Source organism: Rosa rugosa, chromosome 5 (genome assembly GCF_958449725.1).
Source record: "Rosa rugosa chromosome 5, drRosRugo1.1, whole genome shotgun sequence".
Lineage (NCBI taxonomy): Eukaryota > Viridiplantae > Streptophyta > Magnoliopsida > Rosales > Rosaceae > Rosa > Rosa rugosa.
The window spans coordinates 17,276,434-17,347,131 of NC_084824.1; the positions used below are offsets into that span (position 1 = coordinate 17,276,434).

At 37.5% G+C, this 70,698-nt stretch overlaps 6 protein-coding genes and 1 pseudogene across 8 annotated transcripts; 1 reads left to right on the forward strand and 6 right to left on the reverse strand.

Annotated features, from left to right (window-relative positions):
• The first annotated feature begins 12,909 nt into the window (after nt 1-12,909).
• Nucleotides 12,910-16,633, forward strand: LOC133711281 (U2 small nuclear ribonucleoprotein A'-like; annotated as a pseudogene).
• Nucleotides 16,634-18,798: 2,165 nt separating this feature from the next.
• Nucleotides 18,799-20,047, reverse strand: LOC133712625 (phylloplanin-like). The gene is made up of 2 exons (XM_062138733.1): nt 19,764-20,047; nt 18,799-19,293 (listed from the first exon to the last, which is right to left on the reverse strand). The coding sequence occupies exons 1-2, from the start codon at nt 19,969-19,971 to the stop codon at nt 18,992-18,994; spliced, it is 510 nt and encodes a 169-aa protein (XP_061994717.1). The 5' UTR covers nt 19,972-20,047; the 3' UTR covers nt 18,799-18,991.
• Nucleotides 20,048-21,260: 1,213 nt separating this feature from the next.
• Nucleotides 21,261-26,408, reverse strand: LOC133710221 (eukaryotic translation initiation factor 2 subunit gamma-like). Its single transcript, XM_062136234.1, has 9 exons — nt 26,281-26,408; nt 25,619-25,781; nt 25,432-25,493; nt 24,327-24,439; nt 24,132-24,234; nt 23,428-23,655; nt 23,109-23,327; nt 22,483-22,743; nt 21,261-21,878 (listed from the first exon to the last, which is right to left on the reverse strand). The coding sequence occupies exons 2-9, from the start codon at nt 25,722-25,724 to the stop codon at nt 21,576-21,578; spliced, it is 1,395 nt and encodes a 464-aa protein (XP_061992218.1). The 5' UTR covers nt 25,725-25,781; nt 26,281-26,408; the 3' UTR covers nt 21,261-21,575.
• A 799-nt stretch (nt 26,409-27,207) lies between these two features.
• On the reverse strand, nt 27,208-30,059 carry LOC133708090 (UDP-glucuronic acid decarboxylase 2-like). Its single transcript, XM_062133539.1, has 7 exons — nt 29,312-30,059; nt 28,784-28,930; nt 28,464-28,543; nt 28,273-28,356; nt 28,080-28,154; nt 27,749-27,841; nt 27,208-27,666 (listed from the first exon to the last, which is right to left on the reverse strand). The coding sequence occupies exons 1-7, from the start codon at nt 29,952-29,954 to the stop codon at nt 27,448-27,450; spliced, it is 1,341 nt and encodes a 446-aa protein (XP_061989523.1). The 5' UTR covers nt 29,955-30,059; the 3' UTR covers nt 27,208-27,447.
• Nucleotides 30,060-34,690: 4,631 nt separating this feature from the next.
• LOC133708810 (protein pleiotropic regulatory locus 1) lies at nt 34,691-39,938 on the reverse strand. Its single transcript, XM_062134338.1, has 17 exons — nt 39,668-39,938; nt 39,538-39,562; nt 39,331-39,448; nt 38,977-39,046; nt 38,621-38,683; nt 37,938-38,022; nt 37,544-37,636; nt 37,105-37,168; nt 36,929-37,014; nt 36,740-36,841; nt 36,535-36,618; nt 36,023-36,083; nt 35,858-35,924; nt 35,666-35,743; nt 35,487-35,551; nt 35,299-35,376; nt 34,691-35,192 (listed from the first exon to the last, which is right to left on the reverse strand). Exons 1-17 carry the CDS (start codon nt 39,799-39,801, stop codon nt 35,020-35,022), a joined length of 1,446 nt encoding a protein of 481 aa, XP_061990322.1. The 5' UTR covers nt 39,802-39,938; the 3' UTR covers nt 34,691-35,019.
• A 7,176-nt stretch (nt 39,939-47,114) lies between these two features.
• LOC133708395 (uncharacterized) lies at nt 47,115-48,553 on the reverse strand. The gene is made up of 2 exons (XM_062133856.1): nt 48,233-48,553; nt 47,115-47,624 (listed from the first exon to the last, which is right to left on the reverse strand). The coding sequence occupies exons 1-2, from the start codon at nt 48,350-48,352 to the stop codon at nt 47,346-47,348; spliced, it is 399 nt and encodes a 132-aa protein (XP_061989840.1). The 5' UTR covers nt 48,353-48,553; the 3' UTR covers nt 47,115-47,345.
• Nucleotides 48,554-48,702: 149 nt separating this feature from the next.
• LOC133708394 (putative E3 ubiquitin-protein ligase LIN) lies at nt 48,703-55,933 on the reverse strand. 3 transcript variants are annotated; one of them, XM_062133855.1, is made up of 18 exons: nt 55,013-55,933; nt 54,633-54,705; nt 54,164-54,430; nt 53,960-54,018; nt 53,776-53,811; nt 52,687-53,685; nt 52,126-52,267; nt 51,757-52,002; nt 51,367-51,661; nt 51,010-51,131; nt 50,538-50,660; nt 50,144-50,275; nt 49,926-50,048; nt 49,648-49,758; nt 49,427-49,573; nt 49,232-49,357; nt 49,033-49,149; nt 48,703-48,917 (listed from the first exon to the last, which is right to left on the reverse strand). In XM_062133855.1, the coding sequence occupies exons 1-18, from the start codon at nt 55,774-55,776 to the stop codon at nt 48,900-48,902; spliced, it is 3,900 nt and encodes a 1,299-aa protein (XP_061989839.1). In that variant the 5' UTR covers nt 55,777-55,933; the 3' UTR covers nt 48,703-48,899. The 3 variants fall into 3 exon arrangements, with proteins under 3 accessions (XP_061989839.1, XP_061989837.1, XP_061989838.1); XM_062133853.1 differs by having other exon boundaries at nt 52,687-53,811; nt 55,013-55,932; XM_062133854.1 differs by having other exon boundaries at nt 50,538-50,657; nt 52,687-53,811; nt 55,013-55,931.
• Between the last annotated feature and the right edge of the window lie 14,765 nt (nt 55,934-70,698).

The following is a 70,698-nucleotide window of genomic DNA, read 5'->3' on the forward strand; positions in this document are numbered from 1 at the left end:
ACTTTTTTGGTATGGTAGTTTGATGATTAACCAATGGATTTATCTATTTTTTTTTTTTTCTAAAAAGATTTCAAATCTAGTGACATAGTTAAGTAGTTAAATTAGGGACAATATAAAGGATAATACAGGTGGACTACGCGGATAACACTTATACGTTATTTATCATGATATTGAAGCGGGTTCTTCGTGTATACCACCTATTTTATTTTTTATCTTGTTAAAATTATTTATCCGTTGTTTATCCAACTTACTAATATATTATCGATATGAGAATTTGTTGCACGTGAGCCTTCGTGATGGTGTCCCTCTTGAAGAATGTGAAGTTTTACAAGTAAAAAGTGAGAAACTAAAGTAGGAATTATAAGCGGGTTGTTAACGTACTACTGATTGCATTGAGACATTTGTAATTGAACTCTAATATGATCAACGCATCATTTCCTCATCATTCAATATAAGTAAAAGCTCTAAAAAGATCGAACTTCTTTTTTGTTGGTTAAGTTTTTTTTTTTTTTTTTCATCTTTTCTATGGCATGTAAGTTACTTAAACACAAGTTGTTTTTAATACTTCAAACCAATTTTCTTGTCTAATTATATTAAACATGTAGTCAACACAAACGCACGTACACAACTTTCAGTGTGTTTCACTTTCATCAGGTCAGAGCTTTGAGTACGCTAGTGTTCGCTTCCTCTCATGCGGCTGATTTACCGCTACCGACAGGCTCCAGCTCCTCTAATACCCGTCAAGCCTGTTCTTCTTGAGTTATCTGTTTCTCGTATTATTGTAGAACTTAAGACCCCATTCTCGAAAAACAATCCTTTTCAGATTATGGGTCATCTTTCATGAAGCAGGGGAGTTGTAGGCGACTCCTGTCGTGGTTCTATACTTTTTGTAGGATTTCTTTCTCTCACTATTCCTTCCTGGTTTAGTTTCGAAAGAGATCTTTTCCTTTCTAGATGTATTAACAGCTTCAGTTTTTTACTGGGCTCTGTGGGCTTTTCCCCGTTTTAATGAATATTCATTAGACCAAAAAAAAAAAAAAAAAAATATCATACATGTACATACTCCCTCCATTCTTGTGGTGTTGCCTGACCTGGAAGAAGTGATGGCTGTAAATATTTTTATCGACGTGCAGTTGAGTTTGTTACCCAAAAGAATAACTCGGCTCTTGATTAAGAAGGCTAGGGGAAACCGATGGGTAGTGCTAAGTTTCTTTATGCTGCTTCAGTCAAAGCCATGAATGCTTCTGCTAAGAAGAAGGAATCACCTCTGAAGAAGACGAAGATTTATGCTTTGAAGTTGCAAGACATGGCCACCTCAATTGAGTTTGTTCAACACTTCAATTTGAGGTGGTAGCATAGTTTTAGTATTTACACAGTTTGACTTGAGTATATGGGTTGTTTGAAACTTACTTCTCTATTCTTAGTTTAAACTATGTCTTTTCATGAGGTCTTAAGCGTATGAAGTGTAATTTTACATTTGAGTGCATCTATTGAGGTACCACTTACCATGCATATATGGTATGTTCTTGTGTAAGATGATTAATAATTGACGTTTCTCCTAAAAAAAAAAAAACATATTTTTCATTTTTACCTAGCTCAATGAAGGAGGAAAACGCTCACATCAAGATGCTTTGTTTAGTAATTGGTTAAACACAATGTCACAATGTAGCTCAAACTGATAAAGAAGTATACTTGGCTCCACGTTCAAATCTTATTATAGGTAAAAGAAAGATATCATTATGATTAACCACTAATCGTAAAACAAATCACTGCCAGCATGCATGCATGCATGCATGATATCTAGATTGGAAAATGAAAACATGCATGTATGTCCGAAGAACACACATCAGATGGATCTGTGTCATTTAGCAAAGGAAGATTCATTAACTATGTGGAGGCCCCATGTGTGTTTCTCTTGCCCAGGCCATTACTGTACAAAGACGATAATGGTAGATGCCTTGCCCAGCTAGCTTGTGAAGTTGACTATTCAGGGATTAGCTGATCCATCATTGAACACGTTATATATAGTCGGGGCTTGAAACTAAATGTTGTCCTTCAGTAGTCCTCGCCATGGATCCCCCACCAGCTCACATTATATATATTGAATATGTGTGGTTGGTTAAGAATTCAGAATTATCGATCGCCTGCGCGCACACGTGGATGCATGCACGACGATGTTATTATAATACGTAAGACTTGTTCCAGATTCGTAGTCACCAGGGAATGGAAGAGAAGAGACGGAGAGAACGGTAATGGATATGTCTTCCTGGCCCTGTGTTGTTTGTTGTTTCTGGTCCCTGCTATATATTTTTTGGATCAGCATTCAAACTTTCGTTTAGCTTGTATCGGCTTCGTGTAGCTTGTGTTGGCTATGAACGGCTTCGGTTGACTACGTGCGTTTTTGTTTTTTAAATGTTATTTTTAGGTGTAATCTCCTCTCACTGGCTCTATGTAGCTCAGTTGGAGATTAAATTTCCTATGTTGTTTCTGTATGGTCTTGTCCATCAGAATCGGTTTCCTGTTTTATCTTACCTTCTGGGCTGGCCTTGGGGAGTTGGGGTGGCTAATTAATCCCCTTTGTTCAAAAAAAAAAAAAGCATTCAAACTTTCAATTAAAGTACATAATCTTTGCACAAAAAAAAAAATGTTCGAGTGATTATCAAAGGTCTCAAAAAAGAACAATTCTTGGATCCACCCCCGGATGAACCTGCTTGTTCACCCCCTCTCCCAACCTACCAATCAGAAATGGCCACATATATTTTGAGTAAAGAAATAAAACTCTAGCTTAACTATTTATAAAAGAAATAATAAAAAATAAAAACAGAATTCCAACTCAATTAAGGAGCGGACGTTAGCTAACGCCGTTCCCAAATCCATATCGTGCTCTTGGCCAGGACGAAGAATAGAGGAAGTTTTGAAACCTAGCGACCAAAAGTCAATCCATACTGACTGAAGCTGCAACTATGGATACCATCTTTGACAAGGATGAAGAACAGATTGCGCTTGGACAGGAGGTAATATTTATATCAGCATATATATGGTTTCGATCAAGTCATACGGTTCAAGGAATTCATGATTAAGCTTTCATATTTTGTTTATATCAGCACATGGTTTCGATTAAGTCATCTCCTTCTTCTTTTTTTTGTTTTTTTTATTAGTCAATTGAATATGGTTATATTGATTATACATATACAACTATATGATTGAAACCATTGAGTACACAACGTAGTGGCAGAACAATGCTATAGCTTTAACTCTTTGGTTATACTTGTATAGTAATTTATATCATTGATCAGTTATGATTCTTGTGTTTCTTTTAAACAATATTTTGATTTTGATGTTGTCTAGAGTTGGAAGCTTGGAATTTAAATGCTCTCAGTAAAGTAAGAAGTGTGATCATGATTTCTGGAATCTCATTCCTATTGTGAAAATTTGGAACCACTTTTGCTTAGGTCTCTGTTACTTGATTTTTACTAAATATATATAATTGGGACTTAACCATGAATCTCTTTCTTTCTCCTGTAAGATATTTTGAAGCAATTGATACCTGTCTCTCAAAGTCATATTGCATATATGGATTGTTTTATATCTCCACTTTGTCTGTGTATACATGGGATAAAAACACTTGTTTATTTACTTGCCCGAACTGCTGCCTTCTTCAATTCTCTTAAAAAAAAAAACTTAATTCAAGTCTCTGTTGCAGTAACTTATTTTTCCTGGTCAATTGGAATATAGCTTGATCAATTTTTCTTCTTCGTTAATAGTTGATATCGTGGTCAAAATTTAAGTGAAGGCAGCAGTTCAGTTTAATATGTAGGTAACAAATAAAATTTAGTTAAGTTCGTTAATAGTTGTTGTTGTGAAATTTTAATTAAAACTCGCAAGCGCACGAATCGTCGTTAGTATAGTGTGCAAGTACGAGGTCGTTCCAACTGAGGATTGATAATCAATTTAAATCCTAACCTAATTAATCCAAACACAAAAACACATAAACAATCAAACTAAAGAAGATATGATTTTAAGGTTTTTGACTAAACAAATAATGTGAAAATTAAAGAAAGAAAGAAAGAAACAAATAAATAATGATAAAACCTAGGGTTTCGGAATCAACCACTAACAATCCTATTTATATTTCAATGCAATTAACAGATTCTTTTGTTTCTCTAGATGATAATTCCCGTATCTAAGTCCTTCTCAGGTACTCTAGACCATAGTTTTCCTTAAGTGTATGATGCTCTCCCTCTCGGGTAAAGATCTTATATCCTAACTATGCAGTTTATCCTTCTCAGGTATAAATTTAACATGCAGAATTCATTACGCTTTAGAAAACAAGGGAATCAAGCAAATCATTAGTCTTTCTCAAGTAATAATGTAATTTACCACACTTAATCACAAGAAGCTAATCAAATTATATTGCATCTCTGCTTCAAATTTGTCTTCCAATTACTATATGCAAAGCCCTAAGGTGATCAATCAAAGAACTTAAACATAAAGCATCAATTCAAATAGTGATTAAGCATTCATCATAAAGAAACTATAAATCCATCAATAAAACATCAAAGTACATAAACAATCATGATAGGGCATTATCCTAACCCTAGAAAAGGTTTTAACAAAAGATAACTAAGTAAAACATAGGAAAAACATAAAAAGAATGGAAGGGAAAAGATGGGGAAAGATGGATGAGTCGTCTCTGCTCCGTAGGCGTCTACATTGTGCTCCCGAGACTCTCCTCTCATGTAAATTCGTGCTCCCTTATATAGGGAAGATTTCTGCTCATCTTTGGCTTCATGTTTCCTTGTAAAACTTGGATTTAGATTCCTTTCTTCATTTGGAATGGGAAAACCTTGAAATATCTCTTGTAGAAGTAGAAATAAGTTCATCATTGAATCCTCATCTGAATTAACTTCCTTGAAACATTAGGATTGATGATCTTGTGCCACGGAACTTGAGTTCTCCACGAATGGTTGTAAATTCCCGAGCAGATTTCCTGTCCGACCTATCTTCACTCAAATAATCATAACTTTCTCCAGAAGTATCGAAATTGAGATCCGTAAAATTCTACAGAAAATAGACATCCGTAGCTTTCCATGCATATAAGGTTCATTGTCTGATTCGATGTGGGTAACTCCCAGTAATTCGGCGAAGTTGGATGTTCTGCAGAGACAGATTTTGGAACCTGGGCGTCTTTCAATCCTAGTTAGCTCATTTTAGCTTCTTTTCTTCTCTTTATGAGACAAACCTACAAAAACACTGTAACAACATAAATGACTCGAAATAAGGAGGACTAAGCATAAATACTAAGATTAAGAGGCAAAGAAATATAGGAAAATATGAGCACATCAGTTGTAGGTAACAAATAAATAAAAATTTAGAATTAATATGTATTAATATGTATATTGCAGGTTACAAAGAATATAGTATGTATAAATAATGAGCTGTTAAGTGGTAGAGAAGTTGCTTTTCCAGATGAGGATGAATTCGGTTTGCAAGGTTATGACGAGTTCAGTTTGCTGGGTGAGAATGGAATTGATTTGCAAGGTGAGGAACAAGATGATTTAGTAAGTGAGGAAGAAGATGATTTAGTAAGTGAGGAAGAAGATGATTTAGTAAGTGAGGATGAAGTTGATGTGCAAACTGAGGAGACTTTTCAATGTAATGATTCTTCTTTAAGTTCAAATGAAGACAAAGAGAAGAAAGAAGAACTATATATCGGAATGGAGTTTAGTTCTGATGAGAGCGCATATAAAGCTTATGCTAAATATGGAGGAAAATCTGGTTTCAATGTGAGAAAACAACGAAAGAAGAGAAACAACAAGGGTTTGGTTGTAAGGTTGCTTTATTGTTGCTCAAAAGAAGGTTACCGAAAGACCAGAACAAAGAGGGAAACATCTTATTCATTACCAGTTACAAGGGTCAGTTGTAAAGCCCATATGAGTTGCTATCGTCAAAGCAACGGAAAATTCCAGATTGTGTCGTTGGAGACAAATCACAATCATGAGTTGATTAAAACACCTATGAAGCATATGTTAAAGATTAATCGAAGTTTCTCTAAAGCTCAAAAAGAACATGCTGATGATGCTGAGATGTCAGGAATTTCAGCAAAAGCAACAGTTGAATTGATGAGTAGAGAAGTTGGGGGACGAGAGAATCTTGGTTTTATGGAAAAGGACTATCGGAATTACATACATCGAAAGCGAAGGGTGCAGATGGAAAAAGGAGATGCTGGAGCTATATTGCAATACTTCCAAAAAATGAAAGAGGATAATTCATCTTCTTTTTATTCAATGCAACTTGATGAGGATGATATGATCACGAATATTTTTTGGGCAGATGAGCGTTCAGTAAGTGATTATGTTCAGATGAATATGCCATCGAGTTGCTTAAAAATTTGGAAGAAAAGAAGAAGAAACTTTTGAAAGAAGATGCACGGGTGATTCAAACTTCAGATGTTGGAGCTTTGGAAGGTGAAGTATCAAATGCACGTGGAGTTAAAAGAAAAGCTACTGTTGGACGACCACGCGGTCGTCATGGTAGATTTAAAGGTGTTCTTGAAGGGAAAAATTGTAAAGCCACATTTAAATCGTCAACATCTGTAGCAAGTAAAGCCGCAAAGAAACAACTATCCTTCCAGGTATTTATTTAACAATTTGACAAACAAACTAAGCAAATTTATCTATTAACTAGATTTGTTTCTTTTTTTTTTTTTTTTTTTTTTTTTCAGTTTTCAGATTCAATCAATTGTAACTCATTATTATTGGGATAATACAGGATTCTATTCCTATTAGTGACAATTGTGAGCAACAAGAAGTCAATGAATATGAAGTTCCAATGCTTGATTTTGCAACTCAAGTAAGAAATTATTTCTAATCAGAACTAATATTGGCAGTTCGCTCTTTTTGGATTTCATTTTTTTTTTCCCATCTTATTAAAGTAGGATATACTAATGGAATAATATTTTATGATATATTTTTTCATAGGAATCCAATCTTAGCGCTGGTACCCAAGTATCAATTTATGGTACAAGTGTAACTTTGCAAAATGGCTTTTCTTTCACTCAAATGCTCCAGGTAAATTGCCTAATTTAGTTAGTATTAATTATTTTTAATCTATTTCAATCACTTAGATATTTTGAACTATATTTTGTAGGAAATTTCAATGAATCATGCTAATTCTTCACAAAGTAATGAAGAAGGCAAAAAGCAGCTGGGAAGTTGAAGATATGCAGAAAATTACTTTTTTTATTTGTTGAATTGTGTTAGTGCCATTTATATTGCATAGACATTGGGACAGTTTTGTAGTTTGATAAGAAGTTTCAGACCATGACACTCTTTCATTGGATATGAAATGATAATATTGATGGCTTATTTAAGCTTCAAAGAATTATCTTGGCTTAAATGTTCAGAAGCTTTTCCAGATATCCAGCTTTTCCATAATTTTCTTCCTTAAGGATATCGGTCATCATTGTTTACTACTGATTAGCTTGCAGATATACTCTTAGCTATGGTTGATTTCCTTACAATTTCATTTGATGATGCTAACCAAAAGATCAGTGCATCTGTAGAACAAATAATGGTGTATCCAAGCAGACATACTGAAATTTATTTATAATGCTTCGAAAACCTTCCAGTGTGCTTATAAACTCAATCTTACTAAACCAGAACAAAATTTTAAAACTTAATAAATTGTAAGCTTCTTATTCGACAATTCGCACACACGTGCTTCTGCCAGTCTCATCACATCCATGGTTGCTAGCGCGCCACTTTGGTACATCTCTTGGGCTCCTGCATAATAATACATTCACAAGAAAGTGATTCGAATTTGGTTCAAGTCTATGAAAACAAAAGGGTGTTGGTGAATAATGAAAAAATTGTAGTCTACTGTCATCCATCAGTGAAAAAATGGCCGGTATAAGGGCTCAGAATAATGATTATCTTTAAGATATGCTATTGTTGCTGTTGGGTTTCTAGAGCAAAATTCAGGGCCAGTAATGAGACCTGGGCAGATTCTAGTAAGCTTTAACCCAGTTTCTTTGGCTAATGCCCATGCAGCTTTCTCTGCTCTAAGCTTTCCCAAAGCATACAGCAGTTGCCATATTTCAAACCCGATTTAAAAGTACTGATAATATGCTAATGAACAAACAATTGTTGCTTAGTTTTTGGGTTTTGTGTATGCAGAGCGACTCATTGCTCCAGCAGTCATGGTTAATAAAATCATGATCAAATTAACTTCTTTCTTTACTGAGAGCATTTAAATTCCAAGTTTCCAACTCTAGAGAGCATCAAAATTAAAAGATCGTTTAAAAGAAACACAAGAATCATAACTAATCAAGCTAATAGATAGTAATCTAAACATTGGAACAAATGATCACACAAACAACTGACCAAAAAAATAAAAAAGAAGATGAAATTGATCATACAAACAACTGACCAAAAAAATAAAAGAGAAGAAGATGAAATTGTCAGCTGTCGAAGCTAATAGGTTCTAGAGTAAACTATCATGTACTATATGTATAATAAACTGAGATGGAATTGTCGAACATTAGAACAAGAAGAGTCATAATTGATCAAGCTAATAGAATACGATATATGATAATCGACTGACCAACAAAAAAGAAGAAGGAGATGATCGACCGAACATAAGAACAAGAAAAATCAAAACTGATTAAACATATAAAACGTAAACCAAATTCAAAGGCTAAAGAAAAGAAACAGAAACCCCAAATAAAAATTACCTCAGTCCAATTAGCGCAATTTGTTCTTCATCCTAGTCAGAGATGGTATCCAAAGGCTAAAGAAAAGAAACAGAAACCCCAAATGAAAATTACCTCAATCCTTGTCATAGATGGTATCCATAGTTGCAGCTTCAGTCAATATGGATTGACTTTTGGTCGCTAGGTTTCAAAACTTCCTCTATTCTTCGTCCTGGCCAAGAGCACGATATGGATTTGGGAACGGCGTTAGCTAACGTCCGTTCCTTAATTGAGTTGGAATTATGTTTTTATTTTTTATTATTTCTTTTATAAATAGTTAAGCTAGAGTTTTATTTCTTTACTCAAAATATATGTGGCTATTTCTGATTGGTAGGTTGGGAGAGGGGTGAACAAAAAATTAAATTAGTTCTTACTTGTAATAAAAAATAGAAGTTCGATGACCAAATGACTTTCCAATTTAGTTTGTTTTTGTTAAAGATGATTCTTAAATGATAATTTAGAAAATGACTCCAACAGAAGAGTATTGAGAAAGATTGGTGGAGAAAATTAATCGGTCATTAGAGATTTAGAGATGGCTGACATTCCGCAATGGTCTCATCTCTCTCTACAATTGTTCAAGGGTATCATCATTTTCATTTTCCTCATACATCAAATATATTCGAGGTTTAATTGAACCATTTTGCAAACAATTTTTTATGGTATATTAAGTTAACAAAGAGAAATGTTCTCGATCAAGTATCTCACTTGGCAGAAAATATTACTGTCAATGGTAGTCATATATGGGATATATGTAACATGTTAGTAAGTTATAATTTTAACATTGTAAAAGTCATGAGTTTGATTCTCACTAAGACCCCGTTTGGGATTGGTTCGCTTTAAAAAAAATAAGCTTTTGTTCAAAATTTTAGATTTTATTGTGTTTGGTAAATAAATAAAAAGCAGCTTTAATTGAAAGTTTAGGTCACTGGCAGCAGATTTTAGAAGCAGCCTAGAGGTTGCTTTTAAAAGCTGTTCTGGATCAAAACACACTCTGCAGTTGTTTTATACAGGGACGTAGCCAAGACAAGGGCTACTTGGGCTACAGCCCAAGGGAAAATTTGGGCCAAAATCGACCAAGTATGGGTATAGCGCAATAAAAAAAAAAAAAATAAAAAAAAAAATATATATATATATATATATACACACTGATGTAGGTCGACTCTCAGAGTCTCAGACTCTCCCCTTCTCCCCCTGTGGCGCTGTCCCCATTTTGCTTCCGCAGTTCCGCCTTCCAGCCTTCCAGGTTCGATTAGCGAGTCCCGGCAGTCCGCCGAGCCACCTCCACGGCTCCATGCCTGAGCCACCTCCACGGCTCCACTGTGAGTCTGCAACAGTCGCAGTTTCAAGGCTTCAATCCAGATCCCAGGTATTGGATTTTTGGTTGATTGATTGTCATTGCTGTAGTGGGAATGGGTTGTGGTCTTGTTGAATGTTTGATAATTGATTGTCATTGCTGATCGATGGGTAATGGGTTGTTGATGATGGGTTGATAATTGGGAATGGATCTCTGTATCGGGTTGTTGCTATTACAATGATTAAGGTTAGAAATAACTCAGTAAGCTGTGAAAAAGAGTACAGAAAGATCATAATCATATTATCCTTTTTTTTATTTTTATTTTTTATGTCTGACTTGTGTTCTTTAACGGTCCAAATTAACCAAATACTAAACAACGAGTAGAATGATAATTTGTTGCAAAATGTATATATATATTAAAGCATGAAGTAATGCATTGAAACTCTGCTACCTGTATAAAAAACCATATTTCTGACAATAACCTAGAGAGCGGCGGAGAGCTTGGCCGTCTCCTTCTGCACAATCGCGCTCGTCCGGCGGTGCTCGATGCCGAGGGGGCCTCTGTGCTCTGCTGGCTTCTTTGTGCTGCTGCCGGACGGGTAATCTAAAGGCGGGCTCCAGGGCGGCAGTCTCTTGTGGATGGCATGCTCGTAGTTTTGGTAGATTTTGTCTCGGCGGCGGTCTGGGGCGACGTCTCTGCTTTTCGCGGCGTTCGGGGGGTGCGGTGGCATCGTTGTTTTGGGGGATTGGCTGCTGTGAATCTGGGGTCGGTGACGGCGATGGAGACTCTCGGTGAATCTGCATCGATCTGGTGTCTGCGTCATCTCAGAGAGTAGCGTCTCGGGTTTGCTCAGGTGTAAGGTGTTTTGGAGTTTTCACGGTGGTCTAAATTGGTGTGACGAGGCTTTGGGTTGCAGCGGGACTGTGGCGCCGGACGAGATGGTGAGAGGCGGCGGCTCTTGCAACAGATGACGACTTGGGCCGGGTTTGGGCTGGTTTGCTAGGGCTTGGGTGATGGTGTCCTTGGGCTGTTCCCTTTTGGGCCTGTAGCTAACTGTTGGGCTGGGGTTCTGCCCTAGTCCATTGCTATGTTGGGCTAGGGTTTAGGCCTTTGGCCTAACCCTATGTTTTTAGCTTTTGTCTAATTACAATAGTGTTTCTTTTGTTGGGATTTGCCTATCTACTATGCTCTAGTTTTCATAGTTATAGACTTGCTTTGAATAAGTGAGCACTGGTTGTCTAATGGGTGGTGCTAGCATACCACGTCCTAAACTTGCCCTTGAGTTGGCAAGGGAAGGTATGTATCCGGCCATTCTGGCTTGAGATGAATGAATGATTATTTGGTTCAAAAAAAAAAAAAAAAAAAAAACTCTGCTACCTGTGCGAGAACTCCAATTGCTATATAATCATATTATGCATTGTGTTAATTGTTATATTGAAATGTATGTATATATATTATAGGTATTGAATAAAATGACGGATCGCCGAAAACCCAAGCGGTACAAAAATATTCTTTCATGGTTTACAGATAAATTTATGCTTGTAATTTTTAATTTACGGGATTTTGGTTTTATGTCCCCCTCATTGTATGTTTTGAATAACAAAGACGTGAGGATGAGCCTCCCACTGGGTTCCAAACCTCAAAAAAAAAAAAAAAAAAAAAAAGAGGTCTTCGCAAAATTTTTGTATGTATAAAATTAGCCCAACCCTTCTGTCATTCCTGGCTACGTCCCTAGTTTTATATACTGACAACATTTTTAAAAATATTATTTACCAAACACGAAACTGTTTTAATTCACAGCTGATTATTATCACAATACAGCAGCATCATTTTTTTTAAAAAGTCACAGCAATCCGAAACTAGCCCTAAATATGTAAGGGTAAAGGTGGGTTAAATATTTTTTAAAGAAAAAAAAAAAAGTCATCCAAAACCTGGCATAGGATTCTTGGCTGTGAACGAATGTGTGACTTTCTGGTGCAACCCAAAGTGCAATTTGGTTGGACTAGTCTTCCGTAGTTTAATTTGTGCAGGCTATCTCGCTGTCACCTATAATCCTATATACTGTACCAATATCTTCACTGCATAATTCATTCGATCTGGAGCCACATGACAGGATCACAGAGCTGGCACGACCCTATACCGAACCGTCCCCATCCATGCAATTTTCTCAGATCCTCCTATCAGTGATTCAGTATCACAGCACAACACATCCTGGCCGTCCAAAACGATTTTGCTTTTGGCTGGAAAAAAGTACTATAAGTTCTATAATGTAGTTCGATGAAGTGGTTAATACTTAATCATAACCTGTAAGTTTTAGCAATGAGACAAAAAGTTTGTCTTTATAAACCGGCTTTTGGGGAACCATCGGCAAAAGGCTCATAACCCGGCCATGATAGCCCTATGCATATATTATATGTAGCTCGCGCGCTTATTAAATCTCTTTCTGTCAATAATGGATAGATTGTTTATTTTGCAGCGACAGGCCAGTGTCACCGCATACTCATTGCTTGAGATTATTGCAGCAACGAAAAAGAAACAGAAAAGAAAAGAAGACAATGGGGCATGCATGGATATTGGATATTGGATATTGGATATTGGATATTGAAAGAGATATGGCCTTTATTCATTACTAGCTTCTAGTACAATTAGAATTCCAATTACCACAGTTATACTTGGAAGGCAAATATGAAGAGTAATATCAGCTGGTTTCCATTATAGGTTACAAGTACGTAGTACGTATCCTTAACCGACCTAGGCGACCTTTATTCATATAACTAAGAAGTACGCAGAACTGGGCCGGGTCAGGCGGAGACCGACAACCCGGTTAATGTAACAACAGTGACAAGGAGGTTGCCGAAGGAGATGATTCCGGCTAATGTTAAGTTCGACTTGAGAGTTCCGGTTGAAGACAGAGTGGAGTCGCAGCTCGCAAGTGGTGCAGCAACCACAACACGACATCCGGATAATAGTCGAGCGAGTGTAAAGAAGAAACTGTACGTTCACCCTGATTCAAAACTGTCCCGAGGAGTCGGTAAATCTCACTCGTAGCCAAAATACCACTGCCTGTTGATCCGCAAGGTAGTTGGACCGTAGCATCTACTGATCATCTACATATGCATGTACTGATCATACCACTGCCTGATCATAGAAGAGATCGATCAATATAACTCGTTATTTTACTAGATAGGTTTTTAGCCTGATGACATGCATAAATAATCAACTGGTTTCGTTCACTCATCATGATCATCAGGCGAACAAATCAGTTGATTATTTATGTTGCACTAATTGGTAATTAATTATCTTACTTGCGAATGGTGGGCTAACAATGACGCCACCGGAACCAACAGTGGCATTGCCATTGGCAGTGCAAAAGACGGTGCCTTGGATGCGGATTAGAGTCATTTGACCAAGAAGATTGCCGAAGAGGCCTCCAAGACCAACAGTCCCTTGAGCTACTAGCACTACAAGAACTTACCCAATTAGTCACGAAAGTATTAGTGACAAATCAAAAATATGTCACCCATAAGGGGTTTGGTGACAAAGTTTCGAATTTGTCATCACTAAATTTTTCGCTCCATGGAGAAGCCACGCTGCATGTATTTTGGTGACGAACAATATAAAATTAGTGACGTATATTTTCGTCAGCGAAAGTGGAACAAATGCAAAACTGTGTCGTTTTGGTAAAGGAATTATCCACCAAGTCCAGCTCTCTCTAGTAATGTTTTCCCTTAATCTCTGTTTGATCTCTACTGCAACCCTCTTTCACTTTCTCTCAGTTCTCGATCTAACTCAACAAATTGAGCATCGCAGAACTTGGTGGCCACTGTGTTGATCTAGATCCAGTGCTTGTTCTTTTTGGGTATTTCAGTTTGGCTCTCTTCAGTCGTTTCTCTTCCTCTGTCGTTGAATCCGAATCCAACTCAGATGCTTCCAATTTAATGGCGGGGTCATTAGTGCGAGTTTCATTCTGTCCGAGCGGAATTCGTGAGGAATTTCGATTCAACTCGAATGCTTTCTCTACTCTGTTCTCGGAAAATTCGCGTCTTGGGTAAGTTCTCAACATCTTTTTGCATGGTTTATGTTTTGGGCTTCTTGTTTTTACTAGTAGATTCAATTTTATGTTGAGGTTTTCAGTTATGATCTACTAGAAATTTTCTGTGATTTAATTCATTATGGACTGAAAGCTTTAGTCATTGATGGAAAATTCTATAATACATACCCGTATCTCATACACACATTTATAAATGTGACAACAAATTTATTGTCAGAGTAGTAATATTGAGTCATATTTTGTGTAATCTTAGTTCTAATAATAGTAATTGCACCACCTACGACCTTGTTACAAGTTTTTGAACAAATTTGTTGTCAATGTTGTAATTTTTGTTTAATTATATGTAAATAGTGTAAATGAATATGGTAACTTTGTTCTTAATGTTGTAATTTTAATTCAAATAATTGTAATTTTTGTTCAAATAGATGTAAAATGAGTGTATGATAAATATCACAGTACCATAGTTTGTCTCGTCATTGCTTGTGTGAGATTTGCTTTCTTGCATTTTTCTGTTAATGCAAAGTGAATTTTGTTGGGTATTTCTTCTTTCGAATTCAGGATGCTTCAAGTGATATAAATTGGGTCTGTAATTTCATGATAGACTAAAAGACGCTTAATTCAGAGCTCCAACAATGTTACTTTTGTTACTCAGTACGTTGTTCTTTATTTTCAAGTTCCTTGTTATTCAATTATAAGGCTTTGTTCCATCATTGTGCTTTTTATTTATCTCTTGGGATGTTTAGTTTTATAGCCAACACATTTGATGCATGAGACACATATTACGTACGGCTTGCCTTTTTGTTTCTAAGAAGTCAAAATTGCTCTCAACCTATTGCTTATCTCTTAAGTGGGTACCCCTTTCCATTCTTTCTACTTTCTAGATCTAAAGAGCTGTTAGTTTTAAGTGATTATTTGTAATTACAATTTATACATAGGACTTGTGTGGTAGAGAATGTTTTTCCAAAATGTAAATGTATTTAGAAGGTAAAGTGAATTTCATTTTAGAATTGAGGGTTTTTTCCCTCTGAAACATTCAAAAGTTTAAAATTCTGATCCCACATTAGGGTTGGTGAATTTATCTATTTTCCCCTTTCTTTGTTCTCAGGTAATAAGATACCTGTAATCGAAAACTTGGGAGCTACAGAGGTATGTAATCTACTTTAAAAGAAGTATTATCCTGAGTGTGTTTAGTTATTGGGTTTTATGTTGATTGCTTGAAGTTACTGAGTGGGTTTTGCTTTTAATCTGAACAGGACCAATTTGACACCATTGATTTGTTTGACAATGAAATTGTTAAGCTGGAAAACTTGCCCTATCTTAATCGTTTGCGTACTTTGATTATTAATAACAATAGAATTACCCGTATCAATCCCAACATTGGAGGTAACTTCAATTATTTAACTTTGTATGTACGTACTGTTATATTTTGTACTCTGTATGCTTGTTGTGTGTTGCTTAATACCTAGTTTTTCATTGCAGAGTTCTTGCCGAAGTTACATATATACTTTAGTACTTACCAACAACAGGCTAGTCAACTTGGTAGAGATTAATCCTCTTGCATCCCTTTAGAAGTTGCAATGTCTTAGCTTGTTGGATAACATCACAAAGAAACCCAAATTATAGGCTGTACGTGATTCACAAAGTAAAGTCGCTTCGGATTCCGGATTTTAATTAAGTGAAAGATAAGGTGAGTCCTTTTTCAGGTGCCAAACTCATCGCTTTTGGCCTGGTTCTACTTTCTGAGCTGGTCTTAGATTGCGTAGTAATAACATATTCATTCAGTATATAGTCTGGGAACACCACAACTTTGTGCCTCAATGATGGTATAGTCGATTCTCACATGTAAGATTACACAGTTAGCTTTACAAAGCAATATGGTAAAAATGTTACAGTAGTTCCAACTGTCATTTTTCTGACACTGCCTTCAATTTATAAGTTATGTCCTATATGATTTCTTTTCCCTTAAAACATGTAGTGTATGTGTGCGAGCCTTTCAATGGGGGAGCCCTTGAGGAATCAATTATAGCCTTTGTTTGAGTCTTTGAGAGTAGGTCTCAGTTCTGCTGTTTTGTTGAATTCTTTGAGTTAGGCTTAGTTGTGTAAATTATGGTAATTAATTTTTGGTCTTCAATCTCAAGGCGGTATTGAAGATGGTGAAGAACCCAAATCAGCAGCTATTAGGGAACTGCAAGAAAGAGACTGGGGTAGTGTCTGCTGACAATTAATGGCATGTCGTTCTTATTAAGCTTGCAAAGATGAAAATGTTGGCTCAGTATGCAAAAGAGGAAGATGATGATCAAGTCTAGTAAGTTCATTCTTAGTTTGTTTGATGTATATTAGCTGTGTTTATATCATTTTTTTCTTTCTCATCCCCAAAACAATTATGCTTCTTGGCTTTGCATCAACTTCTTATAACAGTTGACAAACTCTTTGGGCTACAATGTATTGCTGCAAGGTCGAGACCCAAAGACTCCCCGTCGTGATGAGGATGGTAATATTGATGAAAATGAGCAAGGGAAGGATATAAATGATTAGAATGTATATTGGGAGTTTCACATTTCGGATGTAAATTAATGTCCGATACTTGAACATATTTGTGTTTATGTATGAATATTCTCAATTTGTACTTTGAAATGCAATCTATGATAGTTCAATTGAAATATGTGCCAGAACATGCAATAAGCTATAAAAATGATGAATATGAAATAAATTTTCAAATAATCAGTGAAATTAAAAAATAAAAAATAAAAAATAATAGAGACGGAATGAAGTTCGTCACCAATTGAGTGAGATTTGGCGGTTACCAAATAATTTGGCTCCAATTTCTGGAATCTGTCAAATTTTGAGAGAGAATTGGTGACGAAATATCAAGGATTGGGTGACAAATTTATTTCGTCACGTAAACATATTTTGGTGACGAAGTTATCATTTCGTCACCCAATGGAATATGTGACGACACTGGTGACGAACTTTTTTCGTCACCCCTACTTTTGGGTGATGAAATTTTTAGAATAGGTGACAAAAGTGGTTTGACACCAATTGGGTGAATTCTAGTAGTGTGGAACAACCAATGTCACTACAGCCATCAGTGGCGGAGCCACATAGGCCCACACTAGGTCCCGTGACCCATTAAACTTTTTACTTTATAAGCAGTTAGAGTTACCAAGTAATACGATCGGCTTGCATAGTGCAGTGCTCTGGTACCTTTTTCCTACATTGGAGGTCTAGGGTTCAATTCTTGCTAACTTAAGTATTTTTCTTTTCTTTTCTTCCAAGGTTTAATTAGAGCTTGCATTTTCTTCCTAGGTTTAATCGGAGCTTGCAAAACTATTATTATTAGTATTACTATTTTTTAAAGTTGCTTGCTATTATAAACTTGACATAATTTTAATAATATTCTTATCTTAAAATTAATCTTATTTCTAGATATAATATTTCTATCAAATTTTTTTATCGGATTTCATTAAAATTTTGATATATAACTTGAGTAGTCCTCACCTAGGATGAAGTTCTAGCTCCATCACTCATTATTACTTTTTGGTGATTTGGAAAACTCTTTGAAATAGAAAAGCATAGTTGCAACATGTATTGACTCTCAACTCAATCAACATTTTCCAAGATTTTTTGTGTTATGATATTATTATTTTATTTTTGTGCCCTAGTAACCCTAAGTTTCTGACTCCGCCACTGACAGCCATCAACAGGCACACAAACAACATTGTTTTCTGGGAGGGCGCCATTGATCGAAAATGCAAGTACGAACTAATTATGTTGAAATATGATTCTTGCTAGATTAGATTACAATTGAATTGATGACTTGATAATTTGCTGTGTGCGAAGTGACCAATTTATAGGGAAGCCTGGCCTGCAAGCTCCAAGAGTACAAGTACGTTGCTGCAAATTTTGTGATTAACATTGACAGAAACCTAAAATGGACTAGTCCACGTTGCTCTTAGAATTTTTTTGTTTTTTTTTTTTCAAGAGGATCAAAGGATTTAGATTATGGATAGTGGGCGCTCTAACCACTGTGCTAACACAATTTCCTGCTCCGCAACGTAGTAGGACGTTGCTCTTAGAATTCAGTACCACTAGTTTTGGATACTCTACTTACATTAGCTACATTGTGCCTTACCTAGATATGTAGCTATAAATGGAAAGTTTGATATTTAAAGTGAAAATTCCCAAAAAATTTTATCATTAATTCATTCATTGAGCTTGTTCCAAAATTTCAAAATAGGTCCATATAAGAATTAACTTTAAACTATAAGCGCATGTATGAATATGAAATCATCGAGGCTTTAAAAAAAAAAAAAAAAAAAAAAACCTTAACCCACTCCACCCTTACTATATGTCAATAAAAATCGAATCCATGACTTTTACAATGTTGAAATTTTAACTTACCAACAGGTCATCGAGGCTTCAAAGAATGGAGGCTATATCTATATATTGAATAAAGTTGAATTGGGAGATTAACTATTGCGATTTTTTTGTTCTTTGATTTGAGTCATAACTTGATGCAACTAATTACTAGACCAAAGTTGGGGCAAGAAATGCCTCCAGTAAAACCTTTCTTATCCAAACTCACAAGAGGAAGGGAAAATAGTGCTTAACCTCGTTAGCCAGACTCTCAATTACACCATCCATATATTAAAGAGTTTGGATGAAACAACATTTCACTATGATTATTCACTGCAAAGAAAAATAGTTAAGGAGAAAGGCAACGTGGCCTTTATTAATTACTTGTTGTAAAATCTGCATTCCAAATATACTTGGAAGACAAATAGTTCAAAGAAATTATACACATCCCAATTCCCAAGAATGTAGTGTATAACCTTAATTGATTATTCCCATAAAAGTAATACGTAGATAGGCCATATCATTAACTGATTAGCCTTAATTAATTGTTATATTGGTTGAATTGAACATCCCGGATATACCGATAATGAAGATGGGCAAGGGGCCAACAGTGGTGTTTCCGAGTGAAGTCAAGGTGAATGTGAGAGTTCCGGCTGAAGCGAGGGTGGCGTTGCAACTGACAAGTGGTGTTGTAACCACAGCACGGCATCCGGACAATATTTGAGCTGGTATAAAGTAGGAACCGTCTAACAAGATTGAAAACATTCCGTTGGAGTTGGTTTGCGCAGATCCAAACACAGTACCATTTCCTGCTCCGCAACGTAGTTGGACGGTGGCATCTATTTGCATACGATTTTTAGAACAAATTAAGCATGCAAAAAAAAAAAAAAATTAAATTGAACAACATATTAATAATAAAATTGAATCTCAACATGATTTTTTCCCTTTGGTTTGATTTCTTTTGTTCCTAATTTACTCCTTCTTTTTCCCATTGGTTTATTCCAAATTTTTATGACATGATGAAAGTTAACCAAGATTTCCTCTAATTATCATGAGGATTCGAACTTGTTGATTGAAAATTTAAAAATTCAAAAATTCAAAACCCCGGGGAATTCTATAACTGCACGCCTTTACCAACTCCTTTGTTCTTTCCTTCATTCGAACATAACTAAGCAACAATAGGAACCCTAATAAAATTGTCCCACAACTAATAAAATCTACGCTTGGTCTTGATACGTTCTCTCATCATAATTATCAGGCTAGCTAATCAATTGATTAATAATCAATACTGGTCTATTAATCAACTTACTTGCAAATGCTGGGGTAAGAATGGTGCCGTTGGTACCAACAGTGGCACTGCCATTGACACTGCAAAAGACTGTGCCTTGGATGCGGATGACACCACGAAGAGGCCCGACGGGGCCTCCAGTGGTCTGCCCTTGAGCTATCGGAACAACTACTGCCACTGCAGCAACCAAGAGGCACACAAACAACATTGTCCTTTTGGAGGGAGCCATTGATGGAGAATGCAAGTATCTAAAATATTACTCTGGCTAGCTAGACTTATTAGACTGCAAGTTAACTGATGACTTGATGATGAGTATTGCAGTGTGCAAGTAACCAATTTATAGGGCTCCAAGAGGACAAGTTGCTGCTTATTCATTTAAATTACAGATCAAAGCTAAACTAGACAAGTTGAGCAATCGCGCATGGTCCTTGTGGCCAAATTGGCTCACATAGATATAGGGAGATAATAACATATATCGATGGAAATTTGGTATTTCACTTTAATTTTGCCAATGTGCATAGTTGATAAATCATTCATATAAAAATGTTTAAATAGGTCCACGTAAATATTGATTTTAAATCTATGGCCTAGTGTGGAACAGGGAAAGGACCGGACAACGGCTAATGGGAATGAAGGATGGGACAACGGCTAATTACTTGGGAATGGAGGTTGAAACCTAGTGTACCGAACTACCGATCGCTAGCATGCCTCGCACATTATTTCTCCTTTCGTTCGAGATTAGTGTTAAGTTTTTGTTAGGTCGACCTTGAAAAATAATAGGTGTCAACTTCTAAAAATTAGCAGTCAGCTGAACTATAGCCTGCCAACCAATTTAGTAGGGTGAGACAGCTTGAAGATTCTGTGGCAAAGAGTGAGAGAGAGAGAGAGAGAGAGAGTGGAATTGCTAGGATCCTGTGGTGGCACATCCACTAAGATCAAAATGGAGATCGTCAATGCCCTACCCTCTGCGCGCATCCATTAACGAACTTGTAGTAACTGGATCATAACGTTTACATCCAGGGAGAACGTAGCCTCTGGATATTTGAAGAACTTTGTAATCGAACTGAACTCCTAGTAGTGTACATATACAGTATATGCTGCACCAGGGCACCTGAAGTAGTGCTATACGTAGCAATGGGAAGTGTGATAGTCTAATAGACTCTCCGGCCGAGTTCTGAGATTAGAAGAAGGGATTAGTTTATTTGGGAAGAGAGAATGTTAGAAATTATCACGTCTCTTGCGACAGCTGTATAATTTATCACGTCTCTTGCGGCAGTGACTGATTTATCTCTGGAAATAAGAGTTGCAATGTTGTAGGTTGAATGCGGGGCGGAGATGTAAAAGGTTGAGATTGTAAAAAGTTAAACCTACATAAGGTCGAACAGGCAATCGGGTGCAGATCCTAAAATCAAGACCAGAACAGAACAAGGCAAAACACACCACCTTGTTATAATCAGTCTCGTGCCTGTGCTGGATATAGATCCTGAAAATAACAAGGGGATTTCAATATGCATGAGATGGCTAGCCAATAATCATCCTTGAAATGCTGGAACCCGATACATTCGAGGAGTACAAGTTTAACATAACACTGTAGCAGATCCACATATTGGAATGACTAAGGTTCAAAGCTCGGACATTAAATAAGAACGTAGCAGAAAGTATTAACATATCAAACACAAAAGAAGCACCACAAAAATAATAGTGATTGAAACAATGTTTTCTCCTCCATCTGACAAAAATGGTTCCCAAAAATTGTCTGCCTTCCCACATCTTAACTTTTCAGCTGTCTTTAAATTTTCTTGCTTTCAGTCTTACAAGTTTTGTGGTGTCAACTCAAATAGGGCAGGGTGGGACTTCAAGTGTGGTTCCAGCTTGGATCTGGCCCCAACCGATCAGACGCCAGTGCTTCTCAACTCGTCTACTGAGCGCAATTTTCTCTCCTTTGCTTGTGCACACAGGAGAAGTCAACTGAAGCTTCGCTAAATCATTTCTCACGGCTATTACCCTAGCACCAGTCGACATAGAACCAATATTTAACATGAGTATCTCAGCCTTGGCAAGCTTGGAGACCTTCCCCTGCTTTTCAGAACCCTTTGTCCGGACCCCCAGAAGCCTTCTCAACAGGAAAAAGTTTACCTGGAAAATTATAGATGTCAGACTTTTCAGAACTAAAGTTTTCTGCACAACATGAACTGAAAAGCATTCCAAAGCTGTATTCACGGGCATTTCTGACAATATCTGTCTATTTCAGGAGAAAACAACAGAATTACTTGAACATTCAAAGTACAGATTTCTTACTAAACCCATAAAGCAAAAAAGAAAAGAATTATAGATGTCAGACTTTTCAGAACTAAAGTTTTCTGCACAACATGAACTGAAAAGCATTCCAAAGCTGTATTCACGGGCATTTCTGATTAACAATATCTGTCTATTTCAGGAGAAAGCAACAGAATTACTTGAACATTCAAAGTACAGATTTCTTACTAAACCCATAAAGCAAAAAAGAAAAGAATATATTATGACAAAGAACAGCATTACCACATCCTTGAAAGTCAAGGAATAATCACTTCAGGAATATAGATGCAGAGAAACACCAAAGTCAATCTCTCTCTTTTTTTTTTTTGTTCTTTTTTTTTTTCAAAGAATCACAGACCTATTAACCAGTTACTTGACAAATAGCATCTCAACAAGTTTCAGTTCAAAAAAGCCACATAAAGAGTTTTGCACCTACTGCCCTTACCTCAAGCTCAACAAATACTTCAGGAAGTGAGCCTACTTCACCAAGAACTTGCCCCACTAATCTATCTGCACGTGTCAAGGTGGGATCCATAGTTGTTCCGACCCCTATGAGACCACCTGGAACTGCGAATTGCAACTCGTTCTGCTCAGCATACAGCGAGACTATTCTCGAATATATAGGTGTACACTTGATGTTTCCACTCTCATCTTTCACAACAATACCAGGACGAACCTCAATAAACTGATTCACTTTCAAAACACCCTGCCGTGATCAAATTGTCAATATATGCATGGAACTAACAAACTGTGATGTCAAAATCAAGAATGTAGACGAGCATATAACACTCACGCACATTCCCACTACCCATAACTCCACCAACAAAGTAGACAAGCATATCAAGCAAGAACAGTGCTCTCTATATTCTAACAAACTGTTAGTGTCAAAATTAAGAACATAGCACTCATACACTTCCCCACCACCCATAACTCCACCAAAATTAACTAGCAAAAACACAGTTTTAAAACTGAAAAACACGCTCACAAACACCAAGCGCCAAACAAGGAATGAAAATATTTAAACATTGTCTGCACTCTATAATTTTCAGTAAATTTAAACAGAAAGCGTACCCTGAGAATACTTCCACCAGCTACACCGCCTCGTATCTCATCAACCTCAAATCCAGGTTTGTTAACATCGAAAGAACGAATAACAATCATATTTGGAGGAGAGATAAAGTTTCTTTCTGGAATTGGGATCTTCTTCACGATGTACTCACACACCACATCAATATTATATTTCAACTGAGCAGAAATTGGCACAACTGGTGCACCATCAGCTACAGTACCCTGAGAAAAAAATGTTTGATGTTATAACTCAGCACGCTGAAACCATAAACCAGAAATATTTTAAAAATAAAAAAGAAAATGGTGCTTTGGAGGAGCTTACCTCAATAAACTTCCGGATTGCTTCATGTTGGTTGATGGCCACATTCTCCTGAATAAGATCAACCTTATTTTGAAGGATAATGATATGCTGAAGACGCATAATTTCCACAGCAGCAAGATGCTCAGACGTTTGTGGCTGGGGACAGCTTTCATTTGCAGCAATCAGAAGCAATGCCCCGTCCATAATTGCAGCCCCATTCAGCATAGTAGCCATGAGAATATCGTGGCCCTATCAAAAAATAAAGTATAAAAAACTACAGTTAAAACAAGATACAAAACCAATGAAAAACAAATAGATCTGTTGTATGCAGCAACCACACAAAATTTTGATGGTTACCCAAACCAAATTCTTCTAAACAAACCAAACAACAAACATGACATTACCACCTAATAAGTTTTGTCACTTTGTCAAGCGTATAAACTGGACACAACCTAGAATCAGAAACATTAAGATGCTGACATACAACAATAAAAACCTATCTGCAAACACCCATGAGAAAAAGCTAATTTTACTGCACTTGGATTCACTATGATCTATAATATCTTTCAAGGAGATAATAAATGAAAACAAGATCCGCTGTGAGTGATAAATTACAAATGTTCTTAAATAAAGTCCAAAGTTCCAGCACTTCTTATGCCACTAGGATGACCAGGAATAAACTACATTCCAGTGCAGTAAATATAACATGCATATAAAAACCTTACCGGGCAATCTACAAATGATACATGTCGCAACAACTTCATCCTGCAATTCTCAAACCCAGCAACATCACATAGGGGAGCATCTTCTTTTCCACTTCCATATGCCCTGAATTAAAAAAAAAAAAAAAAGAAAAAAAAAAAGAGTATTAATAAAAGGAGAGTTGGAATCAAAGATAATTACCTAAAATGCACCCCTACTTGTAGCATGATGGTCGTGGGCACTTCTCATCTTCACATTTGTAGATTTTTGCATTTGCGTATCCGAGCTTGATAGTAATGTTACGCTCAAGCTCATTTTTAAAACGTACAGTCTGCAGATCATTAACAGATGCTGTTTAATTAAACCAAAAAATATTGTATATCCAGGAGAAAATCATGGCATAAGTCAACCCCCCAATCAATGCCTACAAGCTTCAGTAAATAAAGCTCAAGCAACATACAATATACTACTGTATCATGTTGGATTCCCTATAGTATAAAGTTACTTTGACAAGTGAAATGAACGATATTGAAACAATAAAGGCCAGTGAAATAGAATCAGTGCATAACACCTGAAGCTTAATGAATGAACTTCAGCTAAACCCAAACACAGCCAATTAAACCATGCACTTTACTTCGATAGCAAAACTCTCAAAACTATATGAAAAAGATTAAATTACCCCTATTTTCTTATAACTTCAAAATAATTATTCTCACATGACGGGTTCCATTGTACAAGATAATATTGAATATTTTGCTGGATTCACTTTGATATAAAGTTACTATGAGGACCATAGTCCAAACAGCAAGTAGATTATAATCCGCCCAAAACAACCAACAGTTATTATAAGCAAATCCAGTTAAAGCTGCATAATATCTCCAGAATTTCGAAAACCGAAGACACTATGCAGTTGGCGTGATAACAACCAAGACTCTCAGAAGTATACAGACAAGATCACAAGTATCCCTACTTTCCTAGAATTTAGAAATCACCAATACTGGCGAACACGGTCCACGGTACAAGAAAGATAGTGGTTATCAGCTCAAAAGTGAAATGATATAAAATTTGTAGCCATCTGTGTATCAGTATGAGATTGCCTAATTTTCTTAATCTACAATTATAATACACCGGTATCCAATAATAAATGTCCTGACACATTCTTCTATGGCTGTGAGTGTGTGCATTGATAACTTCAAAAAGAACAATCAAAATCTGTCGCAACCAAATGTAGCAACTCATGAGTCCTGTCCTACATACAATTCCCATGCTGAAAGAAGAAGAAAGAGAAAGGCAGAATCAAATACACGAGGTCTAAAATTTTACCTGAACGCCAGAAATTGCTTTTACGACTGTTGACTTCCCATGAGCCACATGACCGATAGTGCCTGAAAGGTACTCAGCAAAATCCACAACAGTTTGGAGAATTAGCACATGTATAGACTAAACGATAGAAGAACAGTATGGTACAAATACACTTAAAAGCACATAGGAGCATTGAAACTGAGATTACCAATATTAATAGTCGCCTGACGCGATATCACTTCAGGTGAGAGTGGATGTAAAGTCGTTACATCCAGCTTACTGAGATCCTGTTCCATTAATCCCTTCCTCGACATCGTGACAGTTACAATTGGATCCTCTCTGTTCAAGAATTAATCAACTAGCAGCTCGGACTGCATCAAGTAATTGCCACATTGTTAGTTTACACAGGGCTCCTTTAGCTGAAAGCACAAATAATACTCCGAAACAGTGTTTGGATGCAGAAACCTAAACGAGTTCATCTCAAAACCACAGCAAAATTACCATGAACAAAAACAAGAACACTAAATTACTGATGTTATTATCACTATCTAACGCCACTATAATTTCGGCAAGATCTAGAAAGGCAGATGAGAGTCAAAACCACAGTACGGAGCAGAGATGCCAAAACCCTAAAAGCTATAAAAGCAAATTTGGTGAAAGCGCTTCCGTTTCAAACCAAATGAAAGAAACAAATTGAGGCAAGACTATCGGAAATGTCCACTACAACAAAATTTGAACAGGAAAGAAATCGAATCAAACAAGCTGAAAATCCTAAAAAAAAAATACATAAAAAAATTTAAAAAAAAAATCAGAAAAACATATCGCGAAAAGTAGAGAGAGAGAGAGAGAGATGAAGCAAGAGATATGGACCTGACTGACTAGGGCAAGACGATGGAGGCGAGCGAGGTTTGTGAAGAGTTGGAGAAGAAGAAGCACTGTCTGCACAGGTTTAAGAGAATTGGGTGCGCTAGGGATATAATAGTGCTTTGATCTTTATGTTTGCTATATGAAATCCAAGTCACGGGTACTTACCTGGGCCGGGAGTTGGGCTAGTCTTACGCACAATGCTCAGGCCCAATATTTCTTTTGGGTCTCGAGACCCAAGATGGTTTTCTCTTATTCTATGCCAAGTATTGATTGTAGAATCATGACTAGAATCAATAAATCTTTGACTGGGAGAAGAAACAGAGAAGAGGGTCTAAAAAGAAGTTCAAGATAAGCAACACGAACAAGATCTTGAAGAAGTAGATCGTTTACAAGATTTGTGGTTAAAGGTAATTGACTTAGGGTCGTTTAGGCCTTCATAACCTGGTTTAATGCCACATGCAAACTTCTAAACAAGCGACTATTGTTTCGTTCTCTAGTCGAGTTTGTAACAATTCATATACTGAGGAAGTGAGGATACATATCACTCATTATTTGTGAAATGCATCTATTTTATACACCTGAGGCTTTATACAATTGACCGCTCTTGAATTCGCGTTCAAGAGTTGTAGTGTTACACACTCCCCGAACTCAGATGTTAATTTGCATACAGGAGTTTTTTTTTTTCTTTACCTTCTCTTTTAGTGAAGGAATGACATGCTCTGGGATGTTATATTCAACTGGGTTAAAACTCAATCCACTCCTCCGTCTTAGCTGGAGCAGAATTTGCCAAGAGGTAAGGATATCTATGAATCATGAACAACCCAGTTGCTGAAAGTAGGTTTCATTTAAGCTCGCAGTTCGTGTCCCAACCTTTTCTAATTGGCAGGGAAAAAAGAAAAACCAAAAAAAAAAAAAAAAGAGAAGAACATGTAGAAGAACAAAAGCATTTATCCCTATATACCATTCTCAGAACAAACTGGACTCCATTGGCATATTTTGCATGCCAAGTTTTTATTCCTATGGAGTAAACGTTACATATATCTATGAGAAAATTCCTTTTTATTCTAACTTTATTTTCCAACTCTATATCTTTTTTTCCTATATATCAGTGTTCCTCATCATTTATATGTGAAATTAAAGTAATCAATGAATTTATGCAAACATTATAGATTAAGCTGCCTCAGCTGCAATGTTGTCCTTGGCGTCGCCAAATATGCGCTGTCTAAAGTCAGTAACCATGAGAGGAAGTCCCTTTCTGAGAGACACAGTAGGCTCCCATCCGAGAAGCTCTTTTGCCTTTGAAATGTCTGGCTTCCTCTTATGGGGGTCATCTTCTGTGTTTGGCCTGAACTCTATCTTTGCATTGGGGTCTATGGTGTCCTGTACAACCTACACAAACAATGTAAATTTAGACATCAACACAAAATCAGTTAACAATTTGACGCGCGGTGGAATTGTTTGCTCTCCATACCTGAGCAAGTTCTAGCATGGTGAATTCACCAGGGTTGCCAAGATTGAAAGGTCCTACATGATTCCCTTCCATCAACCGCATTAGTCCCTCCACCTGTGATCAGACATTAGCATACACAACAAAATTCTAAGTAATACTACTGATATCTACCATGAACTTACAAGTTAGCAGACATACACACTAACATAACACTCTTACAAGCAATGACGGATCTAGAAATTTTTCTTTGTGAGAAAGGGATGCAGAAGCTCTAAAATAAACTTCAACGCTACCATCCTTACAAACTTATAACCTCATAACTGTACTTGAAGCAAAAAGAGAAGAAATATACCAAGTCAGAAACGTATTGGAAACTTCTGGTTTGCTTGCCATCACCATAAACTGTTAATGGCTCCTTCCTTAATGCCTGAGTAATTCATAGACACATTGACATTAAATTTGTAGGTGGACAACAGTGTACATTGAAAATAAAGTTAATGATCGATCAGCAGATCATAGGTACAAAAATAACTATAGGAACTCACCTGTGCTACAAAATTGCTAACAACACGACCATCATCGATGCACATTCGTGGTCCGTAAGTATTGAAAATCCTGGCAATTCTCACCTGCGATTCATCATATACTTTTGTTTAGCTTATTGCATTTCACCGATAGGTTCTAGAAACAAATTACAGTGAAAAAAAATGTAACAGTAAACTCAAGTATCTGTAACCTCAATGCCAAGGCCTCTATGATAATCCATGCTCAATGTCTCTGCTGTGCGCTTCCCCTCATCATAACAGCTCCTTACACCTGCCAATCGGAATATAATCATGCAAAGAATCAAAATGTTAAAATTATACAACAAAACAAACCATTCTACAAACTTTAACAGGCTTTTATTATCATTATTATCGTGGGTCTTAACTTCGTTGGTCTTCTTCATGAGTCATATAGAAGAAAGATTAAGCATTTTAAGGAAAATATTAATGAGAGATTACTCGAGTCAAAGTAGGTGAAATTAAGTCATGCTAGTGAAGATGGTTTACTTACCGATGGGGTTGACATTGCCCCAGTAGGTCTCAACCTGGGGATGCTGCAGAGGGTCACCGTAGACCTCGCTGGTGCTTGTGAGCAAGAAGCGTGCACCCACCCTTTTGGCTAGTCCAAGCATGTTCAATGTGCCCACCACATTCGTCTTGTGAACCACCAAGTCAAGGACCCCAACCATTAACATGTATCACATTTCATTCACCATAATCATCATTGGACATTACTTATATTTCACCCAAAAAAAAAAATAAAGGCTCACATTCGTCGTTACACATTTCTGGCTAACCCATATCTATTTTTTGTGGCTAATTATTTTTGATGTACGTAACTAACACATGACCAAAATATAAGAACAAAAAATCACCATAACATACCCCCCCCATTAAATTTCACACCAAACTTAGAAATGTATGTTGTGTTTTAATATTTAGTCATGCAACATAACCCATGCACCAACATTGTCACATGGTTTGTCCCGACCGCTCGAAATTAAAAAAAAAAAAACTTAAAACAAATAAGAAAAGGATATAATAGTCTTGACCGGATTAAACTTGTAATGCACAGGAGAGGCAGGGCAGGCCAAGTGGTAGATTTGGTCAACCTCCAACAGAATCGGCTCAACGACGTCGTGTCTGATGAGCTCAAACTTGGGGTTTCCGAAATGGTGCGCCAGGTTCTCTTTCCGACCCGTAAAGAAATTATCAATGACGATCACACTGTCCCCTCTCGCAATCAAACGGTCCACAAGGTGGCTCCCAACGAACCCGGCCCCACCAGTCACCACAATCCTCTGGCTCTTCGATTTCAACCCCAGCGGCACTTTCCCGCCCACGTTCATCGACTCGAGACCCTCCAACAGAACCCGCCGGGTCGGCACGACAGACGACCCGGACGAGAAACTCGAGTCTCGGGTCGGGTCATGGAGGAGAGGGGAAGATAGCGAGGAGGATGCTAGCTCTGGGTTTGATAAGGGGAAGGCGGTGAAGAAGAGGGTGGCGATGGCAATGCCGATGAGGACGAAGAGGATGCGTTGCTCGCGAAGAATGTAGCGGATTGGGTTGGTGGAGAGGTTTCGAGGCTTGTTTTGCGGGGTTGATTCGAGGATGGGGGTGTCTTGTAGGTCTTCATTGTGGGTATGGTGGGTTCTATGAACTAACTGATCGGAGTTCATAGCTTCGGATACTATTTGGATGTGGCCGAGTTTTGGGATATGAGAGAAAAGGTTGAAAGTGAAAGAGAGAGGGAGGAGGAGGAGAGTGTACGGTAATGTGGAGAAAGAGAAGCAAAATTTTGGGGTGGAAGACACGAAGTGGTCGGTACAGGGGGACTTCCATGCATGAAAAATGGCCGTATAATCGTTCCAAGGCGCGTGCATCTTTTGTGGGGATATTGGCTGTTAAGGTAAACGTGCTTATTAATTACTATGGACGACCACTGGATGTGGAAATGTCAAAAGGTAATGTTTGGTATAGTTTGGTAATGTTTGGTAAAGTTTATAAAATGAGAAAGTTATTTTTGACCGATTTTATTACCCTAAGCCAACCCCTTAAATTCAGTGAAAGGGTTTTATCAAACTATGATTATGACATGCAAAATGTCTGCTCACTAAATGGATAATTTTTTAAGAAACTGTAAAAGACAAGTGAATTTGACGGTTGAAAATAAATGCACAGTTTTAAGTTGTTATAATTTCAGCTTTTAAATTTAATACATGTGGTTAAGATGTATTTGTCCCTAACAGTCCCTTAGATGAGCATAAATGATGACGGGGCACAATAATTTGTTATAATTTTAATGGTAAAAAACAATCTGAGCAAATAGTTAATTTCTCAATATAAAGTATTGTATAAGGCGATGCAAGCATACCATATTGGTTAATACTCAAAATTTTCAACTATAAAATTCTAGCTCTTGCAATGAAAACAAACTAATAGAAGATTTTGTCAGAATAAACGTGGTGATCGTACACTTTTGGCTATAATTTATGGGAGAAATATTTTGTAGAGACTAGTTATTGTGAGAGCATGTAACTGTTTTGTCAACTTTGTAGAATGCACTTTTATTATAGGTTGTACGGGTTGTCATTCCATTATCCTCATTTAATTTCCTCATATATAAGTCATGTGATGAGTTATTGTGTCGTCATTCCATTATCTTCATTTAATTTTCTCATATATAAGTCACGTGATGAGTTATTGTGAGAACATATAATTATCTAATTGTCCCAAATGAATTTTTTTTTTCAATAATTGTTGTAAGGAACAATCTTGATATTTTTACCCTATGTTTTGGCGTGAGTTATCACTGTGAATCAAAGACCACAATTATAATGTTCTAACGCCCTATTCAACTAGTATAAGATGATTTTCTATGACAATATTTCTTCCCTTGAATAAAGAAAACAATGGTACATTCCAAAGTGCACAAACCATTAGATTACGAAAAAGAAAATGTAAAAATGAGGCAATGAGTAAGAGAATTGCACAAGATAAGGGTTTTAGCAGGAAAAGAAAGATCGCGCATTTAGCTTCTTTACTTGAACCGCCCGGGATGGATGGCATTAAATCAACTAATTAAGCTTTGCACATTGCTCGTGAGTTTGATGCATTGATCTAAACAGTATTGCATCTCAAGCAAAGGCCTAATCCCATTGCAGGACATCTGGACAGTGCACATTAAACATTAAATCCCCCTAGTCCCAAGTCCCAACACAAAAATTTTATAGCAAACTACATATACCCCATTGATAGGATTTCAAAACACAAAAAACTCCACAACATTTGGTTTTGAACATTTAAGGACAAAAGTTTACACTTAAGGACAATATGCTCTCCACTTGCCACATGTCATGAGTTAATTTACTTTTTTACCCTTAACTACTTATTTTGATTTGTAATCATTTTATAAGGATTAAATCTTACAAATAATGACAATTTGCTCTCCACTTGCCACATGTCATGAGTTAATTTACTTTTTTACCCTAAACTACTCATTTTGACTTATAATCCCTTTATATTACTTTTTTTTTCGAGAATAATCCATTTATGTTACTTTTTCCCCCTTAACTACTCATTTTGACTTCTAATCCCTTTATATTACTTTTTTTTCTTTTTCTGAGATTAATCCCTTTATGTTACTTTTTTTATTTTTTATTTCTGAGAATAATATGTTTATATTACTTTTTTTTTTTCTTGAGAATAATCCATTTATGTTACTTCTCAAAAGAAAAAAAATATATATATATCTTTCTTCTATACGTTGCTAAGAGAATGAACTCTCATCTCATCGCCTAATCCTACTATTGCACTCGTCCAATCCTGCTACTGCACTCGCTGCACTCATACTCGTCAATTTTTGCTACTGCACTTGTACTCGTGTCCAGTTCTGCTACTCATGTTCTGCTACTGCACTCATCATCACCTAATCCTGCTACTGCACTCGCTGCACTCATACTCGTCCAGTTCTGCTACTTGTGTTCTGCTACTGCACTCGTCATCGCCTAATCCTGCTACTGCACCCGTCCAATCTGCTACTGCACTCGCTGCACTCATACTCGTCCAGTTCTGCTACTGCACTCGTCATCACCTAATCCTGCTACTGCACTCGCTGCACTCATACTCGTCCAATTCTGCTACTGCACTCCTACTCGTCCAATTCTGCTACTGCACTCATGCTCGTCCAATTCTGCTACTGCACTCGCTGAACTCATACTCGTCCAGTTCTGCTACTGCACTCGTCCAGTTCATGAAGAATATGTACTGCACACATAGTAGCACATAACAATAATATGTACTTCACACATGCACATTATGAGTGATGGGATAGTGAAACAATAGAGATCCCACAGAAGTGAAAATCATATTTTAGGCTCCATGTTTGGTTTCAAACAAAATCTCCAACAACAATAAACTAAACACAGTAGCACATAACAACAATAAACTGCAGAAAGAAACTTCAAATAAACACAGTAGCACATAACAACAATAACACAGTAGCACAGTAGCACAAATACAACGATAACACAGTAGCACATAACAACAATAAACTAAACACAGTAGCACATAACAACAATAACACAGTAGCACAGTAGCACAAATACAACGATAACACAGTAGCACAAATACAACGATAACACAGTAGCACATAACAACAATAAACTGCAGAAAGAAACTTCAAATAAACACAGTAGCACATAACAACAATAACACAGTAGCACAGTAGCACAAATACAACGATAACACAGTAGCACAAAACCAAAACCAAAACCAAAAACCATGTCAGCCCTTGTGCTCAAAATGACCACAGCAACCTCTCCTATAAAACCCCACCCCCAAAATCTCCTCCTCCCCAATTGGGTCCGCCCTCGTTCTCTCTCTCGCTCCTCCTTCACAACCACCCACCACCCAACAACCCTCCAAACCCAAAACCAAAACCAAAACCAAAATAAGAATCTCAAATACAAGTGGTGGAGGATAACACCACCCTCCTCAAGTCTCCTGCTTGGCCCCAGATTCCGCGGCCCATATAAATGCCTGGCCATTTCTCCATCTTCTTCATCTCCTAGCGGCGGTCGCTCCGAGAATCAAGGAGAGGGTCTTATGGCCGATATGGGTTCCCAAACTGAGTGCTACTGCTTCCCCTGAATGCTACTGCTTCCCCTCAATCAATCTCAAACTAGCAGTAATTCATCTACAAAAATCCAATTCCAACCAAGCGAAAACTCAATTAAGAAACCATAAACTATAAACTATAAAGTAGCAGATCACACAGTAGCACATAACAGATCAATTAAGAAACAAGTATTTCTATTCAATTAACCAAAAAACAAAATCAATTGTATGCGCACACACAAAAAAAACAATAAGAAACAACACAGAACAATATAATCAATATACCATTTTCAGAAGAGGCTACTACTTCCCCACACTCCAAACTGAGTGCTACTGCTTCCCCTGAATGCTACTGTTTCCCCTCAATCAATCTCAAACTAGCAGTAATTCATCTACAAAAATCCAATTCCAACCAAGCAAAAACTCAATTAGACCAAAAATTGGGCTCAATTAACCCTGCAAATACCTCCAGATTAAGCTCGTAAAACTCAAAAATTGATAAAATCAAACAGAAACCAAAAGACTCCCACTTCCATACATTTCCACTCCAAAAAAAGAAAACAGTCCCAAAATGGATCGGGAACAGCAGAATTCCAGAGCCAAAAAGAAAAAGAAAAAAAAAACTAAGGTTTTGAGAGTTTCGAAAAATTCTACCTTTTTCTTCTGTTTCTGACGATCCTCTCTCTCTCTCTCACAGAATTACACTCTGCAATTTTAGAATAAGAGGCGAAGGTCGATTCCGGAATCAATTTGAGTGCTACTGGAGATTTTTTTTGCAGTGCTACTGCTTCGGAGATTCAAGCTAGATCCGTCGCCGTCGTCTTCGTGAATGGTGAGCGCATCGTCGCCGCCGGCGCGATTCAGATTGGAGTCAGTGGCGCAGGTCGATTCCGGAATCAAGCTGAGTGCTACTGAAGATTTTGCAGTGCTACTGCTTCAAGCCAGATCCGTCGCTGGAGAGAAATTCACGTTTGGGCTTTTTTGCGTTTTGTGTTTTGGGATTTCAGGTTTAGGTCGTTGGATTGTGGCAGTGGCATAAGCGTAAATTTTAATAAAAACTGAACATTTTAGTCATTTTGTAACATAATTCGCAGCCAGGCCCATTTATATTTGGTTTTGGACCTGAGCTTGTGTCCTTATTTGTATAAAATAAATTGAAGGTGGGTTTTCTATGTTTATATATTTGGTCAGGTGCTACTGTGTAATTTTCTCAAAATTTTACTCTTTTTTTTTTTGCCTTTTCCCTTTGCTTTCACAAACACAAAGGATGAAAGGATACTCTTCCAAGTTCAAAGAGTTGAGCCAAAACCGAGTTCCTATAAACAATAAATTTCTAGTGCTTCACAAATTCATTCCAAATCCAAATTCAGCCAATTCTTTGAAATACATTCAACTTTATGAACATAATACAACAAAAATTTCTATCTCGTAGCCAGGAATATCAATTTTGATTAGAACCACGAAGCAATATTACAGGGCATAAAAAAGAAGCAATGGCTACTGGGCCTCCTTTTGTCTTGGTGGTTGTCGATTCTTACTAGCCTCTCAAGGTCAGAGATCTGAAGGTTGGTGCAGTTCATTACAATAACCAAGCAGAGCAACAGCAGAGGATTGATGCTAGAACCACTAGAACCGTCTGATATCTTTAGGGGGCTTGAAATTGATAGGATGAGTTTCTGGAGTGGCATTTTCATCTTGTTTCCACATTTTGATCGTCTTGTCAGCTTCACAACTAACAAGCCTTGTACCAGTAACATCATAGGAAAGTGCATATATACCAGCTTCACTATCCAGTGAACCTGTAATAAAACATTTCTAGGTGTTAGCTACCTTCTTGCTACAGCCAAACCCCAAAAATAATGGAAAAGAAAAATACATATAGACAAAACACAACAACAAATATACCAGGCTGTACGATTGTTTGTGATTGCTGAAAATTGTGACCACTCTTCCAATCCCAAAACCACAAGCTCCCATTGTCACCTTAAATAAAACAACCAGCAAACAATTAGAATTACCAGGTTTTATGAAAAGAAGAAACAACTACTATCATCCTTATTGTACTAGCAGCTAATAATAAAAATAACCCATACCTCCAGTAGCCATAACTCCCTCCTCATTGATAGCCATCGCATTAATTATGGTTTTCTGCTGAGAGCTGCTCAAAGCATCAAATAAATTTAACAATTATTAACAATAATGAAAATCACTAGACAACTAATTCAGTTCACATAAAATTTACTATATGTAAAGATGTTAGGCAAATACTCACAGCATGTTGTGTAAAAATTCCCCTCTTGGAAGGCTGAATTTCTTAATGTTATCGGCTGATGCTGATGCAAAAGCATGCCTAGAGAACAGAACACATTTAGAAACAATAGCAAAGCATGCAATTTAAGAGGGCAGACACTGGCAGAATAAGTCATTCCATGATGTAAAAAAGTGCACATGTACTAGCACATACTCTTTAGGATGTTGCGCAATTGCACGTACAGATTTCTTATGGTGTGTGATGGTTGACATCGTTTTTCCTGCAGGAATATAAAGTGATGCTTAGATTTAGTTAGAAAGAAACAAAACCAAACTAAAATGAGCTTGACTGCTCAAGTAAATGACAGAACAAGATTACCATATCGAAGGTCCCAGAACTTGATGGTTGAGTCGTGAGAGCCAGTAACAACTTGTGGATCCTGGAAATATCAGATAATAAAGTATAAGAAACAGTGTATTTATGAAGAAAAAAGTGCACCTAGAAATATATAACTGACAAAGAAAAGGCTTTTATCCCTATTTGTACGTCCAGCATGAAAATAGAAATTTAGAGTTACATTAAATTCTATTCTCTGCTACTTATATATCAGACGTGCTATAGGAAACGAATAAGATCCAAGGATTGCAGGGATCAAAATCCATATAGAATAATGTAAACTGAAGAACACAAAACGTAAACATTATGTAATCAGGGTGCAAATAAGGTTACAGAAAGCCCAAAACGAAAGAAAAACAGATCCAACTCAGTCAGATAACATTAGGAAAAGTAAAATTGAATTGTATAAACTTACGGCCATATGCATACTCTCACTACAATCAGAATATGTATAGGAATGAAAAAAGAATGAAGGACAAAAAGGATCTTCATACCGTTGGCCGAGTGAAAACCGAGCAAACCGTGTTATCATGCCCGGACAATGCATGAGCTTGCATCTTGCTACGAATATCCCAGACCTGAAAATATTATTACATCAAAGCAAAGATATTATCACTCTTGATACAAATTACAGTAATAATTTCACTCTGGCTTTCCTTCACTATGTTAGGTCATGATCTATATTGAACTGATACATACCCGGCATACTGAATCACGACCCCCAGTTAGTAATATATCGAGAGTGGGATGAATAGCCAAGCAGTAAACACCACTTAGATGACCATGGTATGAACGGATAACCTGCAAAAATTATATGTTGTAATAACCAGCATTATTTAAAGAACACATATTAAGCTCATAAAAAGTTAGTTTAATAGAAATTCCTACCTTGTTCTGCTCAAGGTCCCAGCATTTGACTTGTTTATCATCACCAGCAGAGAACATATAGGTATGCCTGCTGCTAACAGCAAGGCCTGCAAACACCAAAGCCCTTATTGTTACAACATAATTAGAGTTGACCAAAATCGCACTATGTCACCAGCAACAATTCAAGAGAAACTAACCTCGTATTTGCTCAATATGTCCTGTCAGTGTAAGCTGTAGTGTTCCGGTTCCTACATCCCATATCTGTCAACAAAATCAGAACAAACATACTCAAAAAGATATAAAATAAAGCAAATGTCATGAGATTTCCATGAAAGGGCAAAGAATAAATAATAAAAATAAAACTAATGGCTTCAATCTTACTGAAACATTTTAATCTCTACCTCATCCACTTGCATAACAACAAAAGACCAACAAAAAAAAAATTAAATGGAGGAGATAAAAAAAGAAAAAGGAAAAGGGCAACAACAAACAAAAAAAGGGCAAGTGATCTTACAAAAAGTCCTAGAGAGGGGTCAGCCCTCTTTATGAGTTGCTTTATGGAAGAATTAACATGTGATCAACACATAATGCAACTCAGATAAACCAACTTGGATGAACAAGCATAAATTTCAATACCTTTATTGTACGATCTGCAGAGCCTGTACAAAACCACTTATTACTTGGATCAAAAGCAATAGAGCGTACCCATCCCAAGTGGCCGCTGATGACCTACACAACGAAAAGGAACAATTTCACGATGCTGTACAAGTGAATGCAACTCATATTCATCCAACAAAGAGGTGCACAGTCCAGGTCAGTCTTATCAACTTGTTAGACAAAAAACAGCCATTCAAAGGACAACAAAATGAAAACTAACCAAGGACCAAAAACAACAGAGGTGGGAACTGTTATAACATGAAATTTACTTTTGGTCCCTGATCATGTCCATCCAATAAGAAATTAGATATTACCCAGACATAAAAGTCCCACTGGTTTCCCTTCTCCAACTAAACAACTGCAAAATTCTTACCCTGTAAATCTTCCAGGGAGCATGCCACTCAGGACGTGGCCATCTACTGGAAATTCTTTCCATTATAGCTGATGTTGATGGGTTCCTATAAAATAGAAAATTAACAGTTATAGCGACAAATGAAATTATTTTCATAGTTGTAACATCATAATTAGAGAAAATGCAAGAAGATAGTATAAAGCATCATGCACCTTATAACGTTTAGAATTTCTACTGCCCTATAATATCTCAGCAAGAAAATAATAGAAACTTCAATCTTACAACACCTTGGAAGCATATAACTTAGTGCCAACTACTATAAGTCTAACCCTTCATGACAAAACATGCCTAAAACTGAACCTGAAAAGGTATTTGACCCAAAGGGACTGAAACCATTCTAAGCAGATTGATATTAAAGTATCAATATTACGTAGTAACAAATATTTTACTCTTCAAGTACATCCAACTCTGAATAATTTTGTCTTTGTAAAAATTCCTACGATTTACTTAACACTGCAGTTTTATATTTCTGTTAACTATAGCACAGCCAAGAAACGCATAATACGCTACTTATCCCAAGTGTTCAAAGCTATTACACATGAATTGCAGTCTGGAATGAAAAATAATGTAAAAGAAAGTAATCACCAGATTAACTTGGATACTATAAAGGCATCAACAATTTCAGAGAAGGACAAAGCTCAAACCTTTCATATGATCCTGGAGCAGAAACCACTAAAGTGCCTTTACCCGAAATTCCAATATTATTCCTGGCAATAAACAAGCACAAATCACATGTCACTACGTAATCAAATGTGTGTTGAGTTAGAAATCAGAATAAAAGCCATAAGCTCAAGCAACATTAAAACCTCCATAGAATCTAAAACATGATCAAAGATGTATAGTAGGACAACATGAAAATATATTTGAGAAGAGGGCAAATGATTGGCAGCATATAGCAATTAAACAACAAATACAAGAGACATCGTTGGAGGTCTACAATCTTCCTAAAGATAATGCAAAATAACAGAACTGGAAAGCAAGAGAGAAAGAGACTACTTACGGTGCCTTTGGTGCAGATGGACCAACCACCAAAGCATTTTGAGCTGCTTCCATCTTTATATTTCTAGAGTCTACAAGACACACATGAATAGTTAAATATTCATCCAAGCAAAGATTTTATGGCAAGTTTCAGTGTCAAAAATACATATAGATGTAACCTCTCAACAAAACAACACTGAACATTCCCTATGTCCTCAAATCTAAAAGATCATAGAAATAAACTGTTTCTTTCATCAAGTATTGTAAAATTCCACCAGGTCATTGTAATTAAACTGTCTAAAACACATTATTTTCACATGGTTGGTCCAAGCTATGTTTCTTATTCCCTCGAAATTTTAATTACGACAAACAATACCTGGAAGGGCAAGGGCATTGGAAGGCCCCGATGGTCCCCGATTCGGAGCACCAGAATCAGCTGGGTGAGGGGGTTTCTGACTAGCAGTGGGTACAATTCCTCCATACTCGACGCTTATCTATAAATTCAATAAAATTCTTATTGCAATGCAACGTTTCACTTCACAGATTCAAAATGTGCAAAAAAATAATACAAAAATTCACTAACCTTGTGGCTCATGCGAATCTTTTTACTGCAAAACAAAAGATAAACATAAAATTAGCCTATAAATTTCCTTGGCGACGAAAAACTAGGCTAAGATTATCGAAAAATTACGGATAGAAGTCAATGGAAGTACCTCTCTGGATCGGGAGGAGCTAATTGACTATGAAGGGGGGAGAAGAGATCGAGAGTTCGCTTGAGGGATTTGGAAGTGAGCTTTTTCAGCGACTGTGGCTCTACTCGCTCCATCTCTAAGGTGGGACCAGGCATCGTCTTCTTGGTCGGAGAATGGCGCCTAGGGTTTAAGGCTCCAAGCCCTAATTGGAGGGTTTCAGAGAAGAAGAAGAAGAAGAAGAAGAGAGAGAAGGGTAGTCGAGGCTTTTTGAGTGCCTGGACTATTTGGGAAAAATCCTACAGCAATGGCGGTGGTGTTGATGGATACGACGTCGTGTGCAATAATTGGGTTGTCGGGTTGGCCCACGGGTAGAGCCCAAGTAATAGACGGTTCCAAGCGGCGTTTGGCGGGCTACGGTTTATTACGGTAATTTCAATTACTAAATAGGATAGGATTAAAATTGATTGTAGTTACAAACTTAATAATTTCAAACATGGCAGCTTGTAGCTCTAGTAATCAAGAATATTTTACTATTGTCATACATGATATAAGCTGCAACCGCTTTTGAAGAGAGCTGGCTCGAAATGCCAACACCAAAAGACGTAGGTCCAAGCAATGAAGTATTAAAGTTTCAGTCTTCTCTTCACTCTTTATTGATCACAGTCTTCTCGTCACTCTTCGGTGGTAAAGATTTAAGCAAATGCAAAGAGAGGATTATATTGAGTTTGAAGCATGTAGGTCAACGACGTAGGTACAATGGTTTGCCTAAAGTACTGGTGGCTAAAATAGGCAGCAAGTGTTGAAACACACAAGACGCTTTCATAATCAAACTGGCGAAAGCGATCTTGGCGAAACTATGCAACGTTAATGACTGACTCTTGAAAATGGAATAGGGAAGTACATATATTTTGCAGTACACTACGATTAGACTGTACTTGATGTGTAATCAAATTTATATCAAGTGCTTAATATAAAGTGCCTTCTCTCTCAAAAAAAGGTGCTTAATATGAAGTGCCTAAACTACATGTATATGTTCTTTCCCGTGGCAATTGCATCCTATATGTGAAAACCAACTTATCTCAATTCAAAAAATTTCAACCAACCATGCACTTGAACTCCCTAGTTAGCGATCACGATGAAACAGAAACAGTAAAAACTTTTGTCCATATGCTAAGGTTATCTGGAGTCAATTTATCAACAAAAAAAAACCCCACAACCGTAAGATCTGGCATACTTAACTAACTACACTGACAAGTTGAAGCAAGCTTAAAATCATGAACTGCCCTGTAATATTCTTTTCAATATGTGCACAATCATTCATGGATCATGTAAAACGATTTGATCTGCTTGCATTATCAGTGGCATAGTGTATCCTAAGCTGAAGTAATCTATTAAAAGTACTCCAATTAGTAATAGCATTCATCATTTAATAGTCAAACTACCATCCCAACAGAAGTAACATAAAAAAACTAAAAAAGTAGTTGCCACTTTCACTACTAATGAAAAAGGAAAATACTCAACACCATCAATGGTTAATTTGCATACGCATGGAACTGTCACATGAATGCTTGTTTTCTGTCTGTGCAATTTGATTATGTTTTTAGAAAATTACAAAGAAGTGTCACTTTGAGACTTATATTAGTCATAAGGCCACCTAAATTGTTTTGTACACATGAGGCCACTTTAGAGCATAAAACCATCAGCTTCTTTTTATGTTATACCTATTTTACCCTCAGCTATCTATTATTTAAATTTCTGTTTTAGATTTAGTTGCTCTCAGTCTCTCTCTCTCTACCACGATGAAACTCTTTCTCTCTCTAGCAAACCGTGAAGCTCTCTCTCTCTAGCTCGCAAACGAAGATGAAGCTCTCCATCTAGTTCGCAACAGTCTCTAATCGATCATTGAGGTTTAATTCCATATCTCTTCACTCTGTTTAGCTTGATTTTTACTTCGATTTTCATCACTGTAATTTCGTTTTTGTTTTGATTCGATCTTAGCCTTCTCTCTTTGCAATCTGTTTAGCTTGATTTGTATTTCAAATTTCATCAATGTGATTTCATTTTTGTTTCGCTAAACCTAAATCATGCGTAGCTTATAGTTAAATTAGCTGTTAAATCATGTGTAGCTGTTGTGATTTCATCATTGTATCAATCATGTGTTTTTGTTGAAAGTTGATTGTACAATGAAACTGTTGTGCAAGTTGATTGTTCATAGCTATCTCTGTTAACTAATGCAGGTTTTAGCTGATTTGTACAGTCAAAGTTACTAATGCAGTTTGTAAATGCTACTGATACAGTTCAGAAAAGCAACTAACAGAATGAAAGAATTCTACATTTGCTGTTTTGTTATATATTCTTTGTTTTTTCCTCTTGCCTTTTAATTCATATCAAAACTAGAAGCTGATTGATAGACTAATAGGTTCGCGGTGCAGCGGCACGCTGCTGTCTTCATTTTTCATTATAATACCAATCTTTGTCATGTCTTCGTTTTTCCTTTTTGATTACATATAGTAGCTTTGTATAACTGTTATAGTGTCATTATCTTACTATGGTAGTAACTTTCTTTTCCTCTGCTAGTATTCTTTCAATCTGATTCCAGTAGCTTTTTTGTTTGATATTGCGAATAGAAGCTGATTATTCTTCCTCTAATGTGTAATTGCAGTAACTTAGCCATGGATGCAGAACCTTATGCGAGGTGCACGTATATGTTTGAGACGATCATGTTCGTTCTTGATATGAAGCATACGTTTAATGATATTGTGAGGGAGGTCTCTATGGGTTTTAATCATTTGAATCTTGGTTCATTCGACTTGAGGTATTCTTTCCCTGGATATAAAAGCTGTGTGTTATCAAGTGATATGGATGTAAAACTGATGTTTAGGTGTATGTTTGATTTTAAATTGAATTATGTTGATATTTTGGTGAGGGATTCTAATGGGAGCACCATTTTGGTGCCTTATTGTGGTGGGAGTAGTAGTTCTACTTCTGCAACAACATCTTTGGATGATGTTTCATGTGCTTCTTCATGTTTGTCAGTGGGTTCAAGCAATATTATTGATGCGAGTGAATACTTGGGGTGTTATAGGCTAGAGGTTCTAAAGAGTTATCTCACTCATGAGTGGCAGGGCTTTATAAGGCATGAGCGAGGGTCAAAAGTTCGAAGGGGGGGTGTTAGAATTTAGGGAAAAGTTGACCAAGTATGCTATTGAAATTGGTTTTCTTTTCAAGTACACACGGAATACCTCAAATCGTGTTATTGCAGAGTGTGCTAAGAGATATTCTGATGGTTGTTAATGGTCTATTCGCGCTTTGAAGAACAAGGTGAATGGCTTTTTCTACATACAGAAGTTGAATAATGGTCACACATGCAAAGGAGTTCTTAGGCAGCAAAAGAGTAAGCTTTTGGGGTCTCATGTTGTGAAATCAAAGATTGCTAATGAGTTGAAGTCCAATCCTCAACTCAAGCCTAAAGAGATTGTGTCTCGTTTCAAGCATTCTTTTGGTTTAGATGTGTCTTATAGGACTGCTTGGTATGGGAAGGAGTTGGCTAGAAAAGTTGTCCATGGTCATGATGGTGACTCATATTCTCAGCTGCTTTGGTATCGTGATGCTATTTTATCTAGTAATTCGGGCTCTTATTGCATATTGGAAACTGATCCTTTAAGTAATCCTTTCGAACGTCTCTTCTTTTGTTTTTCTGGTTGCATTGAGGGCTTTAAGTCATGCATTCCGCTTCTGTTCGTGGATGCTGCTCATTTGAAGAGTAAGTATAAGGGATACATGCTCTGTGCTACTAGAAAGAATGGAAACCAAGGTATGTTTTATTTTGTGCTCTCTACTCTGTGCTCAGTATCTTGGACGGTAGCTTTATATACCTGTCATAGTATCTTTCTGTACCTATATCAGTAGCTTTTAAAGGGCCAGTAGCTTCTGTTTCGGTTTCCATTTTCAAATACTAATTATTTGTTTTATCTTTTTTTTGCAGAGTTCTTCCCCTTTGCATTTGCAGTTGTAGATTCTGAAAATCATGCGAATCGGGATTGGTTTTTTGATCATCTATATAACATCTTGTCTCCGCAAGGTAGAAATGTGACTTTTGTTACTGATCGACACAGCAGACTGTTGAATGCTGTTGCCAGGGTATTTCCAGATTCTCCTCATTCATACTGCTACTACCACCTTAAGGAGAATGTTAGAGGTGTGCACCGAAAGCAATCCGGAAATTATTTTGTTGACAAGATTGTGGAGGAATTTATGAAAGTTGCTTATTCACCTACATTAGCAAGCTATAACTTCAACTTGCACAACTTGAAGAAAGAAGGCAGTCCGCCTATTGAAGAGTTTCTGCGATCTTTGCCGTTGGAAAAGTGGTGCAATGCATTTTTCAAAGGAAACAGGTATGATGAAATGGCAAATAGTATTGCTGAGTCATTTAACAATTGGACTAGAGATTTGCGTGAGCTTCCTATATTTGAGATGTTTGAAGGCTTAAGGGTTAAGGTTATGGAGAATATGTCTGAGAGGAAGGTTGCATGCAAGAGGTGGACCACTATTTTGTGTCCTCCAATGGAGGCTTTGTTGAAGAAATCAATGGATATTGGGCAGCATTGGGCTGTTAGTATGTCTAGTGAGACTGTTTTTGAAGTTCATTCAGATAAATCAGTGGCGGTTGATCTTGGGAACAGCACTTGCTCTTGCTGTCAATGGTAAATTAATTCATTCCTATGTTCACATGCTCTTGCTGCAATCCAAAAGGTTGGAGTGGAACCTGTGTATTGTTACATTGAGCCGTTTTACACCTATCAAAGCTACATGGATTCCTACGCGCATGGTATTCATCCTATACCAAATATGGAGAAGTTTTATGAAGATGCAGCTAGTTCAACTTCTGTTGTTAAGCCTCCATTGGTTAGGAGGCCATCCGGCCGGCCAAAATCTGTTCCAATGAAGTCTGCAGCAGAAGGAGGCACGAGGAGGCGTATCAAGTGTGGCGAGTTGGGGCGCCACAACAAGATAACGTGTACTGCGCCAATCTGAAAGGTGGCAGTAGTACATGAACAGATGGAGTATCTTTTTAAACATTAACAGTAGTTTTCTATAACAATTTGAGTATCTTTTTATACCATTTGGAGTAGCTGTTACTATACTGTCATTCTTTTACAGAGCATAGCTTTTACTTGTGTTGGCAACTCTAAATGAACAGAGAGTATCTTTATACAACATTAATAGTATCTTTTGATCACCTTTGCAGTATCTGTTTATATGATTGGGAGTGGGTTTTAGTGATGATGTAATAGCTTTTACTATATTGGCATTTTTTAACATTGAGAATAGCTTTTGAGATTGATGTTTAACTTATGAGTGTCAATCCATGGAAACTTAAAAAATTTCTACATCCACAGAAACTATGTCTAATGATTTCGACATAAATTTCAAAACAGACCTGGAAATGGACATGGAAACTTTGTCATTACATTTGTACAATTTTGACATGAAACTTCAAAACAAACCTGGAAATGGACATTAAAGAAGAAAACTAAAGCTGAAACTCTGAAAGTAACAAAATAGACATCAATTTCCATCCAATATTAAAGCTGAAAATTAAACATAACTGTTAACAGTTCGTAAAGCCACTGTCAGTACTTCAAAATACTACTGTCAGCCCGACGTCATTTTCCATCAAATATCAAAGCTGGAAATTAAACAACATAAAGGTACTGTCCACACATAAAAAATATACTTTCATAGCCTAAAAAATCTACTGTCAGCACTACATAAAGCTACTGTTTCTGATTATCATCTAATGCCTCTTGCTGCTCCTTGTTCTTTTAGTGGTATACGTGTACTCCTTGTCCTCAGTAGCCTTCCTTTTTTTTGTTTTTGATTCGATCCACCATTGAATTTCTCTTTACAGCTTGCTTATTCCCTTTCTTCATCTTTTTAATTGGTTCTTCTTCTTCAGCAGCAACTTTTTTCACCCTTTCCCTTCTCCTTGATTGTTTCTTTGCTTCCTGTTTCTGAGAAGACTTGCCTCTTTTATCTTTTCTTGCTGTTGTGTGCTTCTTTCTGGTTGTTCTCACTTTAGGTTCTTATTCTTTGTCTTCATCCTTGTCTCCACCATCTTCACAATCACTGTTACTGTTTTCTATATCATCTTTCCGTAAATCCTCTTGAGAATCCAACATATCTTTCTCCAGTAGCTTTCTTTCCATTTCCAACAATTCATTTTCCAGATTATGTATCATTTCTCTCTGCTGCTCAATGACGTCCTCCGAGTTCTTTTTTTCCTTCTCAATGGTTGTAAAAACTTTCCACTTCTTCAACAATTTGTTCTGCAAGATCTGTATTTTCCTTGTTGCTAACCTAGTGGCCTTATGAGAAAAAGAGATATTTGGTGGCCTTAAAGCTAGCAAGGCAGAATGATAGATATTGGGAGATGTTGGACAAAGCCTTTGAGGAAGACAATATAGCAAAAAGGAAGATACAGATCTTGCAGAACAAATTGTTGAAGAAGTGGAAAGTTTTTACAACCATTGAGAAGGAAAAACAAAACTTGGAGGATGTCATTGAGCAGCAGAGAGAAATGATACACAATCTGGAAAATGAATTGCTGGAAATGGAAAGAAAACTATTGGAGAAAGATATGTTGAATTCTCAAGAGAATTTTCTGAAAGATGATATAGAAAACAGTAACAGTGATGGTGAGGATGGTGAAGATGGTAAGGAAGAGGGTGGAGAAGGAGCTGATGGTGAAGATGGTGGAGACGATGATGAAGACAAAGAAGAAGAACCTGAAGTGAGAACAACCAGAAAGAAGCACACAACAGCAAGAAAAGATAAAAGAGCAGGTCTTCTCATAAACAGGAAGCAAAGAAACAATCAAGGAGAAGGGAAAGGGTGAAAAAAGCTGCTGCTGAAGAAGAAGCTGCTGATGAAGAAGAACCAATTAAAAAGATGAAGAGAAATTCAATGGTGGATCAAATCAAGAACAAAAAAAGGAAAGCTACTGAAGACAAGGAATTCACGTATACCACTAAAAGAACAAGGAGCGGCAAGAGGCATTAGATGATAATCGGAAACAGTAGCTTTATGTAGTGCTGACAGTAGATTTTTTAGGCTATGAAAGTAGATTTTTCATTTGTGGACAGTACCTCTATGTTGTTTAATTTCCAGCCTTGATATTTGATGGAAATGACGTCGGGCTGACAGTAGTATTTTGAAGTACTGACAGTGGCTTTACGAACTGTTAACAATTATGTTTAATTTTCAGCTTTAATATTGGATGGAAATTGATGTCTATTTTGTTACTTTCAACTTTAGTTTTCTTCTTTAATGTCTATTTCCAGGTTTGCTTTGAAGTTTCATGTCAAAATTATACAAATGTAATGACAAAGTTTCCATGTCCATTTCCAGGTTTGTTTTGAAATTTATGTCAAAATCATTAGACAAAGTTTCTGTGGATGTAGAAAATTTTTAAGTTTCCATGGATCGACACTCATACGTTAAACATCAATCTCAAAAGCTATTCTCAATGTTAAAAAAATGCCAATATAGTACTTGGCATTAAAGGTAGATACTTTTCCTCAAATTTTACTACCCAAGTACCTTGTAGCCACATCTGAGATTAAATGGCAAAGTTGCTGTGCAATTCTGAAACCACACCACTTCAGGACGGCACATTCTGTATTGATGGAAATATCTACATGTTTGCTTTCCTTTCCCAACGTTCCTTTGTGTCGAGCCCCCAATGTAACTTCTGGCGCTTCTTTGGTGTATCCTCTTGCTGTAATAAAGAACTGCTTCCATTATCGTGGCTCTCAAGGTTAGGAACAGCTGAATCTTCAACACTTATGCTTGAATCTTCATTGGTCAAGTCTCTTGGATTGTGGTTCTTGCGGCGAGATTTTCCAGTACCAGCCTTTGGTTTCTTTTCAAACTTTGATTTTGACTTGATCTGTAAACGCTTCCTGTGCAGCTCCTACATTGTGCAAGATTTCAAGAAGTCAGAAGTAATTACAGTGTTCAACAGGGATAAACAAAATGACAACAGAGAGGCCTAAGAAAGTTCATTAAAAAAAAAAACCCTAAACCCACAGTAGGGCAAGGAGGTCCAATTTTACTTGACAGAAAATTATAACTTCCAGCAGTTTTCTGCAGCACCTATGTAGAATAAGACACTTTTATCTAGTTTGTACTGCCATATCTATTTCAATTTTTCTGTGCACCTTTGAATATTTGATTGCTATCTAAATTTTCTACCATTTTTTTTCCCAAATTGATTCCTATAACCTACCTAAAGTGACAAATCAACAATCTCCCCATTAAAACTCCAATACTAGTTCACAAGTTTAAGGAGGAATCCATCAGCTTCAAATTACCAGAAACTACCCACAAACCCGAAATTAACTTCCGGATACAAGTCAATCAAACCCAGTTTTGATCAAATTGTACTAGTATTATCACAAAAGTTAAAGACATTCACAAAAAAAGCACTCAAATTCACCAATTGGGTCCCCAATTCTCCCGACAATTTCCATTAATTAGCATAGAAAGATTACAATTTTCCTATCGCTGCTAAGAGGGTACCTGAAACTTGGAGAGCTGGTCTTGGGTTATGCCTCTGGGCTTGAAATTGGGCTGTAAAACTGCTTTTGATGCTATCGCTGCTTCTTTTCTCTCTTCTTCCTTGTCTACTTCTTTCCCCATCTCCTCCTCTATTCTCCTTCCCCCTTGGCCCCTTCCTTATTTTCTGCTTCTGCTTTTATAACCAGAGCTTTGTCCAAATTACTTATCTGCCCCTTACTCAAAGAGTGGGTCTTTTGTTTCTCACTTTCTGTTTTCGAATTCTACTCTCTTCAAAGATTTTGAATTTCTCTCAGAAAGCGCAGAGCTTGCATTGGGTGGCTAGCTCAGTTCCGAATTCCGATGCCATGCGACGGCGTCGTTTATCCTTTTGGATTTACAGATGCAGATTATTACGAGATTCGGATTGTAAGGTTCGACTGTTTCCTTTTATTTGAAGCTGTTATCATAATCCATGCTCAATCACTCTCCAATTTTGACACTCAAATATATGACATTATATACAAACAATCTCATTCTGTATTCTACATTGGCAATTTGGCACCGGCGCAGTAGCTCTTTACATACTCGCACGCAAAAAGGTTTGTAAATTTAGAAAAGAATAAAAAACCACCATTGCCATCCTTGTCTGCTCTCTCACACCTGCTTGCGCTGGCTGATGAACTTGGTCCTATAGAGGGATCCATCCCTGTTTTATTTTCAAATTATCCGAAAATTAGGATAAATTCCATTGTAGAATCATAATATAAGTGCTAAGTAGTTGGATGTTTTAGAGGTATTGGATGTTTGAGCAATGCACAGACCTTGATTAGCCCCGCTTCGGTACCACACAAGATAATGTCGTTGGCTGTGAGGATGCTCGTAATTCTGCTTCCTGCTGAGATTCTGCCCACTTTCTGCTGTGTCCCTCTCAGCCATATCTGCTTTCGTAAAGTTGGCTCCTGAGTTTAGGTGCTTAATACATGTTGTGTTCTTGTTTATTTGAAGAGTTGAAGTACTTACCTGGATGCTGTTTGTTGATGAGTTGCAGTTGAGGTATATGAAGTCTTCCGTTATTCCCATTGCCGTCACCTTTTCTCTTTTCCCGGTTTTAAGTGACATTTGGGGTTTGCCGTGTCTTTTCCATTCCTGCACGTACTTTTCAATCAGTGGGTGTCTTTCTCTCTTAAAGAGTGAGATTCCAAGGGTATTCCTTACCTTCAAGTTTGAACCTTGCACAATTGAACTTGCACTGTAAAGCCAATCTTTATACGTGACAACTGCATTTATGGGTCTCCGTTGCAGCCTCCAAAATTTTGATGCTGCTTTGATCTCTTGTGCCCGATTGCTTGTTGTAGACAACTCCTGAAAAGAGTGAGAATGTGAGATATCACCTAATGCTGTTCCAATGTCTGCATCAGTTTTGATCTTAAACCAACCTGTATGCTTGAATCCTTGCAACCTGCATAAATCTTCCCCTGAACCACCGCCATACACTTTACCTTTTTATTCGTGCAATTATCTTTGACCTTTCTTGATGCATCAATCACCTGGAAAAACGCAAGTCATTTGTAGTTGAATTCTTTGTTGATCCTAAGTTGCCATGTTTTAGTCTTTGTACGTCTAAATGACAGCTGAAAGTTTTAGATTCCTTCTCTTCAAAGAGGTGTAACTTATAACTGTCATTTCCAATAGCGGAAGCAACCATTCTGATTACCTTAATCCCATGGCCACGGGTAATTGCAAATATCATGTCCCCGCATGTATTCAGATGCCGAATTGGTTCCTTGGTTTCTATCACCTCAATGCACTCCAGTTTTTTGTGGACCACTTGCCAGACCTGTAGAATTAGGTTGCAGTTGCAAGTTCATATCTATTTGTGTGACTATCATGGCGAAGAAAAAAGAGTGTTCCTGCAAGAAAAGCTTTCCATACCCTGATAGTTTTGTCCAGTGATCCACTTATAAGGCTGTCCCTGGATTCAAGTAGTGAAAAGCATGTAACTGCCTTTTTGTGCTCCTTCATGTCCCATACGAGTGTGGCTGACTGACCTTTTATGTTCCAGACCTATTCGATGCATCCGTATGCATTAGTTTAGATTCTTATGCCACTCAAAGTTAAGCATTTTGGCTTCCAACAGCTTGTTGTAAAGGTGCCTCGTGGTCCTAATAAGTAAACCTACCCTTCTATATGCTTAGCTTTAGAATGGAATATGCACGTAGACTACACAAACTTTTTTTCTTTTTTTTTGTTAGAAAATACATGTACATTATAGATGTGCAATAACCAAAAACAGTTGTGTCTGATGGACAGGATATTTCATCCTTACCTTCACAGAACCATCTGAGTAGCCACCATGAAGAAATCCTTTGTAATACATGAGGGCACATACAGCTCCACTGTAATTGACTCCAACCTCGAGAATTTGGGTATGAACACAAGAAATGCGCTGCTTTACCATTATAATGATTCCAAGAAACCATTACATAAATATGTTACTAATGGTAGATATTATACAAACGACTTATTGATGATAAATCAATAGAGGATCTGTTATGATAACCATAGAAAATGTTAGATACTACTGTGTTTATTTGATCAAATCAGGTGATACTTATTAACTATTTAGTTGCATTTGCTACTTAACAGTATAAAAGGACAGCACTTATTAAAAGAAAAGAAAAATGACTGAAATTTGTGTAGGGTGTTTTTCTTCCCCTTCAAAATCTAAGGCACTCTTAATCGAGAGATAAAATGATGACATATATCCCCGCGCTCTTGAGTCAAGGTTGAGTACTTACTGATCGGTTTGGCAGAACATAATCAGCTACTTTATGTAGCTCCTCTGCCATCCAGGTTACATTTGACAAGCGTCTTAGTGATTCTCTCACTCCTTCCGAGAAATGAATCAACTTTTTCATCCCTACATGATGAAACTGTTAAAGTGTGCATGCAATAATGTAAGTCTCTTCACTGTTATGTTGCTAATTTGAGAATTCTTGAGATATGTTATTTGCTGGATATATGCCCGACTATCTTGTGGCTTTTTATCTAAGCAGTTTGCTTTTAGATAACTCCTTTCTAATCAGTAAATTTTCTAACCGCTTAAAGATGTTTAAATCTGGTTTTGTGTACAATCAGTCACAATAGGGCATTACCTTTACCAGAAGCATAGTTATATATGCAGAGACATGCTAGAACTCGTTCTTCTAGCTCCAATCCAGGATGCAAAAATTGCTCAACTCCACTAAGTAAGATCTCACAGGCAGAATATCTGATGATATCTGGACTCTTTGCAATTTCAAACCCAAGCCATGCTATGGCTATTAGACAGTCCCTAGAAACCTTCCTTGTTGTGCTCTTTAGACCCTTCACTAAAGAATCAAAGACAGGATTCCCAATGTTAATGATGCTTCTGGAAATTTTGCTGCACCATGAGTCCGTGCCAGAATCCTGTAAATTCGTGCCATATTCTTTTATTGGTTCTTTGTGCTACTATAGTGATAGGTCTCAATATTAGACTACAACATATTTGATTAAAAGCTCACCTCTAAGCAATCATCCAACCAATGGATAGTTTTTATCATATTCCGTCGATACGAGGAAGTCACACCTGCCTTTTTAACCAACCATGCTACTGTATATGGTTCCCCTGCCCATGAATATGTTCCACCGAGATTTGATAAGATGAATGCAGATAAGTGCTGTGTAGTGGAACTTTCTTCAGATGCGACCAACTTGAGGAGAACCTGCATAGCTTCTTCTGTCAATGCACTCTTACAGGAGGAGTTATCCTGCAGATATTCATTATGTATGTCAATTAGTTCCATTAACAACACATGGTTTAAATACGGATATTTATCCAACAAATGCTCCTACATGCCTACCTATACATAATTTCCAAAATGAGTACTTACTAGTGTATCTAAATGAAGCAGCAAATTTGCTGCCAAAAGTTGGTATTCAGGTTGCAATTGTTGGACACAAAGCATGAGTGAGTTCATAATCTTCGTGCTTCCTTCTTTTTGCAGCCTCTGCAACAAGGCAGTAGCCGATGACCTGTCAAAATAAAAATTCGATGTTGCAGAGCCTTATATATGACTAGGATTACTATGCAACAAACTAAGTTAATTGACAGTTCCATCTTAGATCCTCAAACATCAAAGGATACATGATATGAGTCATATGACCAAACTTTCTGACAGAAATTACGAGATTGACTATGGGTCATCTAAAAGATTTTAGTTACAACTGTTTAAAGTGTTGAACTAATTGTAGATCTGATGTTATACATATGTAACTCTCATGTGATGTGAATGCATAAAGTTCTGGCAACAAGACCATTAAATGCATGAGCTTTAAATAGTATTCTGGGTCACAAGAAGAAAACCATGCACTTCTAATTTTATTCCTAATTGACTTGCATTGTCATCATAAAACCTGAACAAAATTTTGGAATCTAATGTATATTTTCATACCTTGGAATACAAAGAACTTCATGAAAAAATTCCAGCGCTATGCACCTGGCATGCTTCATCTTACATTCTAGGAGACGGGAAAATGGAGCCATTGGAGCTAATCTTGATATATATCTTCTGCAGTTTCCATCGTATTGTATGCATTTGACAAGAATAGTGGCCCAGGAGATCAATTCTTCAATGTTACTATCTCTTGCAACAACTAGGAGCCCATGCAGCACATTGGGATAACTGATTTCAGCCAAGTGCACATTATTTGTGGCATGGTCAAATGAAGATACTAAAACTCCAATAATCATTAGTGATGCTGTCAGAGGTGTTGGCACTGATGCTGGCCTACCCTTATAACTGTTTGGAGAGCACACGACCCCCAACAATGCCGGTAAAAGTTCTAAAGTCTTAATTTCTGTAGGAGATGGATTCATTAGATAAAACAGTATTGCTGCCTCATGAACATTTCTTTTTAGAGCACTTGCCAAATCAGATAACTGCAGACCTTTCTTCTTTATGTCCTCGATAACTGACTTATTAGCTGCAACAATAGTAGTTAGTATAGACACTGATACCCTTATCACTTTCTCCTCCTTTGAAGCTGAAATACCTATGAGCAGTTGATCCAATATCATGTCTTTCAAGACAGCACATTTCTCTCCTTTTTTGTTGCATAGTATTTGATATATTGTTGTAACTTCTACAGCATAATCTTCATCCCATTTTCCCAATCCTTCCCACTGAAATAGTTTTGAAATTGCTTTTTCAGTAATACTCAGTAGTTCACTTTTCGAATCTTTTGTGGAATGTAAGCGAAGTTCAATAGAGCTTTTCTGGCTACGAGAACTATGTTTTTTCCTTGCAACACTTCTTTGGTGATCCCTTTGGTTGATCCTATAGTTCCGCTGAGATGCATACTCCTTTTGTACATATAAATTCTGATGGGTCTTTGATCTTTTATCTCTATGCTCTGAAATAGTTAATAAACCATTGATGGAATCTGTGAATCTGCTCGAAAGAATCATAGAGTTATTTACTTGAATGACTTCGTTAGGGACTGGATCCTGACAGACTTGTGAAAAAGATAATGCTTCGTACTTTGGGTCTGATGTGGAGCTAGTAGCCTGCAGTTTCCTGTACAATGAGTGCATTAAGAAAAAATACTGAGGTTCTGATATTAAGTTGTCTAGAATCTAGTGTAGGCTTAGGTCTCCAAAAGAGAAACAAATAAACATAGGTAGATTAACTTTAAGTGTCACCAAACCTATCACAAATTTCTTACTTGGAAAAATCTGCACCTATTCTTGCATCTCTGGTTGAGCACTCACCACCATCAATGACCTGCTTACAAAGAGCTGTGTGAACACTATGCAATTATAGTTCTTGAGTAATTACTTAATTTTACTATAATATTAGTTATATAAAATAGAGTCAGAGACAGAATAATATGACATGCATATCCTAGTTAAGATAGTAATGAAAAGACCTCTGACTCAATGTCATAATCTGAATAATCAGAGCATGAATCCACTGAAGTTGGTGTGTCTGATTGAGAGTCATCCAGCAAATCTTGGAGTCTTTTAATACTTGAATTCCTCTGGAGCTCTCTAGTTTTAACATGAAACTCTGTTGCTTGATTCAAATCATTTTTGGATTTCCCATATTCTTCAAATTCTGAGATGTGGATGGATTGTTTCAGTTCATCTTCGATGGCAATATCTTCTTGAGAATCAAAAGGGTGCACTTTTCCATACTGCATTGAGTGACATAGCAAAAAAGTTAAATTAATGTAAAGAGGTTTTGTTTATGCAAACTATCTAGTGTATCAGAAATGAGATTACATATGTAAATTTGCAACCTATACAGAAGTTCATAAGAGAAGATCTTCTTTCAAACTAATGCTAAATGTGGGAATAATGCTGGTATTAGAGCATCAAATATAGGACAGGGCTTACATTCCATTGAGTGTGCAAGCTGTGGTCATGCTCAATATTATTTGAACAGTCCGACCTAGTGGATTTCCCATGTCTGTTCACAAGAAACAAATAACTCTGTAAATATCATTAATTTTTTAGCCTAATCATGAATAAATAGAGCAACAGCGGTGAATCCATTGTGTAACCGAGTCTTTCATTCTTGAGTTGTGGTCAGAAGATTAATGTGTTTTCTTGAATCTTCTGCTGTATAGGTGTCGAAGTATTTTTGAGTAGTACATTGATAATATGTTTGGGATTCATTGTGATTCCATTTAAGACCTCCAACATTAAAATCTATAGTTTCGAGTAATTGTGCTGGATTGAATTATCATGTGAATATTATGTCTGGAAAAACTTACAGAGAATATAGTGACTCTTTGTCAGGGGACAAAATGCCTCTGTATCCTCCACCTTGACCCTGAGGAGTCGCGCCATATAACATGACCTTATAATACATCAACCAATCTCTATATATCCTTGCCATCTGCCTTATTGCTTCATCCTTGTCAATTGATTCCAAGCTCTTACTCGCTCTTATTTCTTGTCTTTCAGAACGGCCGCAAGTCGGGAAAAGACTTTCATAAAGGTCATGCGCAAATTCTGTCTGAACAAGTCTCGGGGAGACCAGCACGGCCTGTAGGAAATGCAGTGCAACCTGCCACTCATCCTCTTGGAGTTTTCGAACAACAGAGAGGTAAAAGTATGAGCAACACACCAAATAACTGTTCGGAATTCCAGCTGTGACTCCATCCTCATCGAGTAGCGCGGGCACTTGTAGCATCTGCTCTGCCTTCCTCAGCTGAGCGGCTTTCTCTTCTGGCCATTCGGCGGTAATTGCAGCTTCTATGCTGTCAATACCCCAGTAAAGATTTGATATGACAGACTGGTCAGAGAATTCGAAGAAATCCTGTTTCTGATTTTGAAGCTTGGAGATACATCTCACCCTTATAGAGTTTCTAGTTTTGGCATTTGCTATGAGTTTGAGAATGCATTGATTGACTGAAATGACAACCGCCCGAATGGACTTGAGGTCTAATCTCTCTTGATTATGAGACGAAACCAAAGCAGTAGTAGAACAGCTAGCTACATCTTCCACCGAGTCACCAAGCAAGTTCATTTTCATAAGAGAAAAACAGAGGGTGTAGTTTTCTGGGATAAGAGAAAGACAGGGAGATATAGATAATGAGAGAGATTTAATACTTTAATAGTACTAGTAGAAGAACTGCCTGTAGAGTCTTGGGTTTAGATGAACAGCCCCGTGACTTCTGCTCCAGCCAAGCTTCAATGGGGACCCTTTTTTGTTTGTTTTCTGCTAAAGACAAAAAATTGACCGTTGCCAATGAAGGAGGGAAAGATTAGAGAGAAGACAATACATTCCAGTGAGCTAACCCCTTCACATGTTCTTTAGGTTTTTTCCTACCCATGACATCATTCACTTTCTTCATTTATTAAGAAATTTTCTACATGACAGGACACTAAAGGTTTCGTTCTTTCTTTTTTGAGGCCTTCACAGTTTCAAGGGTTGCTTTGATATGTGTATTTATCTCACATTCTCACGCATGCCATTGTGATGGTTTCTAGGACTAACAATACTATTGTTAATGGTCTGCTGATAGTTTTTTGGAAGTATTAACTTGATAGTCATTCTTAACTTGATAATTGGTTATTATTGGTTCTCGCAGAACTTGATAATTGTGCAAGCAAAGAATGCAGATAGCATATTGACCTGTCAGCATGCCACGTTATAGGAGCTGGACTAATCTGATTAGTGAACTAGGGCAATTTTATACTTACTATATAGCTGTGCCGTGATATTATTTTACCACCGAAATGAAGGGTAAATTTGATCTTGAAGATTATAATGCTAATTAAAGTAGGGTAAATTAGTTTACCTGCAGAAAGACCCTAAACTTGTGTGTTATGAAATATTATATGGAACTGAGTGGCAAGTGGCAACTATGTTGGAGATGTTGCCTAGTATCTGGGTGATCATCAATTTCATCTTATTTTGTTTTGTGGGATGAATATCAGTGATGGTAGAACTGGTGAAGCTGTAATGACAGGGACATTACTAATTGCAGCTGCATAACCTTATCTACTATTGATCAGCACTAGAAAGAAAAAGAAAAATGTAAGTAGAGACAAATACCAAGTAATCCTACTTGCATAAATGTTACTTTTACGGTGGCAGAATTAAGAAAATTTTATCACGGATGCGAGCTGAGATATTGTTTTAGAGAATAAATTAGTGCTTAAATATTAAAGAATCGTATTTGTATTCTCGTAAAGAAACAAGTCTACATGATGCTTTGTTACCTTTTTGAGGTACTCTACCTAACGAGGGAACAAACCAATAACTTACGGGAGGGAAATCAAATTCATGAGGTCAATTTACCTATTTTACATGAATCCAACAGACTTTTCATAGATCTAATCTTTGTCAACAACAAAAAAATATGAACACTAATGTGAATGTTAGAATCTACAAGGGATTGTAAGTATTAAACTATTGATTAGATCTTCTACAAAGTTGTTCAGATTTAGTTAATCTACTTTTTGTAAAATACTAGATTGCATATCATTAACTCCATGATCAGTTTCTGTGAAGAGATTCATGATCTAAGAGAGGCCCCCAGTTCAGATAGGAATGGACCAATGTCTGTCACGGGCACCCAATTATAGTTCCACAAAGCGTGTACGCATTTTCAACGTTGAGTTAGAGTCACATGCATTTGCCCTTTTTCTTTTTGTTGGTCTAATATTTGCCAATTTAATCTAATTTATCTATGAAGAAAAAAAAAATCTTTTTTTTTTTGGGTCTGAGCTATGAAGAAAACTATGGCAATGGAATGGATGAAGAAATGCAATGACAAAACTTAAGCAAAAACAGAAAAGTTTGTACTCTGCTATTCTATTACTGGTATTAATATTGTCGATTCTGCATGAAAAGAAAATGTAGCCAGGCTGGGTAGGGCACTAAGGTACCAGAATCTGCAGTGTTTAGCCTCGATCACCAGAAAAAAGTCGGTTGGGGCCATTCCCAATTTGTCACCTCAAGTCCATATTCTCATCTCTTTCCACTCAAATGAGCTCAAGGTTATAAGCTAAACTGAAGTCATCAAAATCAAGGGCACTCATTGAAAAGGAAAAGATATATATGTTATTCCCAGGAACTTAAACCCTATAGGAATCCAAGGAAACATCCCTATATGAGAAAATTTTACAAATAGTATCTCAAATAAAAATCATTCATTATTTTGGTACATCAATTTAAAAAACTATCATATTGGTACCCCAACATTAAAACTCGAATAACTTTACATGCCGTTTATGATGGTGTCAACTCCATTGCCACGTAAGCTATTTCAAGAGTAATTTCGTCTTTTCATTTTCTTAGTTTTTCTTTTTCTTTGTCTTTGTTCTTTGGCAATAAGTTTTTTTTTTTTTGAGCTTCTATTCATACCTCCAAAATTGGTATTTAGACCTCCCCACTTAATAGACCTCAAACTTACTTTTACAAATAACCAATATGTTATCTACACCTCCCTAATTTTCCCATAATACCCATCATCCAATAATATCAATAAAAACTTTTTTTTTTTGTTCTATTCATATACCTCCAAAATCGGTAGTTTTTTTTTTTTTGAGAATAAATGTCAACTCCATTAATAATAAGAAAGATTACAAAAGACAGATGTATAAACTACATCATAAATGAAAGATACGAAAATAAAGCAATGAACATAAAACCTAGCAAAGATACGATTGGATGCAAAAATGCATCTGAGGACGCACCGGGTGTAAACCGTGCTATGTGAAAAGTTACTAATAGTATGACCAACCATAACAGGGTAATCTTCTATCAAAGTAACCGATGGTATGACCGACCAAGCAGATTCCTCGTACATCTTACGTCGAAAAGAGAACAATCTTCCACCTATGTTACTGATAGTGTGACCATCCACAAAAGGACAATCTTCTAACAATGTAACTGGTGATGTGACCATCCAAACATCTTCCACGTAAAAAATACGTCAAACAGAGATCAATCTTCCACCAAAGTGACCTAAGAACCAAAAGGATGAAAACCAAAAGACAATCAATCTCAAAACCCAGATCCAGGCCAAGTGCCAAGCCCAAATCCAGACCCAGATCCGACCCGGATCCCAAATCCGGATCTTCAAACCAATCTGCACCACCCCGTCGCTCAGCATCCTCAGCCTGGGAAAGCTGCGGCCAATCGGCTCAGCATCCGACGCTCTGTCGCCCGTCACACGCCTCCCAACGTCGCTCATATCAACCTTCCAGACGCGAATCCAGAACCGCCGTACGCGACCAAGACTCGCCTCCATCGTACGACGCTCGTCCACCACCAGAAGTGGAAAGCGATTCCACCATCCGAGCCTCCAATGGCCTCGAGAATCACCATAGTAACTCCGGCGCATGGAAGAGAAACGAGGCAAGCAACCCTCGCTGCTACGCCAGATCCCTACCGCACCACCGGAATCACCCAAATCCTCCATATTCATGAAGGAAGATTCAGAAACAAACCGCGTGGGCGGCTGCTCTCTCCCTTAGCAAAGCGCTAGGTCAAAAAAAAAAAAAAAAGCTCCAAAATCGGTAGTTAGACCTCCATCAATTTTTGAACATTTCACAATATTATTTTACTCTTGATACAACTAAGCTAAAAAAAAAAAAAAAAACTTTCAATTGATAGCTCTCTCCCCCCCCCCCCCCCTCTGATTGTTGTATTTTGTAGGCATATGCATCTTTAGAGGCCAAGAGCAGTTCATTTCTTCAACATCCTAAGATTCGATCCCTCGTTTCATATATTTGCTCGATGGGAACAGTATGCTTCAATGGATGAGTATGATTTTAAGAGACAGTGGTTTGTTGGTGTTTTGGTTAGAGAATATTGCATATCCGAAATTGACTTGAGGAACTGCAAAGTAAGGAGCTGGTCTGCTGATTTCTCCGCTACTTGGTAAGGATGAAGACCATACAAAAACAAAAGGGAAAAAATGGCATGAGGATGACCATTTGTTGATTTCATACCTCTAAAAGGGAAAAGACTTTATTTAATTTTTTTTCTTCTTTCTCTTTTGTGTCTTTATTGGTAATTTGACATGAGTTGACAAAGTCAACTATCACTTGAAAAAAGAAAGAGGTCCAAGTGCCAATTTTGGAGGTATGAATAGAAGCTCCCTTTTTTTTTCTCTTTCTTTTTTCCTCTTCTTCCCCTCTTGATCGCAAAACTGTCTCTCTCCCCGCCCCTCTCGGATGGAGAGAGATCTCCATCCATGCCACCAAAACCAGAAAGCAGAACAATAATTTCAAACCAAAGAAAGAAAATTGCTACAATTTTGGATTGAATTGAATTGAATTGATGAACATAGAGAATCTGGATTTCAATAACATAGAGAATTTGGATTTCAATTCAATCTCCGACGACCAGTTTCCCAACTAGTGTGACTCGCCGCCGCCACTCGATTCCTCTCCACCTTCAGGTGGCGGTGGTCCTCTCAATACCAGCTACTGCAATAATGCTGCAACCAACACTATGACAGCTCTATCAGAGGACAACGAGAGGCTGACGCGGAGCAACACCATGCTTATGTCCGAGCTCAACCACATGAGAAAGCTTTACAACGATATCATCTACTTCTTTCAGAGCCATGTCAAGCCTGTCGCTCCAAGCAATTCTTACCCAGGTTCTCTACTTTGCAACCCAATGCCAAACTCACACAATCCCAACTTCCGCCGCCATAAACAAGCCTCTGAACTAGGTTCTTGGGTACTACCCCGGTAAACCTAGACAAACCCAACCACATCATCAGCCCATGGCCTATGTTTCTTTGGTTTGAAATTACTGGTTATGCTTTCTGGGTTTTTGGTGGCATCACTGGCATGGAGAGAGCGAGAGTTTTTTGCGATCATGAGGGGAAGAAAAGGCAAAAAGAAAAATTGAGAAAATGAAAAGACGAAATTACCCATAAAATTGCTTACGTGGCAATGGAGTTGACGCCGTTATAGACGACAGGTACTAAAAGTGATTCGAGTTTTAATGTTGGGGTACCAATATGATAGTTTTTAAAATTGATGTACCAAAGTGATGAATGATATTTATTTGAGATACCGTTTGTAAAATTTTCTCAACTATATGCACGTACTATTTCGAGCTAGCTGCATATAACTTGGCATGATGATCATGTTGTTGCTATCAATGTGACCTATCAGCTGCCAGCAATTTGATGCTGTATCTAACTAGGACACCACCACCTACAATTATTTGAATCCTGAAATACACGGCGAGCTAGACATGCACTAGGGGTTTGCGTGGTGGTAGCACATTTCGTTTCGAATGGTTGATTTTATGAAAAAGCCATGCACTGTGGGGCATGTGATGATGTGATGATCAGAGCTCGCTAGGGCAAGTGCTTTTGGGACTTGTAACTTGTTTGTATAATGGGCAACTGTGTATATGTGTGTGGTGTTGATCGATCACGTTCAAAATAATGCTCATGATCATTACAACTGGTCCTGTACTTCTTGTTTCGAGGAGTTTTGATTTCCTACTAATTGAGAGATGAGTTTTAATTACTACTTGTGTTTTGAGAGATCGATGGTTTGGTCAATGCTTTTTCTAAAGGGCTTTTGAGATTATTGATTGAATGCTATGATTGTAATATTCTTATTGATTGCATTGATTGCCTAGAGTGCTTGCTTATATTAGCTGCTCATTAGAGTGATTGTTCGTGACAAACAAATGCGGGCTTCGTTTGACACTAGTTTGGCTTTAAGCCGTATTTTGGGTGAGTTTTACTTCTTAGCGGATGGTCTTCTTGCTATAGGGGGCCTTTATGGCAAACCTCACTCTCCCCATTTAGTTTCTTCAGCTCCTAATTTCAAAAGAAGAAATTAATATTTTTAGAAGGCTTGTTTCGTAAGTTTGTTTCAGATGGAAAGTTTCGGTGAGTGTTGCGTTATGTAACATATTAGATGCACTAATTAAGTTCTCTCATGTCACTACTAAATACTAGTAAATCTCTTGCAATGTTGTGAATTGCTGATGAGCTGATGCCAAAAAATTGGCTAGGACTGACTAGGCAAACTTCATTTGACTTTTCAACACTCTCCATCTAAGCATTAGTTGGATTTCAGAGTAAGTCATATTCATGACTGTTTTCGGGGGTACGAACGAACAGGCATCCTCAAACTCTCAAAGGATATTAACTTATGCGATGAAATACATAGAATCCAATAGTAACGGGCTGACATCCAAGATTACAGGACCCAAGATTTCAGGAGAAGTAACCTTAGGCCATCTCCAACCCAAAGGGCTAAAAATGGCCATGGGGTTAAATTTTAGCCCTAAATTCTGTACTATTCATTGATCTGACATCAACCGTCTCCAACCTGTCAATGCTAAATTATAGCCCTAAAATATATTTTAACATTTTGGATTGGTTATATATATATATATATATATATATATGTGTGTGTGTGTGTGTGTGTGTGTGTGTGTGTGTGTGCTTATTTTTTAAAGTCAATTGACTTATAGTAATTGAAATAATTTATATGATAAAAAATATTTTTTAAAATATTTTAAAATAAATTTTTCTTTGATCTTCAAGATTGCCTCCACTTTGCTTCCTCCTCTCGGCACGTTTGATGCAAGAGTGTCATTTGTTCATTTGAGGAAAAATATGTTTTTGCCACCGAGATTTGCAACTCTCCCACGTCCTTTGTACCAAAATAGTATTTTGGATCTCCATGAATTTTTGTTGGACTTGGACCCAAAGACCATCTTCCTATTGACTTGTACCATTGACGGAATTTTGGGATACTTTCACGAAAGCAACGGTGAGTGCTTCATCTTCCAACGGTGACCAATTCACACTTCTTTTCGACGAACTAGCCATTTTCGATAAAAGTAAAATAAATGAGAGATTAAGAATAGGGAGAAAATAAAAGATTTAGAATAGAAAGATATATATGAGGAAGTAGAAGGAAGATGTGAAAAAGAATGTTGAAGTCATATGTATTTATAGTGTAAAAGTTAAAATAAAAAAAAATAAAAAAAAACCAACGGCTAGCTGACGTCATGCTCCCGTCAACATCAACTGCAGCCCGTGGGCCACCACCAATCTGATCCATTTTTTTAAAGGGGCAAAGTGCTATATTTAGCACTACAACCTCACATTTGTGTAACGACCTATACTTTTAATGATATTAAGAAAGTAAGATATAGTGAATATTATTATTTTTGCTTGAGTATTAATTTATATTCTTAATTATGGGCGTGTGTATATGTATAATTGTTTTATGGTGTGATATATATAAATATATATACACACACATCACCAAGACGTGTTGTTTAGATATATATAAGTATATATGCTATCTCTATATTTTTAGACCGGCCCATTATTTGTTTTATTTATTTATTTAAAAAAAAAAAAAACCCAAGTCAATTTTAAAAGCCCAAGACCAATTGATTTATACTTCTGTTGGATGTCGTTTAAACGACAAACCAATCTCAAAACCCTCGTCTGCTATCTTCATCGTCTTCCTCCCCTATTTTGATTCTCTTTGCAAGCACCACTCCACCTAAACCAAAGGATAAGTACCACTACGATAGACTACCCGGATAAGAATAATCTTAGAAGCTGGAGGTGTCGATGTTGCTGAAGAGCCTTGGAGAGTCAGTTACCAGAGTTGTGAGTCATCAAAGCTAGAAGCAGGAGGTGGATCCCTAGAAGCATGTGGTGGAGACCTAGAACCAGGAGGTGGCAGTCCTTATCGAAACATAGAGGAAGCCGATAGTGTTGGCATCCAAATCTACTCTCTCTTGTGCTTATCTAGAATTAAAATCTGACCTCTTTGCCATTCACTATAAATATCCAGGTTTGTTCTACTTTCTTTATTGAGTTCCCCTATATTTGTTTACAAAAAAAGGAGTGAGGGAAGGAGAAATTTTGAGACTAAGGAGGAACCTGAGAAGTATAAATTAATTTTCCGAAACAAGGTAGGGGGATCTGGGGAAACCTCTATTTAATTTGTTTGGTTGCTGTGTTGCTATATGTGATTTCAGTTATGAAATTTGATTGATGGTTGAGTTAATGGGTGTTATCTGTTGTTTATCATATTGTTTCATTAGCATGTTCATGAAGTTTGAGGCATGGTTTTGATAGAATAGAATGGGAATGAAATATGTGGGAGTATTCTTTTGTGTAGTTGAGCTTAATCCGTAAGGACCAAATTTCAGGTGGGCTAATAGAGCTGTACGATTTTGGTGATCGAGATTAAGTAAGATGACTAGCAAAAAGGGAATCATGGTTTGGGTTATGGGGTTAATTCATATGTTATTTCATCTGGAGTCACCTCAAAAAGGTAAATTACATGGTATGGGACATGTAGACTCTTGGTGTCTTGGCATGTGAGTTAACAGGTAATAGATGAAAATAGCATTGCATACATCCATGTATTACTGTTTTGATTGTCACTAGTTTGTGTTGTTTATTTAAAGAGGCTTAGCCTCCTACTGAGCTATTGATGCTCACCCCTATCAAATATTGCAGGTACTGAACATGAAGTTTAGTTTTCCCTTTTGAAGAGCTTGTGATTAATGTGAAGGAAGTGTGAGACTTGTTTTGTTTAGTTTCCTAGAATAAGAGCAAAGGCTGCCAGTTTGTAGTTTGCCTTTGAAGTATAGGTTTGAATTTTCTGTGGGAATAATGAACTATCAAGAAAGTTTGTACTGTAATCTATATAATTATGTTTGCTGCATTATAAATTTCTTCTTTTTCCATAATCCATGCTATGTTCATTGAATCGGTTATGTCTTTTAATTGATTCTAAGTTCTTTGATTGGTTTCATTATTTTCCAGCTCTTATGTTTAAAATTCATTGGTTAAATTCAAGGTAGAACAGAGATCTGCAAATCTGCAATTGTGTTTCTGAGCTTTTGACGCAGTTGCCTTTTTGTTGAAAACTGTACATTTCAGTTGGGTATTTAAAGTGGGTGTCTTCATAAAAGTTACAGTAGACATCTTAAAGATCATTTCAAAATTGGAATCTCTTAAAAATGATTTTTCTAGAATTAGTTATGATTTTTCAAAGTTACAGGTCTGCTGTATTAGTAATTCTGCTGGAAGGGCAACTTGGTTATTTCTTTCAGTACTTCAAATCTGATTCAAATGGACTACAAATTTTCTTTATTATGTTTCTATTCTTTAGTACAAGTCATACCTTCAACTCAATAATAATAATAAAAAAAATCCCTGAGTTGGGGTGTGACAATTTGGCCCTCTATTTTGGCCTTTTGGCCCTTAGGTTGTTGGGTTGGAGTCCAAATGGGCTAAAATTTAGCCCTTTAGCACTTTAAGATCATGGGTTGGAGATGGCCTTTAGAACTTCATTTTTTTTCCTCAAAGTTTAGCAACTATAAAGAACAAAAAAACAGTCAGCTTTGCTCTACTAGGGTTTCTCTGCCCTAGCCATTCAACTGATTGAGATCTGCGACGTGATGGCGGAGAGCGATGGCTCCTCCTACACTGTCAGAGGAGGCCATTGTGAGCCTTGATGGAGGAGAGGATGCTATCCATGACTCGTTTTTTTTTATCTCTATGGCCAGCTTCTGTCGAAGAAGGTGGTGGTGATCCCGTCGTTCTCAGCGGCGATCTCTAATGTATGGGGTTTGAAGGAAAGAGTGTTGATTCGGCAAGAGGAAGATGATGTCTTCGTCTTCCAATTCAAGGAGAGGGAGGTGAAGAATCGGATCCTTGCTGAGGAGCCATGGTTCTATAACAATTCAATGCTTCTGTTAGCCGACTACGACGGCATCTCTGCCCTTGAGGCGGCACTGCTGCACCTCCTTGAGTTTGGGTGCGGTGAAAGGGTTACGCATTGCTATGCGCAATGAGAAGGCTCTAACCTTAATCGGCAAAGTACTGGGAGGCTTCGTTTGGGTTGATCAAGGGACGGTGTAGCGGAAGGATCCAATTCAGCGGATTCATGTGGTGCAGGACATCCCTCGGAGGATCTGGGCGCGACGGATCTTTGAATTTTGGTCGGCGTTCTCGGTGTTGGTGGAGCTACAATATGAAAAGTGCCACGACCTCTGTTCGTGTGGTTTTTTCAGTCATGGAGGTGGACTTTGTGATCGGAGACTGGAGGTGGAGACATTGCCATTGGCGGTGTCGGGCCCGGAAGGAATGCAGACGAGCAAGGAGGTTCTGGGTCGGAGGGGATGCAGGAAGGTATTGGCTGGAATGGCGTCGGGGGCGACTGTAGAACATGCAGCGGTGACTCCGAAAAAATCAGGGGAAAACCCTCATTTTGAATTTGGGTTGACCGCTGATTTGACCGGGCATGTGGTTGGGTCGGGTTGCAACGTGGGCTCGGCTGGGACTGCTGGGCTGGCTGCTACTGGGCCTGTTTCTGCTGGGCTGATTTCTACTGGATCTGATTCTGCTGGGCTGGTTGCTGCTGGGTCTTTTTTTCACACCAAATTGGGTGTACGAAAGAAGCCATTCAAGCCTAGTTTGGCGATCATACCTCGGGAATTTCAGCTTGGTGAGTTGGTGGAGGTTCCGATTTCTGTGGGGCCAGCTCCAAAGAAGAAGGGTTGTCTTCCTAGACGCCGGGTTAAGCGAAATCTGGCAAATGAGAAAGAAGAAGGTAATATTATAGGTGAGGATCTAAACCTCCATCTCGAAAGGGAAGGAGATATTTATTGTTTAATTGTTTGGAAAGGGTTCTAAGCCTGTACGACGGTGATTAAGTTTCTATGAGTCTTCTATGACATTTCTAGTCTCTCGCTTGTACCACAATTGCGTGATTGGCAAGTGAGGGCTAGTTGAATGATTTTTCTGTAGGAGGCGAAGCTTTGTTACTGTTGGATAGGCTTGCTTAAATGTGAGTTTCCCAATGATTTTAATTAGTTTGCATTAGCTTTGATATGTTTTACCGGATTTTCTTGTCCGGATTCTTATGTAAGTTTGCAAGTTATGGCCAACTTGGCTGTTGATTATTGAATAACAATCAACTTCTATTCAAAAAAACTATAAAGAATCAAAGTTAGAAATTGAACTGAGGGCAATAATTTTTGGTTTGAAATTGAGTTTCTCATCCACTCTTTTCTTTTTTCTTTCTAATTTTCTTTCATTTGATTTTGGTAGTTTACCATAATAACATTTTTAGATGTTTTTTTATAAATTCAGTTTATTTTATTCAGAGGGTATTAATGGTAATTCAAGATTTGGTGAAAATTTTTGACACCGAACTTTGGCTTCCATTTGTAGTAGTACGGATAACGGCTTTTATAGGTAAGCAATATTCGTATAAAAAAAGGGTAAGCACTATCTTTCTCTTCAAGACTTCATTCAAATGTTCGAACATTCATTCCTAACAAGTAAGATCTGGGCGTATTTGGCTATCCTTACGCTGGTCTCTCTAAAAGCTAGGCTCTATTTTCTTACTTTTGTAGGTTTTTGCCATGAAGTTTTCCCATCCTAAAGTACAAAACGACCAAAATCAAAGTTCCAGTCTTACTAAAGAAGAATGGAGCCGACTTGAAACATTGAATTCAACAATCCGCCATTGATTAATTGACTAATGCCGAAGTTTTGCAACAAAAAAATATATATTTAACATATTTTCCTTGTGTATAATTGTTTGGTCAGACGTGCCATAACACCCTAGTGAACAACTTCTTGTGTCATGGTGTGAAAATTGCAGGCATCTATTAAAATTGCCTAAACTGGTAACCTAAGGGATTAAAGTTATCATCTAGATCCAACAAAAAGACTCATTAACCCAAACCAATGGGTTTTCTCTCTTTGAGAGTCAGTGGCGTTTTGTAACGCCCCGGACCCGGTGTCAGTGGATTTTAAGCACTTGACCCCGAATCCTGTTACAAAGCAGAATGTAAGTAAGATCTTCCTTCTAGGCTCGTCCAACCCACTTCAGCTCGTCAAAATCTAAGTACTTCTTTGCAAAAGGTATTAGAGATGGGTGGGTGAGCAAAACCACGTGCTCAATGAGTAGATCATGTAATATGCCAGTAAAGCCATGTCATTTTACACACGCTAGAAAGTAGCATATCTTATACAAATCAATTCACATCAATTCATCACATTTCATCATCCCTTCTTATTGATTATCCTTCAATTTAGTGTACCCCACGGGAACTCTAATGGCTTTCTCTTGCCCTATACCACCATATGACACATCCTTACCTCGGCATAATCAATCAAGAAGTTCTCATGTTCCATGACTAGTCAAACAATATTCCCAACACATAATATATATAAACTCCGCATATTTCGCAAATAGACATGTTTCACTTGAAAACATAGAGATGTTTCAAAAATAGATAAAATCATGCTTTTCCACTATTTTTATAGTAAATAAGAATATTTGAAACATATTACGGACACAACCCACTCACCTCGACAATACGAATCTCCTCCTACAACACCGATCGTAAACCGAGCCTCCTAATACGAGTCTTCTAGAAATCACCGTTGGATCTAACTCAAACCTCCATAGATAGAAAAATGGAATCAAGAAGAATCCGTAGCCTTTTGGGGATCCTGAATCGGACTTACGGATCAAAAGTTATGATTCGCCGAAATTTTAGAGAGAGAAATTGAGGGGAAGGGGAGAGAGAGAGAGTACTCTCGGAAAATGGTACGGAATGAAAGAAGAAGCAGCTGGTCTCATCTATTTATAGCCAAATATTGATACGTGTCGACCAAGGATTGGTCCACTTGGTGCCACGTGTCAACACACATACCAAGCCTTCAAGAGATTCCTAAATAGGACAGGCGTGCCACGTGGCGGTACGCCCAGCCAATCATTACCTATGTAGAGGGGTGTTTTGAATATTTTATTATAATTAAACATGGGTTGTTTTGGAATACAATTAAAAAATAGAGAGACATGATTGGTTGGCCGTACCACGTGACTGGTACATTTACCATACCTAAGAATTTCTCCAAGTCTTCCTACAATTTGGCCCTAACACTACTTGCTGATGTCATTGTCATCCATGAGGTCAGCTACCATGCAGCCGACATGCCACTTGTCACCCCAACCACCAATCAGAACTCGCCACGTCAGCATGTTATTTTCGTCCAATTAAACTTCAAAAACTCCTTAAAAATAGCTCGGGAACTCGAAAAATTCATTGAAAAATGCTGCGAACTTGTGGCGCCTTTACTTTCCACTTCCAATCTCAAAAACAAAATTCGAGCAACTTCAAAATTCAGGATCTCACACATTTCAATTCTCCGCTCTTCATGGGCGTCTTTACCTGGATATTTGCCCCAATTTGAGACTCCTCAATTGCCTCATTTTCTTTCATTGTTTCCTTTTGTTCTATTTGCTTTTCATTCCTTTGCTTTTCATGTGTGGTAGTTCTAATTGAATACCCAAAACTCTCATTCCTCCCTCCCAATCTAGTTCTCTTCATATTTCAAATTTGATCCTGAGAACCGTTGCGTTTTACATCTTCAATTGCTCTTCTGACATCACCAACGCACATGCCACTATCAATATCGCTCCTTGTATCATTATTTTAAGCGGTTACCTGCTAGTGCACACAGGGTTCTACCCAATCGTGCAACACAAGAATGTTTTTCTTTTGGTTGCTGTCTTTGTGATCCTTTTGTGGATTTGCTTAGTTTTTTATTTTATTTTATTCAGATTTTCTTGGTTCTTGTGATGGCTCTAGGATTTTGGAGTTGGAGAATCGTGTTTTCATGTTTAGAAGGAGGCTCTTTGGTTGTTCTTTGTTTCGTTTTGCTGTCATCATTTTCCAAGCACCCTGGTTTGGTCGATTTGCTGATACCTCATGCTACAATTTGCTTGTGGCTGCGACTGCTCGACAACGTCTTCCTCTTCGTTGGTTGTTTGGGTGCTTTGATTGGGCTTGCCTGATTTGGACCTCTGTTGTTCTTTTGGTCTTTTTTTTTTTTTTGGTCTTTCTCTTTGTGTAGTTGGACCTTTATTGTACTTTTTTTTTTTTTGAATCAATCGATTAATGATTGTCATATATAATCATCACAAGCCAGAATAGGCCGTTACATACCCTTCCGCTGCCATTTAAAGGCATAGACAGACAAGAAGATAGTGGTAGTACCCACAGTGGTACATAGAAATAGACTCACTCATTATATAATCAAATACGTAGAGGTAGCGGGGATCCTCCATTGGTACTACGCAGGAGGTGCTAGAGATCTAGGTTCATAATACAAGGAAATTTATTGTAATTAGACAAAAAGCTAAAAACATAGAGTTGGACCAAGGGCAAAAGTCCTAGCCCAAAATCATCCAGCCCAAGAAGGCTGCCCAAGAAAAGAGGTCCAAACTCAAGGCCAAAAAGGATTGCCTTGACCCAAGCCCACACTCCATCTTCCTCACCCAATGGCCGCATGCACATTTCTGCTGGTCCCGTCGCCGCGATCCAACGTTGTCCCGACCCATGCTGCCGCTGCGTCCTACGCCGCAACGCCCACGCCGAGCTGCACTGCTACACACTAGCTTCACCGCTAAGTCGTGCCCTCCGATCTAGCACCCCGTACCGCTGCCGAGTATATTTGAATTGCTGGTCCCTCGACGAGGTACGCTCTCCTGTACAAACCACCACCCTCTCAAGACGTCGTCCGGTGCTCGTCGCCAAAACCATCCAGTCCAAACCCCAAGCCAAACCCCTATCCAAAAAGCTCTCAGGCCTCTAGTATTCAATTTCCCGTCCGGCAGCAGCCTCTAGCCGGCGAGGCGAGCCAACGCCGACCATGAGCGCCACCGGACAAGAAGAAAATTGCAAACCCTAGACCAAGAACTGTAATAACCCCTTTTTTTTAAGTGGAGATTTCTTTTAATAGAAATGGTGCGGCATGTTCCGTGTTTTGAGCAACAAAGGGACGGCTGCATTGCTTTGCTTTGCTTCTTTTGTATATTGAATTAGAATTGGTGGAAGGGGTAGGCAGCACGCAGAAAAGAAAGAAAAAAAAAATAAACCTCTCTCTCTCTGCCG

Coding starts and splice junctions, on each gene's coding strand:
- LOC133708090 (XM_062133539.1), bottom strand. CDS start 29,954: ATGAACTCCGATCAGTTAGTTCATAGAACCCACCATACCCACAATGAA. Junction 28,931..29,311: donor TAATCCGGTCAAGACTATTA/TATCCTTTTCTT, acceptor TGGTGGTTCACA/AGACGAATGTGGTGGGCACA. Junction 27,842..28,079: donor TCCAATACGTTTCTGACTTG/GTATATTTCTTC, acceptor GTCTGATCACAG/GTGGAGGGACTAATGCGGTT.
- LOC133712625 (XM_062138733.1), bottom strand. CDS start 19,971: ATGGCTCCCTCCAAAAGGACAATGTTGTTTGTGTGCCTCTTGGTTGCT. Junction 19,294..19,763: donor TCTTACCCCAGCATTTGCAA/GTAAGTTGATTA, acceptor GTATGCAAATAG/ATGCCACCGTCCAACTACGT.
- LOC133710221 (XM_062136234.1), bottom strand. CDS start 25,724: ATGTCGAGGAAGGGATTAATGGAACAGGATCTCAGTAAGCTGGATGTA. Junction 24,440..25,431: donor AAGCAATTTCTGGCGTTCAG/GTAAAATTTTAG, acceptor AATGATCTGCAG/ACTGTACGTTTTAAAAATGA. Junction 23,656..24,131: donor TATCATTTGTAGATTGCCCG/GTAAGGTTTTTA, acceptor ATTTTTTGATAG/GGCCACGATATTCTCATGGC.
- LOC133708394 (XM_062133853.1), bottom strand. CDS start 55,776: ATGAAAATGAACTTGCTTGGTGACTCGGTGGAAGATGTAGCTAGCTGT. Junction 54,431..54,632: donor GCTTGCACACTCAATGGAAT/GTAAGCCCTGTC, acceptor CACTCAATGCAG/TATGGAAAAGTGCACCCTTT. Junction 52,268..52,686: donor GAAGTTCTTTGTATTCCAAG/GTATGAAAATAT, acceptor TTATTTTGACAG/GTCATCGGCTACTGCCTTGT.
- LOC133708810 (XM_062134338.1), bottom strand. CDS start 39,801: ATGCCTGGTCCCACCTTAGAGATGGAGCGAGTAGAGCCACAGTCGCTG. Junction 35,925..36,022: donor GTTCTGGGACCTTCGATATG/GTAATCTTGTTC, acceptor ATATTCCTGCAG/GAAAAACGATGTCAACCATC. Junction 35,193..35,298: donor ACAAACAATCGTACAGCCTG/GTATATTTGTTG, acceptor GTTTTATTACAG/GTTCACTGGATAGTGAAGCT.
- LOC133708395 (XM_062133856.1), bottom strand. CDS start 48,352: ATGGGGAAAGAAGTAGACAAGGAAGAAGAGAGAAAAGAAGCAGCGATA. Junction 47,625..48,232: donor ACCAGCTCTCCAAGTTTCAG/GTACCCTCTTAG, acceptor TGCACAATGTAG/GAGCTGCACAGGAAGCGTTT.